The sequence below is a fragment of the Bidens hawaiensis genome, unplaced genomic scaffold (assembly GCF_021521415.1).
Source record: "Bidens hawaiensis isolate Kalapana, Puna unplaced genomic scaffold, B.hawaiensis_p1.1 tig00009662_1, whole genome shotgun sequence".
Classification (NCBI taxonomy): Eukaryota; Viridiplantae; Streptophyta; class Magnoliopsida; order Asterales; family Asteraceae; genus Bidens; species Bidens hawaiensis.
This window is the reverse complement of record NW_027491725.1, coordinates 313,943-366,390: the sequence shown is the minus strand read 5'-3', so window position 1 is coordinate 366,390 and position 52,448 is coordinate 313,943. Positions and strand designations below refer to the sequence as shown.

The 52,448-nt window shown below is 35.7% G+C and overlaps 1 protein-coding gene and 1 long non-coding RNA gene across 2 annotated transcripts; one reads left to right on the top strand and one right to left on the bottom strand.

The window, feature by feature from the left end:
• The first annotated feature begins 19,096 nt into the window (after positions 1 to 19,096).
• Positions 19,097 to 20,405, top strand: LOC143533322 (uncharacterized). Its single transcript, XR_013135334.1, has 3 exons — positions 19,097 to 19,411; positions 19,516 to 19,566; positions 19,731 to 20,405. It is a non-coding gene; the product is annotated as an uncharacterized LOC143533322 (long non-coding RNA).
• A 29,809-nt stretch (positions 20,406 to 50,214) lies between these two features.
• On the bottom strand, positions 50,215 to 51,693 carry LOC143533321 (uncharacterized). The gene is made up of 2 exons (XM_077028144.1): positions 51,615 to 51,693; positions 50,215 to 50,888 (listed from the first exon to the last, which is right to left on the bottom strand). The coding sequence occupies exons 1-2, from the start codon at positions 51,691 to 51,693 to the stop codon at positions 50,344 to 50,346; spliced, it is 624 nt and encodes a 207-aa protein (XP_076884259.1). The 3' UTR covers positions 50,215 to 50,343.
• Between the last annotated feature and the right edge of the window lie 755 nt (positions 51,694 to 52,448).

The window sequence follows — 52,448 nt, the reverse complement described above, 5'->3', positions numbered from 1 at the left end:
ATAAGAGCTTTGAATGAAATCTAACAATTTGGGTGGTTTAGAATGTAGAGAGGGATAGAAAGGTTACCAGCCTATCTTATCATTAAAACAAATAATCAAATAATTTCATATACTTGGATCGAAGCTTGGGTATTGTTTTATGATACCCAATTCGCTAAGATCGATTGTTCTGATACCCTAGGAGTGCGACCAGCAAGTTGGTATCGTGTTTGTAAATAATTCAGAGTTGCGTTATGTTGCGGAAGACTTATAAAACTTTAAGGATCAAAAATGTAATTTATATATATACAATCAAAAGATGGGAATTATAAAATACTCGTTTAAAATTGTTAACAAAAGATTACTTGTTTTATGTTTACAAACCACCATATTAAACTTATACAAAAGGAATCCGAGCCATCGGATATTAGTACTTCGTCATTTCCAAGCTCTAACTTTGTTCACCTGCAAAATAAAAAAAATACATCAGCAACGAATGCTGGTGAACACGCTGACGCAAAAATATTTCTTTTACTTTATTAATTTTAAAATAAGTAAAAGTTTGGGGGCGTATTCACCTTATCTTTTTAGGATCGGCTTCACTCACCGTCCAAGGGTCTTTCCCTTTCTTTATCTCGCACCTATAGTACGAGTATAAATATTTGTTAGTCGGATACACGATCCGGCTTAAGACCTTTAGTCTTATATCTCAATCCTCGATTGAACCTTTAGTTCAATTCTTATTTACTTGAAAACCTTTAGTTTAAAAGTAAATTATAAACCTTTAGTTTATATTAAAACCCGACGTTTCTTCTTCTCCAAGAAACGTAATCATTTTCTTTATTATTTAAGAATACTCTTTATTCATTAAATAATATTTTCATAACAAAGAATATATACATATATACTTACACACATATATACGTATTCATCATATTCAATAATCAATCTTTTATTCAATTATTTGTTATATATTCTTTTCTTTTCTTTTATCGAGGTATCAAGTATAACCTCGACTTAAGGCTTAAGCCTTTAATATAATATTGAATTATATTGAATTTATCATTACGCCTAACCTTAATGGCGTATAGAAATCCTAGGGACTTGAGCAGCACTCCGACGCCGCTTCACTTTTCTCGACACGTAAATCAAGAAACGCCAAATCTTCAATACTTGAGGATACGACTTTCGAGACTCCTCGCCATTATTACAACACCTTCTTGATTGAGTGTGGGTGGAGGGTGGTATAAACTTCAAGGAAACGTCGGTACACAAATGAAGGTTCGGGACATGCTTTACGATGAAATATGGCACGTTTATCGAGGTAAGCTAGAGAGAGTAGTGAGAGGTTGGAGCTGTTTTGGTGTGCAGAATTGTGATGCCCATGGTTGGTATTTATAGGCAAAGTTTTGGATCCCATCGCGTACCGCGATGGGTCCTTTGGCTGGCCCGTCGCGTACCGCGACGTAGGCCTGTCCAGTCACACACTCGCGATGGGTCCTTTGGCTGGCCCGTCGCGTACCGCGACGTAGGCCTGGCCAGTCACACACTAGACCTGCCACGTGTTGACACGTGGCAGGCACCGCTCCACGTGGCGACACGTGGCGGCAGTGTTGCCACCGTGTGCCACGTGGCACACGTGTCACACATTGTCAGACACCCCATCGCGTATCACGATGGGTATTTTCTTCTGACCTGTCACGTACCACGATGGGTCAGGAAAATCATAATTTGCAATTTAGACCCTCAACTTTGAAATTTGGCAATTTTAGTCCCTAGACTTTGAAAAGTTGATACTTTGAACTCGAAATTTTCACGTTGTTATATCCTCCCCACCTTGAAACAAATCTCGTCCTCGAGATTGCTTTACAAGAACAAATGGGGGTATTTCTTTCTCATTTCCGATTCAAGTTCCCAAGTATATTCGGGCCCTCTACGCGAGTCCCATTTTACTTTCACTATTTTCAATGTTCTTTTCTTTAACTTATTTGTTTTCGAATCTTCAATTTGAATTGGACGTTCTACAAATTTTAAGTTCTCATTTATTTCAACGTCTTTTAATGGCATAGCCAACAATTCATCGGTCAAACACTTACGCAGATTCGAAACATGGAATACATCGTGTATCCCTTGCATTTCCTCAGGTAGTCGCAATCGGTATGCAACAGTGCCGATTCGTTCGAGTACCTCAAAAGGTTCAACGAATCGAGGACTTAATTTTCCTTTCTTACCGAAGCGAACAACGCCTTTCCAAGGCGAGACTTCCAATAAAACTTTGTCACCGACTTTGAATTCTAAAGGCTTACGACGGACATCGGCGTAACTCTTTTGGCGATCACGTGCCGTCTTAAGTCGTTCTCGGCTTTGAATAATTTTGTCGGTGGTTTCTTGGACTATCTCAGGTCCAGATAATTGACTGTCTCCGGTTTCAGACCAACACACGGGCGTTTTACATTTTCTTCCATACAATGCTTCGAACGGTGCGGTTTGAATACTTGCGTGATAACTATTATTGTATGAAAATTCCATTAGGGGTAAGTGGTCGTCCCAACTTCCACCTAAGTCGATTACACAAGCGCGGAGCATATCTTCCAACGTTTGATCGTCCTTTCGCTTTCCCGTCAATTTGCGGATGATAGGCGGTGCTAAGGTTTAATTTCGTACCAAGAGCTTGTTGGAGGCTTTTCCAGAAATGAGACGTAAAACGACTGTCTCGATCAGATATTATAGACAGCGGTACTCCATGCAAAGCAACTATGGTGTTTACATAGATACGCGCTAATCTATCCATAGAATACGACTCATTGATGGGTATAAAGTGTGCGGACTTTGTTAATCGATCCACAATCACCCAAATGGCATTGTGTTGTCGAGTCGTTTTAGGGAGTTTTGTAATAAAATCCATAGTAATCAGCTCCCACTTCCAAACAGGAAGTTCGGGTTGCTGAAGCAATCCCGAAGGCCTTTGATGTTCAGCCTTGACTTTCAAGCAAGTTAAACATTTCGCCACATGCGAAGCGACATCCCTTTTCATTCCATTCCACCAATAATTCACTTTTAGGTTGTGGTACATCTTATCACTTCCGGGATGCATCATATATATAGACTTGTGAGCTTCGTTCAAGATTTTCTCACGCAAACCTCCAACGATTGGTACCCAAATCCTATTGCCGAGTCTAAGGATACCATCGTCACCCTTGACTAACGAGTCCATGGTGCCATTGCGTTTTTCATCAGAGATTTGGTTTTCTTTTATCGCTTGAGTTTGAGCATATTTGATTTGTTTGAAAAGGTCAATTTGAAGCTCTAGACGTAGCCCGGGAGGACGAGTGGAGTCTCGTGAGGGTTTATAGTGAACTACACCCACAAAGTTCGGTTACAACATAATATACACGTACCTGGATTAACCACAGCAAAATGAACATGAAAGCACTCTGGGTCGCTTAACTGAAACCTCATTTTTTCGTGGAGCGGTATCCCCACACTTAGCTTTTGCTATGATGGTACGCTTGAAATACAATTAGTAATAAATAAATAAAAAAATGCAAACTAAAAATATACAAAATGTACAAATACCACCCTTTTGAAACTTGTATGCCATTCAAGGTGGGCGTCTGGACCGCTCCCGTGCAACCTCATCATTATAAGCACGCTTTTCTTCAATCATTTGTTGCCAGTCTTCCGATAGGCCAGGATCTGGCCCGAACATCTTCAGTCTCCACTCTTGATCATTTTGGTTGGGTGGATGTCTCACTTTCTTCTTCCTTGGTCGGCTACATTTCTCTTCCACCTTCTCACTCTGTTGTTTCTCAAATCCCTTTTTAACTATCCTGTCAATCACAAAACATTCCTCTTTTGTGTGATCCTTGTCCAAGGATACACATTTGTCAACAAGAGGGTTAATAGCATTTTCAAACAATAATAACCGTTTATCACGGTCTCCACACTTAATTCCCAAAACCCCCTTAGCACAATCAATTACCGCATGTGCGACTTGTGATTGTGTATTATTCACACATTTAACATAGTCAAGTACAAGAAAGTCAACTGGGTAGAAGAATTCCTCCACCTGAACCATCACATTTGTCATCATGCCCCGGGGAAGTGTATGATTTTGGTCTGCCAACACCACGGTGGTGTTTACCCTTTCTAACGGGCCAAATTCATACTGATCATATAAACTACCGGGAATGATACTAACACATGCTCCAAGATCTATAAGTTCCCGATCAGTTTTAAATTTCCCGATTTGAATTGATAAAAGTGGCACTCCATGGTCTTGGAGTTTACTTGAGGTGATATTATTCTCCACCTCCTCATCTCTAGTGTTGGTCAACTTTTCATTAAAACATTTATCACCAGAACAATTTTCACAAAAAGATGTTTCATTTGCTTTTAATTTTGAGCTATTTTGGAAAATCGTTTCATTTTGACCAACACAATCACTCTCATCACTAACATCTTCCACCACCCCTTCAACAAACTGTGGTGGTGAATTAACTTCAACACTAGAAATTTCAAAATTAGGTAAAAGACTTACCGCATTGATGTGCACATTGTTTCCCTTCTTGGAGCTTGAGCAGTAATGGTTCGGGTTGACTGTGGTGTCGCTCGGGAGTTGGCTCGTGTTCTTCTGTAACTGTGACACTCGTCAATTTCAGGTTAACTCCGTTAATTCAAACTCCGTCAATTCAAACTTAAGATCACTTGATCTATAACGCACATCTCATTACATTTAAAATAGGGTTTTAAATGACGCTTGACAATCACTACACATGTAGTCTTTCGGGATTGCACCGAAACGCAAACGAGTTGACTCAAACCATTGGTGAACAAACGAAAAATATCAAAACAACAAATACTTGATAAGTATGTGTTATAATCTATATGTTACTTGATATGTTATGTGTAATGCTAAACACAAGAAGCAAGAACTAATTGTTTACACTAGAAAGGTACTAACTAAAAGTAGAGGGGCTATTGTGTAACATATTATTATTAAATAATAACAAAAAACCCTAACCTCCCTTTCCCCTCCCAAACCCGATCGCCCCCCCCCCCTCCCCCTCTTCTTGGCTGCCGTCACATCACACACACATACATACAACTTCTTTCAAGTTTTGTTGAAGAATTAAGGTGCTAGGAAGGTAATTAACAACTACTCTATGCATTCTAAGTGTTTAATTTTCATATTGAATGGGTTAATCAAAACCCTAACTCTTGAAATTATGATTAAGATGAGTTAGGGTTTGATTATATGCTTGATGATGATTTGTTAGTGAATGGATAACTAGTTGTGTTATTGTTGTTTGTTAATCGCTTGTTCTTTGATTTCAAACTTTCAAGAAAAACCCTAACTATGTGTGTAATGTGAGATTGATATGCATGGTTGGTAAATATTGTGTCTAGAGTGTTATATGCATGGATTATGGTTCATAGATTGTTGTTATGTTGAGTTTTGATGTAAACTGGTACTGGACAGATTGTTAAGTTTATGTTTAGACGACTGTAACTGAATGTTAATGTGGTAATTGGTCGAAATTCTTAACACTGCAGTGTACTAGGATAGTCTAGTTTCTAAAAAGTCCAAGTTTGCAATTTTTGGACGTGTAAAAGTTAACTTTTATTATTTTACAAAACTGAAGTGCAAGTCGTAATTGTAAGGTCTGCTGTTAGGCTGTTTTGTAATTATCATATCTCATAAACTACAAGACCAAATGGGTTAGTTCCACTTCTGGAAGTTAACATATTGAGTTAATAATCTAACCCAATTGGTCTTGAATTAATTGAATTTACCATTTAACGGGAATAACAAATATCATTCTGTTGCGCATGATTTTGACTGCTGTGAGTTTACTGTATTGTTTTGATCATTGTGAGAAATCTATGTGGAATAAAAATACAATAAAAATAGTTCTGGAAACCTAACTCATGTGTGCTTTTGTGAAGATTTTTGGTGAATTAATTGATATATTATGATCAATTGAATTGAGTAATCTTTCAAGTAGAAATCTGTCTTGATAAAACTAGCTGCTGAACTATGTGAAAATAAATGAAACGTGCTTGTTGTTAGATAATTTGCTATGTTTTTGACTAAATTGCCCTTGTGGGGAATGATTGCTAGTAATGTACAATGTTAGTACTTTATACTTAAGTAGTTGTTTACACATGTAACGTGTCACCAATGTGTTTGTCGAGTCACACATAATTCACAAACGAAACACGAAACGTATCTCATGCATAGGTATTATGTGCCGAGTCTAGAGACTCAATAATAGTTCCAACGCTTAGAAAATCTCATTCTTGTTTTAGAGCGCTAGTGAGGATTTTCTATGACGCGCATCTCTCGGTTGACTTGTTTTTGAATTCTTCGCAAACAGTGAGTTTCACGTTCCCCTTTTACTCTTTTAAACGCTTTTTACTTGGGGGAGATAACATACTCCAAAACGATTTAGATTTTGTTATTAGTTATATATCACTTGTAAGGCTAAGTGGCAAACGAACCAACTAAAGTCCTTCATAACATCGAACCGTTTAGTATTTGTATAATAGCGAGTCACTGTTGAGTAGTACTACTGGGTTTGACAAACCCCACCCAACTCTAAACTCGACTATAGGTCGAGTGGGTGTAATTTTGGCTAACACATTACCATGGTCGTGGTTGACATGGTGGCAAGGCAATTGATAAACAGTCAGCTTCGGTGTCGAACACTTAGTAATACTTGTTTTATAGGCTAGCTACCTATTGATATATAATTGACTTAACACTATCTGGTAACGCAAAACGCAAACGCAAAACGCAAACGCAAACACTTAAACGAAAATGGTTTTCTTTATTTATATATGTGAACTCACCTACCCTGTGTTGACACTTTCAGTATGTTATTCTCAGGTAGCCGAGGCGGGCGCGCGGTATAGGAACATGCATTTCATTGAACTCTATCGTTTTTACAAACTTGTTTTTTTTAAACTGTTATTAATTGGTTTTTAAGTCGTCCTGCGTGACGCAACACTTGGTTTATGAATTTACGCTTCCGCACTCATTTAAACTTAAATGTTTTCGTGGTTTGAAAATTTTATTTATGGTGTTTGATTATAACTAATGATTCCGATCCTGTTAGTTCACACCCTCTGACGGTAAAACTCCGTTTGTGGATTTTGGGGGTGTGACAGTAACTTTGCCAGCGAGCTGACCGATCTGCTTCATCATTGCCTCTGACGACTTATCCCGTAACTCGAACTGTTGCTTCGTCTCAGTTTTATGATCAGTCATGACTTTCAACAACGCATCCAACTTTGAATGCACCGACTCATCCGAATTCCCCGAAGACACTTTCTACTGATCCTGATTACCCGAAGAATTAGCACCCCGGTTACTTTCTCTGTTATATCCCAGATTCTGGTTATACGAACCCTGCTGTTGCTGATAACCGCCCTGGCGGTAATTACCCTGCGACCTATTCTGGCTCGTTCCCTGAAAGTTCGGGTTCAACTGCGAAGATGCGTTCCCGTAGCGAAAGTTCGGGTGATTCCTCAAGCCCGGGTGATAAGTGTTTGAATTCATCCCTTGGCCTTTGGAATCCCCGTAAGTATAATTAACTTCCTCGGTGTCATCCTTCTCATCATCATAATACTCGGGGCAATTTTCTGCCTTATGCCCGAGTTCACCACAATATTCACAAACCGGGAATTTAACACCAACTTTCCCGACCTCTTTTTTCTTACTTTTTTTCAACTCAGCCAGTTCACGTTCCAACTCAGTAATTCTTTCAGACTCACTCGCAACTGACTTAACTGACCTTGATGAATTACCCCGTCTTCGTCTTTCAGCTGCTGCTTCAGATTTTGAATCTTCACACATAAACTCTAGAAAATCCCAATCATCTTCCTCAGGCTAATTCAGCAACAGACCATTACACGAGGCCTTAAGATGCTTTCGGTCCTCGTATGTCAACCCATCAACAAAGCACTTTACCAGTTCCCACAATTCAATTTGGTGATGTGGGCATTTTCTGATCATGTCTTTATACATGGTAAAGGCTTCATGAAATAGCTCACCAGAGAACTGTGAAAAGTTGTGAATGTCTGAACGGGCCTCGGTAGTCTTCGACTGTGAATAAAACTCGTTTAGAAACACCTGCTGTATCTCGGCCCAATTTCTGATACTGTGCATCGGTAGTGAATTAAACCAGAGTTTTGCTTTGTGTTTCAGGGAAAACTGGAATAATCGCAACCGGACTTCATCCTGATCGAACGTACCATCACCAATAGACCCGCAAATAGTCGAAAAATCGGTCAAGTGCGAATACGGGTCTTCCGAAGCCAATCCGTGGAAATGAGGAACGATGTTAATGTAAGATGGTCGGGACTTTAAAGTTTGTTGTCCCTGCACTCGTTCCTGTGGGACCAACAGGGATGCTCCGTCCGAGATAGCCGGTCTGAACAGACTCTTAACACCATGAACCGGAGCCATATAATTTCTCCTGAGCCCCCCGGGGTTCGCCAAACCACCCCGGTTAACCTGAATATTCCGAACTCTTTCGGGCTGTTCCGCCCGATTCACCCTGTCTCGACCCCTTCCATTTATGTTAACTGGTTCATCCCGTCTTCGATTAACCGACTCTTCTACATCTTCACACCGATTACCATAACTCACATCTTCCTGCTCAAAACCTTCGTTCTCGGGCTCAACTGCACGATTATTTCTAACCCATCTGTCTACCTCATCATCGATCTCCAAACCTTCGTTTCCATTATTATTTTCCCCTTCGTCTTCCTCTTCTGTCGGAACACTCAGTTGAAAATCATCGATATTTATCCGAACTCGGTGGTTGGGGTTATTATTTGGAGCGGATGGTCCGGCTCGGTCAATGTTGAGGTTTAGTTTTCGACTTGGGTTTTAGTTTCGGTTTCTGGAAGCACGAGCTGAGTGATTTTGGTCATTTTAGTTATTGAAATCTGGTAGGTCAGGTATGTTGGCTGGATGAAACGCGTTAGTTTGTGGGAGTGGGTCTTGGTTTTGGTCATTGTTCTGGTTCTGGTTTTCGTGTTGGTTCTGGTTCTGCTCTGCCATTTCTGAATTTCTGTTTTGTACTCGGTTCTGCCGAGCTAACCTCTCTATTTTGGGCTCGTAAATTAACAGAGACTGTCGGCCCGAATGGTGGGTGTGCATAAACCTGTAATCTGCACAACTAACACAACATGCGTAAAATACAGAAAAATAAAATTTAAACTAAAAATTGAAAACAAAATTAAAACTAAAATTAAAATTAAAATTAAAATTAAACACAAAAATCAAATAACACGAAAAACACTAAGCGCACTAACTCCCTGGCAACGACGCCATTTTGATGACCGTCATTTGAGTCAATCAAAAACCTAGTTAAACTATATAGATAGGATAAGTAAGGTATCGTATCCACCAGTACTATGTGGTCAATGTATTCGTGTAACAGATTTCTAATTATGAAGTGACTGGTTTTTAGTGTTGATCAAACAAGCAATTAAGTTGAATTTAGAGAATTAAGCAAACAAACAAGTAAACGAGTTTCAATCAATTAACAAAGCAAATCACACCTGGGACTTCAAGTAGATAACTTACAGTAATCTCATGCAACCTAACAGATTAATCATTAACGGTTAACTACAGACTGATCAACTAGACAAAACCTTAGGAAACAATAATTGCTTTATACACGGCACCGGTTATCAAATGTTCCCTGCCAGTGTGACTCAGTTAAGGGCAATTATATGCTTTGTCGTATTCAACCAAATCAAACAACCCTATGATCAATTATTATAGCAACTGGTAACTAATTGTTCAGATCAACGTAAACCTAAATCGATTGAACACACATAAATACTAAACATCAATAATCATAGATTAACCATAAACAGTTATACATAAATGTTCTTAGTCACATGAGGAAACTGAAATTGTTACAAACTTTACATCCCAGGTATGATTCGGAGAAGACTAGCCGAGCATCGTCATCGATAGATCTTCAATTATGATGAGGAAGGCCATTAGGATTGATCAAGAGATGATTGGTAGCCTTGGAATTCACCCAAAATTGCCTAATAGCTGCTTCTGGTCGTCAATACTGATTAGGGTTTGGAAAATCGAAGATATAGGTCAAAATCCGTTTTTTCACGTTTTTTAAGACCATCGCGTATCGCGATAGCCATAGACCCTACCCGTTGCATACCGCGACCTAATAAAACCTCATATTTGGATTCCTCTCGTCGAGAAACCCAAAATTCATATATTATGGCTCCTGTAACTCATTTTCTAGCCCAGGATATGCTCGTTTTACTTCAAGGTCGCATCATTACTTTCCTAGTATTGTATGTTTATGACATAATTTTGTTTGGAAATGACATTCAAACCATGGAAGGTGTAAAAGCGGGGCTTGGGAGTTGTTTTTCCATCAAAGATCTTGGTGAAGCCGCCTATATTTTGGGAATAAGGATCTATAGGGATAGATCAAGGCGGTTGATGGGTTTGAATCAAAGTGCATACATTGACAAAATCTTGAAAAGGTTCAATATGGACAACTCTAAGAAAGGTTTCATACCCATTCAAAAAGGAACAATATTGAGCGCTTCTCAATGACCAAGCTCAAAGGATGAGCAAGACAAAATGAATGGAATCCGGGAAGTAGACCGGATGTGTCATGCGCTTTGAGCATGACAAGTCAATACCAACAAAATCCGGGAAGTAGCCATTAGATGGTGGTTAAGAGCATATTGAAATACCTTAGAAGGACTAAGGATATGTTTCTAATATATGGCTCTGGTGAGGAGGAACTTGTTGTAAAGGGTTACACGGATGCGAGTTTCCAAACTGATCGAGATGATTCTCGATCACAATCGGGATATGTTTTCGTTATGAATGGTGGTGCTGTCTCTTGGAAGAGCGCAAAACAAGATGTGGTAGCATTGTCCACCACTGAATCTGAATACATCGCCGCCTCATTGGCAGCTCAAGAAGCTGCATGGATTAGAAAGTTCGTGGCCGATCTACGGGTAGTCCATACCATTCGGGACCCTATAGAGATCTTTTGTGACAATGAGGGTGCGATTGCTCAAATCAAGGAACCCCATGCACATCAAAAGACTAGGCACATTGAGCGGAGATTCAACTACATTAGGGATGAGGTTGAAAAGGGAAAGATATGTATTCGCAAAGTTCACACTGATCAAAACATTACGGATCCACTCACGAAGCTCCTTGAAATGCCGAAGCATGAGGGTCATACTTGCGCCTTAGGACTTCGATATTCTAGTGATTGAATTTGATCTATTTTGTATTTAGATATCGGAACAATTGTTATTTTGACTCATTCATATGATTATGGTTTATGATTAGACTTTTGAGTTATGTTCCATTTTAGCATGTTTAAGTCCATGAATAAGTTAATTATTCTAAATGTCCATAGTCGTCATATTTGTAGGAACAAGTATGAAGGTAAGACTATTATGAACTTGGATTGGTAGATATTCATAGGTATGAATATAGCAAGGGTTGTTGCCAAGGTTCATAGATATTTATGGGATAAATATTGGACTGACCCGCTCTCAATTTTACTGCATGGAATCCTTGTGATTTGTGATCATAAGTAAATTTGAGTAAAGACGAACATCATAGTATCCTCCGACCTGAGATACATATTGGGTCTTGATATTCATCGACTATTATACTTTGACTTAGTTCTTCGCTGCTCTGAAACATGTCAGTACATAAGGCTGAGCTCAAGTGTAGTACAAGGTGATAGTGAGAGACGTATGTAGTCAATAGGGGATTTGTCCCTCTTATTCGTTGAGAGTGAGATGTCTAAGGCCTGCTAAGTTAAATTAACAAAGAATGATCATTCTGTGTCTTTGGATTTGACATGACATCCGTGGCAAAAGGATAAATAATAGATTCACCTAAATCATTTCAAGTAAGGGACTTGAAGGGGATGATGTTATTGAATGGCACTTCGTCATACGTATTAGGGGTAGTAAACCGTTGTTAGGCGGTAGTTGCTATTTGCATCAATCTTATATATATCTTGTGCAAGTGGGAGATTGTAGGAATCGGTCTGCCCAAGACACATATTAGAGTTGATGTGGCTAGTACGTTATGATCCAAGTCGGGTCATACCCAATAACAAGCTAGAAAAACACCATAATATTTATTGTAGATATGATCTAACAAATAAATATTAGCACTTATGATATTTAGAAAATGGGTTTCTAAATATTTGCACTTAAAGAATCGATAAATTATATGGATAATTTATTTAGAGAGATTATCTTATGATATTATTTAAGTTGGTTAAATAATATATATATGATAATGGTTGTGGTATGTTGCATGAAACTTATGGCATGTTAAAAGTGTTAAGTGTCACAAAGTTTCAATAGACCTGTGACTAATACATCGAGTATTAGTCCAGTGAACTAATACATGGAGTATTAGTCCTGCGACTGGTATATGGAATATTAGTCCTGAGACTAGTACATGGAATATTAGTCTATTCCAGGAAGAAAGAGAAAATAATATCTGGTAGGACCAACCCACTTTTGGGGGGAAATTTCCCTCCTAACTGTTTGAAATATTTTCTCTTATTTATTATCTATCTTGGGACACAACACAAAGTTACAACCAACCACATTACATGCAATTAGTACTCTCTCTCCCCTCTCTCTCTTCTATCCAAAATCGGTTCAAGAAAGAAGAACACAAGAGGGTTTTATCTTTCAAGTGCAAGAGTGATTAAATCCTAGCAAGCAAGGTGTTTGTTGAAGGCTTGGAGGGTATACAAGCTTGAGGCTCTTCTTCATTGAAGGCTAGCCATTCAAACCGTCATCTCCTTCATCTTCTTGCCTCTTGAAAGGTTGTATTACATAAACCCCCTATGGTTGATAGTTTTGGTATGCATGTAATTCGTATATGGATCCGGGGCTTGGGTTTTACATATAAAACGGGTTTTATATCAATCAATATAACAAGATTTAAAACATTTTAATCCGCTGCGTTTTTCATATAAATGAGTTTATATGGCTTTGATAATCTTGTTAAAACCCAACAATGGTATCACTAATTAAATAAAAACCAATTTATTTTAATAATTAAATAAAAATGCATTAAAATTAAAAAGAAATACAAAAAAATACATAACTAAAAAAATACATAACTAAAAAAATAAAAAAACATAACTAAAGAAAAAAATTAAAAAAAAAACATAACTAAAAATAAGAAACTAATATCCGTAATATTCGCGCATTTTTTCACGTCGTCGTTGAAACAATAATGCGGCTTCCTCGTGAAACCCCTCCGCTTTGAGGGATTCGTAGTCGTCTTTCATTTGACGTTATTCCAACGTCTGGTTCAACTTTTCTTGTTGTTTGTTAGATGCTCGAAGGTCGTTTCCTATTATGGTGGCATTTTTTCCAAACGACCGACTTACTCGTTTATTTCAACGGGCTCCGTATTGAATCGTGTTGACGACGAACCTCCCCCCTTATTTTTTCTCGATCTCCCGCGTGGTCGAGGCAACTCCTCTACCTCTTCGTCGTCGGCTATATCAACATCGTCGGCTGAATTAACCGTGTCGTCCAGGAAGAAGCTACGAGCATCGGAGGGTGTGTTTGGTGTGCTCGGATTTGTCTTTGACCTATTTGAAGGCCGGTATGAGCCGGCTCGTCGGGCGGCAGGAACGGTTGGTGCCCCTTCCATTTCGAGCAACCACGTAGCTTTTCCCAACAACTCAAATACTTGAACGGTTTCCTGGGCCGCTCAACAGTGTGACCTGTGCTCGAAAGTCGCTCAAGCCTTGACTTATAATGTCGACGTCGTTATGCCCGCTACGCCAGCCGGACCCCTGCAACCGGTTAATTATTCCGGCAATTTTTTGACAATCGGCGTCAAGCCCCTTCCAGTGGGCTTAAACCGCTTCTTTTCCCCGGTAGTCTTCGGGTTTACCGGTTATCGCGAGCCAAGCTTCAAATACTTTCTTCCAAAACACCCTGGTGGCTTGAAAGTTAGCTACAAATTAAAATTATTTGTCAAAATTAGTATACATTTTAATAATAACTAAATACATTTTTAATAAATACTTAATATTAAAAAACTTACCGACGTTGGGATCCTCCGAAATGATGATCCTTGCGAGGGCCACCTCCTCCTCCTCCTCGCTCCAATGCTTGTATGGATCACGTTGCGCTATCGGCTCCCCCAGGTTGTTTCTTTTTGTGTTTACGGGTCGCCTTTTTGCTTGGACCGGAGGCCCGTGCCATTTGCGTATCCGGCACCGTCACCGGCTCCAACTCCAGTGGTGTAGACCCGAACGCCGGTATTCTGTTTTGGGGGCTGAGATAGTTCGCGTACATGTTTAGGTTCGTGTCACACCCCGACCAAAGGTGGCGGAACATGCGGGGGTGAAACCGATTGCCCAAAAACACAAGACACTATTTGAAGTGACAATATTTAATCAACTCATTTATTTCATAAATCAATAATCAACACATTTCGTTCACACAAACAAATTGAATACAAGTAAAATTTATATTGTTCGTTTTACTAATATCTTAATGGTCTTTGTAACGTTTTTCGTCAAGTCCTCAAGTCAACAAAGGTCAAACCTGTAACATTTCATAAAATAAAGTTTGTCAACACAAAGGTTGGTGAGCAATTCATAAGTTTGAGCATATAAGTATATAGTAATAAAAAGCCACAAAACTTGTATACGAAACAATAAATAAAAGCTATAAACTTGGATAAAATAGTTATCGCTAAACAAGTTAGCGACACCTAGCTATAAGGGGGTGTCAAACAGTCTAGGATTTTATTGACAATTGCTAAACACATTAGCACCACCTAGCTACAAGGGGTTGCCAAGTAGTCTAGGATTTTATAGTTATCGTTAATTGCATTACGTTAACGACACCTTGCCATAAGGGGTTGCCAAATGGTCTAGGATTTATAGTTCCACCATCCAAAAGCGATAAACACATAAGCATGTAAGCATAGAACACCAAATCGAGCAATCATTTAAGTAAAGTATACAATCACGTTTATGGGTTTAAGATTCAAGTAAATAAAGCATTTAGTTTGATAAGTATGAAATGCCACCCCAAAACGGAAGATGGAAAAAGAGGTATGAAAGTACTCACCTCGATTGATGAATTGGGAGATAATAAATGATCGACATATAAAAAGCTTGTAAACGAAACGAACGAATCCGACTTGAAAGCTAATTGAAAACGAATAAATAAAATATTAATGAACTTGAACTTTAGTTGAAACTACATTTGAAGCATTGGACAAGAAGGTTCGGTTGTTAATCGAATTACCGGTTAATTTGTTAATGATCAGGGACTCATACTAAATTGATAATTAAAATAGAACAATATTATTTTATTGGGCTTTTAAATAGTTAAACCAATATTAAAAGAAACAAGACGTGTTTAAATCAAGAGTTCGGTTTTATGAAAATGAATAGATAATAAAGTTTATAATAATATTATTAATGATAGTGCTAGAAATGATAATAATAAATCTAAAAAATATGTTATATATATATATATATATATGTATAAGATAACGATGATAATAATAATAACCATAATTATTATTAATAACACCAATATAGTATGATACTAATAATAATAGTTGAAGAATAAAAACCCAAGTATTAATTAAAGCGTTGTTGATAAAATAATAATAAATAATAAATAATAATATTGATAGTAAATGATGATACCATACTCGATGTTGGTTCGATTTCTAAACGAGTTCACAAAATAACTACATTAATATTATTGCTAGTAATTAATGATAAAATATGATTTTAATAGATAATAATAATATGACCTTTAATAATATTAATAACAACTTTAATATATATAATAATAATAATATTAATGATAAATAAATATAATAGTAAGTTATATGTAATAATACTAATAATAATCTTTATGTATTGATGTTAATACTAATAGTAATAATAAATTTATTAAGTATAAAAAGAACCAAAACCGATCTAGGATGAGACCCGAACCCGAGACCTCTCGTTCAACAACTTATGTACAAACCAACCGAACCAAAATAATTAAACCCTAAGAACTTAATATATCCATTACCCGATCGTTTATTTTCCCCAAATTCCAAAACAATCTATACACACCCAATTCGTTTCAAAGTATTTAACCAAAAATATAACCGATACTACAACACCAATTATTAACAATTTAAATCCGATAATCGATATATGTGAACATCAATAACACCAACACTCAATTTAATTTACCTTTTAGATGTTTATGAGGTCGTGGCTCTACACCGGGAAAAACCCGAGCCGAGTCCGCCGGATATTTATGACAGTGGCCGGAAAGAGAGAGAGGGGGGGGGGGAACACGGCGAGAGAGAGAGAGCACCGAAAGAGAGAGAGAGAGGGAGAGAGAACCGTAGAAAGAGGAAGAGAGACGGAGAACGAGAAACAGAGAGAAAGAGAGGGATCAGGGAAGTTACCGGAGAGAGAGAGAGAGAGTGCCGGAGAGAGCGAGCAATGGGGGTCGGTTTTTCGGTGAGGCCACAGCGGCCGAAGGTCGCCGGAAAAATGTGACAGAGGGGAAGGGGCTGCCGGAGAGTGCGCGAGGGGAAGAAAAGAGAGGTGGTGGCTTCGGAGGTCGGTGGTGTGTCGGAGGTGATTTCTCGCCGGAAATGGAGGTCCGCCGGCGCCGGAAATCGGCAGGGGGTGGGGGTGGCGGCTGGGTGATATAATAAGATTAGGGTTAGGGTTGTTAGTTTATATATGGTTTATAAATGTTATATTTTGGCCCCTCAAGTTTCAATAATGTTTTAATACGAGCTTAAAGGTTTGTACAACTCGTAACGACTTTACGAAAATCATTTTGAACTCCTTATGTTTTTCTTAACGATAATATAATATGACAAACGTCGATTTATTTACGGTCGAGGTATATAATAATATTATACAATAATTAAATAAGATTCTAAAAAATATTGAGTCGGGTTTACAATATGAAAGTTTACAAAACGAATATAAATCGAGACTCAAATTTGACGAATGTCACAGTTCGAGTCGGAAAATTGAAACGGATAGCTCGGTTGGTTCGGGTTCATCGGGTTCCATTGTAAGTTCGGTTGGTTTGGTTGGCTCGATTGCGAACCATACGTTTGACCGAAACCAGGGAATTGGTAGTTCGGTTGGTTCTGCTGGCTCGATTGCGAACCATACGTTTGACCGAAACCAGGGAATTGGTAGTTCGGTTGGTTCAGGTTGTTCCTAGGATTCATTTTGTTAATTTTTTGTAAGAATTTGAGTATGATTTGTGTATAAAATGGATATAAAATGGAGAAGAATGGTGTATGTTTATATATATATATTGTTTAAATTAAATATTTTTTTTTATATTTAACCGTTGTCAAACGGTAATATTAATATAATATTATTATTTATCACACATCGCCGGCGACAATTAAACCCCGCCCCCGCCCCGTCCCAAATCGCCCAAATATCGCCCAGGGAGCGGTGCCCTTTCTCGCCCCATTTCGTCCCTAACCCACGCACCCTATGCATAGCCTTATAGGCTTTCTTTCCATGTCCATTTAACTTCTTGGTAGCCAATGCTTAATAAAATTCCGCCATTCCAAAAATTAATAATAACAAAACTCTTATTGATTTTGTTCCTAGTTGCATATGAAAAAATCTAATATAATGAGGAAAGTAACTTTTCCTTAATTAAAAAAATCATTGATGATAATGGACTTTTTAAACATGGCATTAAGCTCTTTATATTTTAGTTTCTCCACTGTGAAAGCTAATTCAAAACGAAGATATTGATCAACAAGGAAAAGAAGATTATGGATTTAAGATACCAATGACAATGGCAATGAAAGTGGGTGACGGAGTAATTATATGGCCAGAGAAGAGAAGAGTGAAGTTTAATATGAGCCATAGAAATAACATAGTGAAATCTTGACCCTTGATGTAGTAGTTTACAGCAGTTTTCATGGTGGTTACCTGGTCCATTTCTACCCTCCCACGTACGCTCCTGCAGTTACGATTATTGGTATGGTCAGTTCATATATCATTGGATAATTTTCGGATTATCAAGAAAATTCAATTCACGACATGCACACTATCAACAAACACAATTAAGATCAATGGAATTCGACAACACAAATAACCCTACATGAATTGGCAGAACCACCACCACACCATCTGACTCTGGAACCATCTGTTCAAAACCAAGGTATTGTTAAAAATCTGTTGATTCATAGCCACACGTTACTTTTTCTGCTCGATTAAATCTTAATAGAGGGTTTTTGATTTTGTAAACGGGAAGTTGAGTTATGCATAGAAATTAATATATATTTGGTTTTAAAAAGTCTGCCCACCAAGTGTTTGTGAAAATGTGTAGGTGAGATTTTCTATATTAATTTGATTGTAAGTTATTCATAGATTCAAGAATGATGAGTAGTTGGTAGTTTTCATTGATTTTAGTTTAAATTAGTTGATTAGTTTCTAAAATTTACTGATTATCTGGTTGTAATTGTGAGTTGAAGCTGTTAATATTGTTAGGATCTCATATAATCATATTCAGTTCTTCTCTTCATAAGCATTGCGAATTTGATGCTATATCTGTGTTATTCATAATTTTTGATAAGTCGAGTTACTAATTGCAGGGAAAAGCCAATATGGTGGAAGAATATGCGGTAGTGAAGCAAGGGACTCAAGCATATGCTAGATATGTGTTATTCATAATTTTGAATAAGTTGGGATTTGCATTTAGGCACCTCGATTTATCAACCACCAAGTATAATTGCAATAACGATACTAGTAGAGGCTGCAATTTTGACCCGGAGTTAAGTTTTGATTTGACCTATTTGCACATGATTTACGAGAATCATCTTTTTCTCAAACACAAATTTCAGACTGTTGAGTAAGTCTAACTGGGCCAGGTTGTCAAAAATGGTTTTTAGCAAAATAGGTTTGGGTCAAAACGGTTGGTTTGTATGTCTAAGTTTCCCAAACATACTTTATATACCTTTTTGCAGGTATGTGGCAACATGGCAGAATAAACAGCATCCGGAGCCTTAATACAGTTATTACTGCATTCAAATCAAGACAAAGATTTGTCCTCCAAAGTCTCGAACATGAATTTCAAGGTTTTACCGCCTGACAAAATGTCAATGATGCTGAGTAGTTTACATCACAACATCCACATTGAAGGAATATGTTCTTACTTTGAAGGATGCCTCCGAACCAGTTGGAAGTGTAGGTACTAAAGTAGCGGAAAGTATTTGAAGACAAGACATTTGGGCTTAAGAACAACAACAACAACAAGAGCACACATGTTCATATATATATGCAATCACTTCAACATATTGTTATTCTCAAACCTGATGCATCGAAAGGTACTAGGACTTTTCAGTAAATTGATTGATTATTATGAGTTTGTTTGATTGACTGATTTCAGTTATTGGTTCTTATATTGAATATGAGTTTGTTTAATTGACAGTTTTGGTATATTTTGCTACATGTTGCTGATGTACGTTGTCATAGCATCGAGGTATTTATCTGTACACCAAATGTTAATTTTCTTTCATTTGAGATTTGTTTAACTTTATTTCCGTTTACAAATAAATAGTTACGCGTTATTTAGATAATTACTTCACATTCTAAAACCCGAATTTTATGAGTATTAACGTAATTCCCAATATTCTGCATCAACAGAGAATATGTCATCACTCGTAGGATATGGGAAGATGGGAAAACTTATTACTGTGTTACAAAGGTAAGGTTGAATTAGTAATTTTCTGCTTAACAGTATAGATACTAGATAGTATGGTGATATTCATAAAATATTAAAATATATGAGGCTGAACTGATGCGGAGAGTTCAATGTTCAGGTCTGAGGCAACGTGACAAGCTAAGGCGCGTGGACCATTACTTCTTAAGTTGGGTAATCAGACCCGATATGTTTACCGTATTATTTTTAGTTATAGAAGTATGAATTTATATAATTTAAGGAAAACTTAAAAATTACAAGGGTGTTAAAACTTAAAACTATTAAAAATAATGAAAATCCAAGTTTGACCTTTGCAATGAATTTGTCTTTCGCAAAAAATAAGAAGCCCATATTTAAATAAGCATGCGGGTATTTGTAGTTGGTGAGTTGAGCCTGCCTGCTATGAACTCGAAAATTTGACACAAACCCGAAGATTGTGTCAGACATGTGAACCCGAATGACACAAATGTATACGTGTTGACACGAACACAGCCTGTTTAACCCGTTTCCGATTTAGATTTTATTTTATAATTTTATTTATTAGTACTTTTTTATTACAAATTTACAAGAATACAAATGTATATAAAACCATTGCTTTTAGTTTATGAAAGTTCTTTAGTTTTTTTTGGCGTATAATACCTAGCCATTGCTATGACATAAACCACTTTTAAAAAGAATTGAAAATTATTGTTTAAACGAGTAACCCATTTAGCTGTCTTAGATACACTAAGGCCACCCTAAGGATAAAAATGTAATTTTTGGACTGCAGTTTTAAACTTCTTTGGTTTTAGTGTCGGGTTTGACCCGCTACAATGTGAACAAAACCCGTTTAGCAGCCCTAGATATATTAAGGACCCCAAACAGAAAGGTACTTCACTCAGTCGCATTCACGAAATGACCTGACCCAAACTGACCAGGTTGGATGGGTTGGCTGGACCGACCGGTTTTCACAATTTGAACTAATTCATTTAATTTTTCGAAATATATAGTTTGTATTAAAATATGTTAAAAGATAAATATCACATATACACAACTACATGTTCTTAAAATGAAAAAAAATAATACAAATCATAAATATTGAACTATTATAAGTTTCAAACCTAACCATGAACCGCAATGTTTTGATCTTAAACTAACTGACCTTCTTTGATTTAGACGATTAGTAATATCTATGACTTTATTGTTTGTTAAAAGCTTCAAGTCTTTAATAATAAATTTGTATAAATCTTAAAGTCTTTAACTATGAGTTTATGGGATGTAGATGATTTTGATAAGTGTATATATGATCGTTTGTACACATTGTTGCTACTTGTACAGGTGAAATACATACAATAGTGGGACACCTGCTCCTAGTCTCGCTTTCGGTATGTTAACTCTTTCTAGTATAAAGATTGTCTTTTGGCTAAGATTTGTGTTTTTGAATATATACATATAGTTGTGTATTGTATGACTTGCCATATTGTGCTATATTGGACAACTTTTGTGACACATTAGTTTAGTCATCAACATGGTTGTTTTTATGATTTTTTCAGTCCAGGTGGAATTGGAGCTTATTAGCCTAGCGATTAAACGAAACTTGCTCTGGTTGATCGGGTACTATGCTACCCCAGTTGAAAGGCTCTTGGTTTACCCTTTTATGGCTAATGGCAGTGTGACTTCAAGGCTTAGAGGTTTGTACTTTGTAACATTGTCTATTGTTTTATTATATTTATCCAAAAGTCAACATAAGTCCAAGGTTGACTTTATAAAATGGAAACTTTATGGCACGTGTGGGGGTCCCAGTTGACAAGTTCTAAAGTAAATGTAGGATGCGTTGTGGACCTTGTGGTTACTATGTGATGTAACATAAAGTGTACACCTTTTAGTATCAAATTATCCTCTTAATTTGGTAAAACTCCATGCAAATTCGTTATATTTAGTACTTAATTGAGTTATTTATGAATTTGCAGGTCCGGGCGCCCGCCCGACAAAGAAACGACGAAAAGATGGCGCTTTTCGGACAAAAATCAAGAATTTGCCAAAAGTGTATGACCATGCTAAGAAAGTGCATGACCATGCTGAGCCGGTGCATAACCATGCTAAGGAAGTGTATGGCCATGCTGACCAAACTGTATCATCATGCACTTTTAGTGCACCACCGTGCACCTTTATTGGAACCCGTACACATCTGGTACCGTGCCAAAAGTGCATGACCATGCTGAGAAACTGCACCGTCATGCACTTTATGTGTATGATAGTGCACCTTTATTGGAACCCGTGCACATCTACTATCGTGCCAAAAGTGAAACTGCACCATCATGCACTTTTTGTGCACCACCGTGCACTCCTGAGGGCACGAGCCCGTGCATTATCTGATGCCGAGAACAAGACACATTAACTTTGAACCTGCAACTCACGTGCACGCCCTTTTTGTGCATGACCATGCACCTTTTTAGAACCTGCAACTCTGAGCATCCGAAAGTGAAAGTTTGACTTACCCAAAATAGTGCACGACCATGCACTTTTTGTGCATGATCGTGCACTTTGTCCAGAAGCTTATAAACACTTATTTTCTCTTCATTTTGGTGTGTGGAGTCTTGGGGATTCTCTCTCAACCAAGTGCGGCAATTTTAGGGGATTCTTGGAGGCTTCCACCAACACAAGATTCATCATTCCATCCTTCAATCCTTGCTTGATCTTAGTTTGCATTCCTTTGTTCTTGAACATGTTTTGTAAGCTTATTTCAAGTTTGATTGTAGTTGTATTAAGCCTTATGGGCTAATTACTTTTGCTATCTAGACAATGTTAAAGCTCTTGCTAATGTGATATATTATCTATGCATGATTTTGGTAAAGTGGTGTTCTTTCAAGAATATGGTTGACTTTATAAGTTGATATTGATGGTGTTCATGCTTGTTATAGTTACTTAACCTTGTTAGTTTTGCAAATGTTTAGGCATTCATGTTGGAAAACTATGTTCTAGATGTTTGTTTGTAAACTTTGAATGTTCATGAAATCTTTGTTTACATTTCTAAGTTAGGAATGACTAGTAAAAATTAACTTGGTTATATAATTATTGATGAGTATGAAACCCTACACTTAATATTGGAAAATTGGTGAGTGTTATTATGATTCTTGACTTGGTGATGACTTGCTAGTTAAAGTTTCATAAGTATATATTAATTTCATGAATTTGGCTTTTTTAGTGTAATCTTAGGTGGTTAGAATGTTGTTCATACTAGCTTTCCTCTGATTATAAGACTTTGTTGTTTTGAAAAACAAGTTAGTCTATATTTATCTCTTGATTGAAAACCCATCATGATGATTATTTGTTAGTATTAGGTTGCTTTATTGAAATCTAGTATTTATGTTTAGATTCATGATATTTTTCCATATCATTGTTATTTTGTGATGTTAGTAGAGTGGATTTTTGTCTAGGTAGTTTGTTAGATTGATTGTTTTCTTGTTTTTTTACTTGCTTTGTTTTCAATGTATGCTAGTTTAATTAGTAAAATATTCAAATCAAGATTTAATTGTTCGGTTGGTCATTTACAAAGATTTAGTACTAGAAAGTTGTGTCCATGGATTGATACTCGGTTCTTACCGACACTTTATTACAAACGATAGGTACACTTGCCCTTCGTGTGTAGTTTAGTTGTAGGTGAAAACCTATTTTAAAACCCGATTTGTGTGGAACTTTTACTTAGATTTTTATATATATATATTCACACACATCACTATGTCAAAGTGGTTTAAGAGGTGGTACATTATCTCGGTGTTTCAAATTATTGTGGTCGTTCACGAAATCTTGATACATGATCAAACATAAGTTTGCAAAACAGGTGGGTGGGGTGTCGGGTCAAAACGGGTTCATTTCAGACTTGGTTTAGTCAAACGGGTTCGAGTGAAAATAAGTTCAAGTCAAAATGGGTCACTTTTAAAAAAACAATTTAGTTCATGTCAAGACGGGCCACTTAAAATATTTTTTTTGGTTCGGGTCACAAGAGGCATGTCAGAATGGGTGTTGGGTCAAATAACGGGCCACTTTAAAAAGAATTAAATTGGTTCGAGTCAAAACGGGCCACTTAAAATAATTGAATTGGTTCGGGTCAAAATGGGCCACCTAAAGATTGTCTTTTGTTTACAATCTTGTGTTTTTGAATATATTCATATAGTTGTGCAGTATACTGGACAATTTTTGTGACATTAGGTAATAAATGGAAATTTGTTACAATTTATTAGAAACATCTGGCAAAACGGGCAGGCAGGTGTTGCGTGACATGCCAGAACGGATTCGGGTCGGACTTGGTTTGGTCAAACGGTTTGCGTGAAAAAGAATTCAAGTCAAAATGGGTCACTTTTAAAAGTTCAATTTAGTTCATGTCAAGACTCAAGACGAGCCAGTTTAATTTTTTTTTTGGTTTGGGTCAAAACATGCAGGTCGGATTGGGTGTCGGGTTAAAACGGGTTCAAGTGAAATGAGTTAGTATGAAAACGGGCCACTTTAAAAAGAATCAGTTTGGTTCGTGTAAAAACGGGCCACCTAAAAAAATAAATTGGTTCCGGTTAAAATGGGCCACTTAAAAAAATTAATTTGGTTCGAGTCAAATCGAGCCACTTAAAAAAGTCATTTGGTAATTTGGGTCAAAACGGACCACTTTCAAACATACAATTTGGTTCGGATAAAAAACGGGTTGCTTTGAAAAAATAGCACATTCATTAATGGGTTAGTGTTTATTTAAGCATATGTTGTTTGTCTGATTCCTTTTATAATGTTTAAATTTAAGGTAAATCGCCACTTGATTGGAACATGCGTAAATGAATCGCGATTGGGGCGGCACATGGTTTATCATATCTGCATGAGCAACGTGACTCGAAAATGTTGATCAACCCGTGATGGTGACTTTAGGCTAGCTAAACTCCTTGTATATAGTTATTGTTCAAGAATACGAAACCCTTTTTGACATTTTATGGTCAAGGAATAACTTTAGTAGTTTTTTAATTTGATGTTAGATCATACATTGATTTTATAGTATTGAGGTAACTTGAATTAATATATTCATCATATTCCTGTGTTGATATTCCCGTCCACCGGACGGGTAAAGTAGAGGTGCACAAAATCGGTTTTTTTAAAAAAACCGGTTCGGTTATTAACCGGACCGGTTTTTTTTGGCCCGAAAAAAAACCGGTTCGGTTAATAATTGGACCGGTTAATAACCGGTTTTTGTATGTCAAAACCCTAACCGGTCTAACCGGTTAGGACCGGTTTAGAAACCGGTTAGAACCGGTTAATAACCGGTTAACCGGTTTTTTTTTTAAAATAACCGGTTAATAACCGGTTTTTTTCATAATAACCGGTTTTAAAAAAAACCGGTTTTTCCATTAACCGGTTTGTTAACCGGTTTTGGCTCTAAAACTTGTAACCGAAATACGAACCGGCGGTTTGTAAACCGGTCAAACCGGTTTTTAAAAAACCGGTTTTCGTAAAAACCGGTTTCCGGTTTAAACCGGCAAACCGGTTCCCGGACCGGTTTTTTTGACCATCTCTAGGGTAAAGTACTAGTTAACTAAGGATAAGCAATAAGTATCTGACTAAATGAGTAACTCATAATTACTTGAAAAATTATACTCCTAATAACCTAATTTATACATTATCTAGCGTGCAATAATCATAATCATCTAAGAGTAATCTTGAATTATTCTTTTTCTTGTTTCCCCCATTCTTTTCAACTGACTATAAAAGTTGATTTTTCTTTCGTCAGTAAACACTTAACGTTGCTATCATATTTAACATTTTTATAATTTTCTCCATTCATGACCACTAGTTAAACCTTTTAAATTCTTTTTAAAATTAGTTTTTTATCACTTCTAATTTCTCACAATTTTTCTATTCATTTATACGTAAAGAATATTCAGATATGAAATTGACTTTTATTTCACGTCTTTTCCTTTCTCCTTTCTTCTTCACGAACCTCCCTTTTGAAAGGAATACATATTCATTCTTACATAATCTTGATAAAAAAACAAAAGCCTCTTATTTACTTAGAAAACATTGACCAACGAATAATTCTTCACAAATTGTTTTCTTGTTTTCACTTTGTTATTCAATAGCATCTTTTCAACACGAAGCTCATTCAGATTCAGAAGAACACGACCATCCATTTGCAGAATAATAGTAAAGCTTTATATCATTTAATTTTTAAAAAAAGTAGATAAAAAAGTAATGAAAGTTGTTGTTTGATAGTAAATACTTATAGAAAAATGGTGGGAATTAGAAGTGATGAAAAAGTAATTTTTGAAGGAATTAAAAAGAATTTAATTAGTTGTCATGAATGGAGGGACGATTTGAGATAAAATAATAAAAATATTAAATATGGTAGTTATTAAAATAGTAATAAAATTAATGTAAAATAATTGTTTCAATAAGAATATTCCATTTAATAAATGTTTCTTACATGTGCTCTTAGTGCACATACTAGAAAAATCATTTTTTCTTTATTGAAAGGCATAACTTCCGAGACCAAGGTTGTTAATTTTTTATACTGAACGACCAACAAACAAAGAATGCATAGGTACTCCGTACGGGGTGATCCAATGGAAAAAAATCACCGCCAGCTGACCCAACCTAGCCGTACGGAGCCCTTAAGCACCTCTAAATGATCTCTAGTTCCGGAGAAAACTCACCCGACCAAAGGCCCACCGGTTGTAAAACCCAGACGCCCTCATGATCGAAATGTAGATCACAAAAATCTCTGTCTTCCTTCATTTAGCCACCCATGTCCGTTAAAGTATTGTAAGTGGTAATTGAACTTATGTTCCCATTGAGAAACTCAAACTGCATATTATTATACCACATTAGAATGGACAACCAAGGTTGTTAATTAATCCAAAGCTTTTAAATCAATAGCTCTTGATCGATCTTGAACAAAAAACTAAATCCGACGACTCAAAGATGGTGGTCCATTTCTTTGTACATTACCCTAACAAAGACTCCTCAATATTAATTTAATCCTTCTTTAATTTTTTTTTGATATGAGAGTACACTCTGATACCAATTGTTAGGTCATACTGATTAAACAATCATATCAAACAAATAAACACGAGATATTATGGTGATAACCCGTGACCCTTATTATTATTATTATTATTATTATCAAACGAACTTAAAAAAACATAATTAACAAAACAATAATCTAGACCCCTAATGGTAGACATATTAACTTTTCATAAACATATTACAATTCAATTAATTAAAATATATCAGCTTTTTTAAAATATACCAAAATTAAACATTAACACCTAAACTTTACTAATAATTAAGATTAAGGGGGTGAATAATTAAAGGTTAATCTTGAATTATTAGTAAAGTTAAGGGTTTATTTTTATGCTTAATTAAAGTTGATATATTTTAATTAATTAAATTGTAATAGGTTTAGGAAATGTTTAATATCCTTAGAGAGAAACGGTTTACAAGATACGATTGATAAAGAAAATGGGGCGGTGATGATGTGCCATCCTTGTGTGTCGGGTTGTAATGATGTGCCATCATTGTGCGTCGGGATGGTTAAATCTTCGTGTGTCAGGGTAATTTAGTGGGCTGAATTGATGACCTACAGTCCCAAGAGGTAGTGTTATTGAGCTGTCAAAACGGGACTACAACATCAGATGTTTCAGGTCCGCTTTCAGAACCAAATCATGATGTACGGAACTGCAACAATTCGAGGTGTTTGGAAGCTGCATGGGAGGTATAACGGGCCTGAAACCACAATCACAAGAGTTGAAGAAAAATGCCATTGTACGCAATTTAGACCATAAGGTACCCCATGGCTAGCGTGGGAGTGGAGCCGATGTGGCCAAAACCCACGCGCAAAACACAACACAACCCATGTGTGATTCAGTATGGTGAGAATTTGACGTGGAGAACTTAATAAAAAATGCGAAATTTTTTTCTTTTATTCTAATAATATTTTCATTTACTAGCTAATTTGGTTTTTTTATTCCCGACTGTTTACTTAAAAAAAAAATTAAATACACCTGAGCTTTAAAATTTTTTTAATGAACACTCCATTATTCATTTTTAGAATATCAAGTGGGGCTTTGACACGTAATTGTGTCAGTAACTTTGGTGCAATATGTTTACGTAGTTAACGATAGTGAGTACTAGGTATTTAACGGCGAGTAAATTACCAAAATAGTCTATTTCATGAGAGAAAAAAATACAAAATGACACGTGAGATTTCATTTTCCCAAAATAGCCCTCGAAATCAGACTTCCACGTGAGATTAGGATATTCCCCGTGAGTTTTCGTGGACCAATCAAAATCTGCCATGTGTCAAGCATCCCTACCTACCACGCAAGTTTTCATCACAAATCTGTCTTAAACGTTACTTTTCGCATCAAATCTAACCTTATGAAAATCAACTTTAACGTGATGTTTCAAGCTGTTTTCGTCTCCAACGTGAGTTTTCAAAATTATGTTTTCTTAAGTTTTTTTTGAAATTCATCTCCGAAGATGAAATGTAAATGAATTTCGTCTTTTTAAAACAAATCATATTATTCATCTTCTTCATCAAACTCCCACCATATCCTCCGCCACCTAATGCTACCGGACACCACCACCACAACCACCCACCATCACCATGAAACTTGAGGAGAGAAGAAATTATGGTGAATAAATTTGATGCGAATAAATTAATATCATTAAGATTTAATGTAACAATATTAATCTTAATAACAATGAAGTACACCTGTTGCGAATAAATTTATTCTGGTGATTATTCCGGTTACCGTCACCGCCACCGCCACCACAGACATCCATGATATTGTTGTTAATGGCGGCGGTGGTGGCGGTGATAGCGGCGGTGGAACATGGTTCGGCTCAAATTTCATGGTGGTGGTGGGTGGTTGTGGCGGTGGTGGTGTCCGGTAGGATGAAGATGATGAAGAAGATGAGATGATGAAGAAGATGAAGAATATAATTATTTTAAAAAATACGAAATTCAAATGAAATTCATCTTCGGAGATGAATTTAAAAAAAAACTCAAAAATCATCTTTTTTGAAAACTCACGTTGGAGACGAAAACAACTTGAAACATCACGTTAAAGTTGGTTTTCATAAGGTTAGATTTGATGCGAAAAGTAATGTTTAAGACGGATTTGTGATGAAAACTTGCGTGGTAGGTAGGGATGCTTGACACATGGCAGATTTTGATTGGTCCACGAAAACTCACGGGGAATATCCTAATCTCACGTGGAAGTTGGATTTCGAGGGCTATTTTGGGAAAATGAAATCTCACGTGTTATTTTGTATTTTCTCTCTAATGAAATGTACTATTTTGGTAATTTGCTCATTTAACGGCTCGGGTTGTAGTTTTATATTTGTTGTTTAGTAGTTATTTGACAGGAAATGTTTATTTTTGACAGGAAATGTTTATTGACGTGTGACTCAACTCCGACTACAACTACAGTGTCACTCCACCACCTCCGTATTTTTTTTTATAACTCCCAACTAGAGTCTAGAGATATACAAAGAGGGTTACAGATTAATTCCCACCCCAATTAATGAAAGTTTGGCTACAAGCTTATCAATTTGCATTAAATTTTTTAAATGACGAAATATAGTAAGAAACTAGCAAAATACTAACAAACGTAGCATAAGCCAAAGAAAATGAACTAAGTCACTAAAATTAAAGAGAAATTACACCGACTATTCTAATCCAAAAGGTTCTTTATCTTATTTTTAATCACTAGAAATAAGTTTTACATCAGTTGGGTCGTATCTTTCTTCCAATCAAAAGCTCTAAAACATCGGTTTGAAACTCGGAAAAAAAACTTAACGTCGTTATGTGTTTTTAACGGAGGTCAATTGAGACAAAAATAGCTGAAAGGTCGAATCGCTAGTAGTGATTTTTAAAGGTAGAATTATTATCGGATAATACGAGATTATTTATTTCAATTTCCCTTTAACTAATTAAGGTATATACCATGGTTGTCTTGTATATATATTTTAGTTACCATTCAAGGGGCAGGGGCGGATCCACATAGGTTCGATTGGGGTCACGGGACACCAATGTTTTTTTAAAATTACTTAGAGTCGGTATATTAAATTTTGTAAGGACCTCTTAAAAATTAATACTTGGAACCCATTATATTGAGGGTGAACTGGTATAATGAAAAGTCCACTGTTTTTTCTTTGAGAGGTTGCAGAGAGGTTGCAGGTTCAAGTTCACCATACTCCTTTTTTGTTGTTGTTGTTTTTTTTTTGATTTTTTCATATCCTAGTCTTAATTATTTAGTTAGGGTATTTATGTTTTTCGTTAGTTTCTCTCATATAGCCATAATGTCAACATGGTTTTGCATATTCTTTTATTATTTATCTTGTGTATGTATATTATAATTAATCATTTATTTGTGTTAGAGTTAGTTTTTCATGTTTTGGTCATTTATGTAAGACTATATATATATAGCTTACGTTTATGTTTTTCGGGTATAAATAAAAATGAAATAAGTGTATGTTCTATCTAGTTTCTAATCTAGATTCTTTCTACTTACTCGTTTCCAATGACACCATATTTCTGTGTTTTTTTATGTTCGTCGCCTCTACCCGACCTGAATAACGACTGACCCGAAAATTCTGTAAACCGAAAAAATTGGGACCCAATTAGCAAAAAATCCTGGGCCCGCCACTGCAAGGGGGTGTCCTTTTGAGTCTTTTGACATGACCCCTCTAACTTTACTGGTTAAGTTTGGTCATTTGTGTTGCACATATGGTAAATTGGCCTTTTACTTTTTTTGTTTTTCCGAATTGTAATTTTCACAGTTAAGCTATCTCACTGCGCAACACGTCGTGCCCCGTCACCCCACTCAGGCCAACTATGTTGACATGATCGGGATCCACGCTGGCATCCGAGTTTGGCTTGACGTTCCCGGTAAAACCCTGTTGTCACCCCGCCTGAAGGCACAACAGGTTTTAATGCTCTGGTAAAATCCGGTCGGAATCAGGATTCGAATCCGAAACATCCGGGTCATCATCATGTTCCTGGCCATTGAGACAAGCCCCACTGGTTAAGTTGGCCTTTTACTTCGTGTACTTACAAAATCATATATTAATTTTAAAATAAAATAACCTAAAAAAAATCTTTTTACCCCATAAGTTCCAGCTTCCTCCTCGCCTGAACCGCCGCGCAATCATCTGAACCGCATGCTTTATTATACAATTAAAATAAATATTTTTGAAAACAGTAATTAAAATGCAATTTAGACTGTATAAAGTTGTATAACACGTTGCATATAAACACATATCGTGAGATTTGGGTCAGGTCTCCTTTTTGTGTTGGATTATAAGGTTTATAAAGTGGTGTGTACGTACTAGCTCAATAGCAATTTTGATAAAGAGTTTGGTTAGATATTTATATATTCCTTTGGGCTTGGTTTGTGCATTTTCTCGCACTCATTAAAAATATCCTTATTTTACACGACATCAACATCAAGCATATATAGTCTTGCATACATGTCAATTCTTATATAAAGGAACAAGTGTAGCAGATATATCTTCACCCTTCTTCCATAGATCAAACCAAAAACTCAAAATGTTTTCGAAGAGATTCCTTCTCGTGTTTTTCGTAGTTCTTCTCGTCACTTTTGAGTTCACTTCCGCTAAGAAATTAGCATCCAAACATGAGAGTGAGTCCATGCCATCATTTTCACTATAGAATAAAACTGATATAAGTTATCAGCTTTTAACTCTATGTTATTATGTTAACTATTTACTATTTTCATCATGTTGATCTTCATGAGATCATGATGCAGGTGAGGTAGAAGTTGCCAAGTATGATATTCATGATATTCATGATGGCACATATAGCTCACAAAATATAGGGCGCTACTCTGTTCCTCCGGGAACACCTTGCTGTAAAGGTATGCACAAAGGTGCATACAAACAAGCTTATGAGGCGCAAAGTCAGACTCGGAACTAACAAATCATCATGCTCTAGCCAAGTGTTACTTAAAAATAAATTACGCGTTTCTTAATTTGCCTTTGTATAACGTAAGATGTTTAAATGTTTTCACTTTCATGTGTACCCTCATGTTTTCATTTGTTCATAAATAATATAATTAAATACGTACCCATAAATGCATACACATACTGGTACACACAAAGCAAAGTATAGTTAATCTAACCAACATAGGAAGAATTAGCATACAAGCGTTCACAACCCCTAAACACAATATGGAGCATCCTCTGTCTCGTTACTTGCATGTGTTACTTAATCTAAGGGACGTCCTAGCGGTAGAGTGTCTTATCTTAATCTAAGAAGCTGTCAAGGCCGGGCTCAAAGCCTATAAGGTGCGTGTGTAGGTGATTAATAGGAGTAGATTATAAGCCGTTCTAAATAGACATATTTGTGGAAGATTGGTACAAATGACAAAAGTGCTGGACTGGATTCAAATGCATTCTTCCTGACTAACGTTTATTTGAAGCTCTGATGATTCATGATTTATGAGGAGTGGTAACTGGTATGTGTTGGAAATTAACATTCTGAATGGGGTTTCTACTTACCGCAAAACATGATGTGAATTTCAGTAATTTTGTATAAAATATATTTTATACGGAGTAATATATAATTACTATAAACAGAAGTTATTATTTAATTGAATGCTAGAAATGTGTTATAGTGATATACTAGGTTATTGACCCGTGGGCGCCACGGGTGGAAATAGGGGTGTGCATATTCGGGTCCAACCCGAAATTACCCGTAGAACCGGACCGAAAAGGGGCTAAACCGACCCGACCCTAAAGTACAATATGGAATGTCGGTCCTGAAATTTTATGTAATCGGTCGTCGGGTCGGTCTCAGGTATTATTGCATGAAAAACCATGTTGGCCCGATACCCGATGTTTTTTGTTCTTGGTAGGGGTGTAAGTATTAATTATTCCAATGAACAAGATCATTGATAAGAGGAATTGTCAGATTTATCCAGCGTCACCATCTCGAAGTGGTTTCTCGGTTCAGGATACGGGACGTAAGTCTGATCAGATGCAAGGTAGAGGTATGTCTTGGCGGCTTGATTTTGCTCACGAATCTTATCAGCTTGTTCTTGAATTGAAGGAATCCTTCCTTGAAATGGCGGGAAGCTTGATGAAGCTTGGTTCCTTAACTGCTCAAGGTACTGCACATACGGATCGACAGAACCGTAACTTGGATTGTTGGAAGTGAGTGATCCATCAATGGATGTTGATATCTCATTAGGGTTTTCGGGATGCTCTTCTTCCGGTTCGGTTTCTTCCATAGGATCCTCCTCTTCGGAATCCTCCTCTTCTTCCTCCATAGGCTCTTCCTCCTCTTCCATATACTGAGCGGGTTCGTTGATTATCGCAGGCATCTTGAAACTCTCGTAAGGCATCGTCACCCTCATTCTTGGTTTACGGGATGATCCTTCGCCATTGTTGGGTTGTGATTTGACTTCATGAGCGGTAGAGCTTCCAGTATGCCACATTCGTTGGTCGGAGTGGCACTGCATCCAATCAGAGGATGGGGATTTTGGTTCTTCCTTTATGGGTCGGTTTGAAAGGAAGGTATAGGATGGGTGTGCATTTGGAAAATATACGGTTGGGTAGTATTGTGGTACTTGTGGTGGTTGGTAAGTGGGAATTTCCAAGGGGTATGCTGGTTGATACATAGGCATTGAGGGTGGATGATAGCTTGAGTGTCTTGAGGGTTCGATTCTTTGTGGTGGCGGACTATCGGGTAGTTTGATTGGGCATTGTTTAGTCCCGGGGAAGTACACCGGTTTGGGACGTTCAACGTATTGGTCTCGGCTAAAGAAGGACTCAAAGTAATCTTCATCCATGACGTCTTTTGGGAACTTGTAGTATTTTCTTGCTCTTCTTGCTTCACGATCATAATACTCCATTAATTTTTCATATGACATCTTTGGGTGGTTTAGAATGTAGAGAGGGAAAGAGAAGGTTACCAACCAATCTTATCTCTATTCAAATAAACAAGTAAATATTTTCCTATGCTTGGATCGAAGCTTGGGTATTGTTTAATGATACCCAATTCGCTAAGATCGATGGCTCTGATACCAACCTGTCACACCCCCATCTCCTAGGCGTGTGACTCGATAGTTGGTACCACATTTGTAAATAAATCAGAGTTACGGTTAATTAGCAGAAGACTTTAAAACTTAAGGATCAAAGTTATAAAATATTTACATTACAAAAGATGGAAACAAGTTCCATTTGTGTTTACTTGTTTTAAGTTTACAAAACCACCATTTTAGTTATATTAACATTTAACAAAAATTATCCGAGCCATCGGATTCTTTAGCATTCGTCCTTTAGCTCTAATCTTGGTTACCTGCAAAATGTTATAAAAATACGTCAGCAACGAATGCTGGTAAATATGCTGACGCGAAAATATTTTCTTTTACTTTGTTACCCCTCGAGGGTTACCCATGCCTCGGCCCATCTTGGCTTAAGAATAACAAAGTTAAAACAATATCATTATAAACTCGAGCCTTTACCTAGGTCACCCCAGCAAGACATCGCAGCGTCCCGACGTACTTAGGTACCATAAATATACACAAGGTCATTCTCACTCGAACATACTTTGGTTCGGCCCATCGTGGCTTGAGGTCGTGACCAGGCGTGGTGCGATGTGGCCACCGCATTTTACCACATATGTAAGGATCCAGACAAACGTATACTACAGCCTAAGGGCTAGGCTTTTACTATTATTAATAATGTTTTTAGAGACACTTAGTCTCATGTAAAGTTTTACACATAACACGTTTACTTATTTGAAAACAAGTTTGTAAAAGTGGGGCGTATTCACCTTTGATCGGGATCGGTTTCCAACACCCTCCTTGCGTAATCTTTCTTGCTATCTTGCACCTATAGTACGAGTATAACTTTTATTAGTCGGATATACAATCCGGCTTAAGACCTTTAGTCTTATTATCTCGATGAACCTTTAGTTCATTTCTTTTACTTTAAAACCTTTAGTTTTAAAAGCAATATTTATAAACCTTTAATTTATTATAAAAACCCGACGTTTTCTTCTTTTCTGAGAAACGTATTCTTTTTCTTTTATCATGTAAGAATATCCATATTACTTATATAATAATCATAACAAAGATTTATATATAAGTCACACACATATATATAATATATACACTTCCATATTTCTTTATTTATTGCTTTTCCTTGTTATATTACTTTTCTTTTTTATAAACATCGAGTATAATTCCGACTTAGGGCATTAAGCCTTTATAATATTTTATTATTATTTTAGTCGGGTAGTAAGCCTTACCTTTCCTCGGCTTAATATTTCCTAGATACTCGAGCAGCACTTCTACGCCGCTTAATCTTTTCAACACTCGCTTTGATCGCCACTTCACTTCGGCACGCTTCTCTAGACACCAACTTTTCACGGCACACACTTCGAGATGATCGTCGGGACGTCGATACGGGATCACCTTCTTGATCGGAACGTCGTCGGGGAGTGATACGAATATCGAGGTATGGCACGTTTATCGAGGAATCGGGGCACGATTTTCGAGGTGGATCGTTGGCACGAATTTCGAGGTGTAGAGAGATGTTTAGAGAGAGGATTGAGAATTGATTTTGGTGTGGTTTATGAAGACCCTAGACCTGCTATTTATAGGCAAAATCTTGGATCCTATCGCGATACGCGATAGGCTCCTAGTCACCCATCGCGTAGCGCGATGTAGCTTTGCATCGTCACCACGTAGGTCTGCCACGTGGCAGACGGTGTGCCACATGTTAACACATGGCGGACGATGTGCCACGTGTTGCCACGTGTCGAGACACGTGGCAAGAGGTGTGCCACGTGTGGATGCGTGGCAGTCTTGTGCCAGAGGTGTCGGGACACGTCATCGCGATACGCGATGACGTAGGTTCAACCAGCGATCGCGTATCGCTGTTGACCCTTCCAGAAGGTTTGACCAAGCCCCATTGCGATACGCGATGGCTTTTCCCTTGTCCCCATCGTGTAGCACGATAGGACAAGAAAACAGATTTTTCATTTTTAACTTTGGAGTTTGAATTTGGCAGGATTAGTCCCTTAACTTTGGAGAGTTGTCATTTTTGGCCCAAAATTCCCGTGATGTTACAAGAATCGTAAGAGACGAATAAGAACTTCAAACGCCATAGGAGATAACATGAAGGGTGAAAGTCTGAAAATGTTCTATCTAAACTAAGTAAAACTCCCGTCGCCGGAGCGCATATAGTTCCGCCTATAACAATAAATCCGTGTATGCAACTACTTGTGTATCCGGTCTCGGTCCTCCGGCAGAAAACCGTTGAACCGACCACATGAAGGACCGAACTGATCTTCCCCACACAGGTCCAGGAGTCGGTCTATTAATCCTCATAATTCGGTCATCGGGTCGGGTATTGTCATATTCGGATCGGGTAATGTCCTCTTGCACACCCCTAGGTGGAAATATAAAAATCGTCTAATAAACACATATAATTTTAACCGACAATATTGTCCGTTCTTGAAAGTAAGTTCATTGAACTTGTCTAAAATCGAAGGATAAACAAAGTCTATTAATCATATATTGGATATAATGAATTGTTAATTAGAAGATCATCGAAAATTTGTACATTCATTCATCGTCATTTGGAACCCCCCCCCCCCAAACATTTCCTTCACATATATCAAATAGTTAATTCGCAAATTATTTTATCCCCTCAACATGTAAGGTTTGACATCCAACTGTGAGCCTCGTGTTTTTTGATAGTCTAAGTACCTTTCACTTTGACAAAATATAGGAAGAACTAATTGAAGTGTAATTTAAAATAAACATGAACAAAAGTCTATAAAATTTAACTATTTATTTAACAAAAGTATCATAAATTAGTATTTACAACTCCCTAGATACTTCCTTGTATACAAGGTTGTAGCATTTCGTTGTTGTCAAAAATTAATATAAAAAGGAACAAACTGGTTTTTTTAATAGCTAATAACTAAACACTTACAAACATCAATTGGTTTATATGACTTGTTTAATGATTTATAGAGCCAAAACGTGTAAGTACTCTAATACTGACTTGAACTTGTTATGACTTGAACTCAAGATGCTAATAACCCATATTAGCTCAAACATGTTCTAAATCATGACACGAACTTGCACAACAATACATTTTGGCAACCCTGACTACATATCCATTTGGCTGCTAATAACAGTCCGGATGAGGCAACCATTCGATATAGTGACATATTTTATTTTCCATAATTAAGATACTAATAATGTATTCATCTTTTAATACATACAAAAGGTGAATAACATATTTTATAGTGGTTTTTAAATATTTAGTAGTTCTCATTAAGCCCAACATTATGTATAAATATTAAAATATTGGTTTTAGTTATTAAGTTATGTTGATAATCTTTATATCCACAAAGACAAGTGTCTCCAACATATGATATATTAATAATACAAAATCAAATTGCACAATGATCTTGGCTAGAAAATAGTTTAACATATTATAGAAACAAAGCTTTCTCTTTTTACAGTATTATTTGGAAATGAGTTTAATAGACTTTCCCTAAATATTGTCTATATGCAATCAATCTATTTTTTTTCCTCCTGTAAAGTTATGTACTTGGCCATTAACATCTTCTCCATTTTATTTTTGCTAGATATTGACCTTGACTTTTGTTAACGGTCATTGCAAAACAGACTACAACTGGAAAAAACTATTTTCTCTTAATTTGAGCAAAAGTTTTTTATCTGAAGGTGTTAGACCACAATGAATTATATAAATGCGATAACCAGTATTAGTACCTGAAATAACTTTTATGTCAACAAAACGACTACCCAAATTAATTACTCGCAATCTAGTTCCATTACACAAACCGTTCTTCTGATTCATAGTCCTTAGTAACATTATTGGCACACTGACTTTTATAACCAATCTATGAGTCAAAATAATTTTGGTCCTTTTGATTTTATTTAGTATAATGTGTTTATGAAAGTTATAGTTCAAATTAAAATATGAAAAAATAATTTGTATGATCTTACTTAAAAACCAAAAAACTTATTTTTATATGGACCACAACTAAATTTGTGAAGTTTGTTGCTAAGTATGGAAACAATATAAATTTAGTAAACCAAATATAAGTAAAAAATAATGGAGAAATAAGCAATTATAGTGAATATATAAGATTTTTTAAATATAAAATTGAAATAAGTAATAAAAACATATTAAATTGGTCAAATAAATTAATGTGTATCTAATACAAAACATATTAACTTTCTAGTATAATCAAAAGTAATTATTTAAATTTTCAGTATACATTAAATTTGTCATTTATACTAATTAAAAATTGGTCAAATGTAAAAGATGGAAAGTTTGATGACATTGAATACTATTAAAAACTATTTTAAAAGATTGTTACAAAAGTCTTCAATGTCGGTTTTGTAAAACCAGAAATAAATAAATGTAAATTATAAATTTTTCCATTTTTCTTGGAAATTAAGTAACTAAACAATATACTATTATTTTTTTAATTATCTCTAAATTATTGTCAACACTTTAGCATCATTACCTTGTTTAACAATAAATTTCATTAGCTAATTATTTTTTCAATTTTATACCTTAATCTTGACATTTATGCCTAATTAAAAATTGGCCAACTATAAAAGATGAAAATTTTTTATTTTATATTTAGTTTATTAGTTTACTTTTTAATTTTGCCGGAATAATTTAGACAAATTGGTAATACTTTACATTTATGCCTATAAAATTTGTTCAAATATAAAAGATCGAAAGTTTATTGAGATTGAACACTATTAAAAACTACAAAAGAGTGATCAAAATTCGATTCTTAAAAGCATAAATAAATGTATAAATGATTGGAATGTATCATTAAAACTAAAGATGATCAATAATTAGCATAAATTTTTTTTTGAACGGCCAACTAAGTAACGCCGGGTACTCCGTATGCAGCTTTCATTGGCTAAAGGTAGTGAATATCTAAGAATTTTTAAATATAAATTTGAAATAAGTAATAAACAACATATTAAATTGGTCAAATAAATTAATTTGTATTTAATATAAAACCTATTAACATTCGAGTATAATGGAAAGTAAATTATTTAAATTTTCAGCATACATTAAATTCGTCATTTATACTAATAAAAATTGGTCAAGTATAAAAGATGGAAAATTTGTTAACATTAAAGACTATTAAAAACTATAAAAGATTGTTGCAAAAGTGGTCAATCTCGGTTTTTTAAAAGAGAAATAAATAAGTGTAAACATTATTATAAAAAACTTTCCATTTTTTTAGAAGTTTACTAACTAAATAATATAATATTAATTTTTTTAATTATCATGAAATTACTGTCAAGACTTTAGCTTCATTACCTTATTTAACAATAAATTTCATTAGATAATTCTTTTTTATCTTGACATTTATGCCTAATCAAAAATTGGTCAAATACAAAAGATGGAAAGTTTTTATTTTCTATTTAGTTTATTAGTTTATTTTTTAATTTAGCCGGAATAATTTAGACGAATTTGTAATTCTTGACACTTATGCCTAATTAAAAATTGGTTAAATATAAAAGATGTAAAGTCTATTGAGATTGGGGAATATTAAAACTAAAATAAAGTGGTCAAATTTGGTTCTTAAAAACAGAAATATATTAATTTTAAGATTGATTATATAAAAATAAATTAAATTACATGAATTGTGAAAATTACATAAATAGATGAACGATAAAAAAGTATATATCTAATCTGGTATTGGATCATTTCAGAAGTTTTTTTACAGCGAGAAGTGCGATAAGTGAAGGTGTAACTCCATTAATCCCTAATTTCACTCTCATTCTTATGTGTAGGTGCCTTGTGTAGGTGCATATGTATGTGTGTAGATACTTATGTATGTATATGTATATGTATGTTTGTATGTGTGTATGTATGTTTGTTGTAAGGCCCCGTTACCGGTAGCCCTACTTTCGTGTTGGATTTACTCATAAACACAGTTCTAAATATCAGAGTTAATTAAAACATTTACGCGGAATATAAAACTTTCATAAAACATTACATGATTCATAACTTGTCTCAAAACATCCTTTGTCTTTCAACATTACAGCATTAAAATTAAAACTTCATAAGTCTTCAGATGCCAGACTCTTATTCAGTGCCACGTGTCTCCTCAAGCGAGCTGCCTCATCCTACTCACCTGCGTGCATACTAAAAGTCAGCTACGCTGAGTGAGTTCTAGTTAATCACATAATCATACAATACATTCTTACATTCATACTTAACCTCTTAACTTTCTTTCATACACACCTAAGTGCTTTTACTTTCATTTTTACCTTCATACTTTCTTTACATACATAATCATACGTTTTAAAGAGCCTTTCGCCCTATAACCTCACAGATATTATAAGGGTCTGGTCTCTAGTTTTCGAATATTAGAAGGGTTCGATTCCCTAACATCACAGATATTATAAGGGTCTGGTCCCTAACATCACAGATATTATAAGGGTCTGGTCCCTAGTTTTCGAATATTAGTAGGGTTCGATTCCCTCTTCGTTACCATACAACCATACATCATACCTCGAGTATTATTAGGGCTCGGTACCCTCCTTCCTCGAATATTAGTAGGGTTCGGTTCCCTAGTTCTCGAATATTAGTAGGGTTCGATTCCCTCTTCGTTACCATACAACCATACATCATACCTCGAGTATTATTAGGGCTCGGTACCCTCCTTCCTCGAATATTAGTAGGGTTCGGTTCCCTAGTTCTCGAATATTAGTAGGGTTCGATTCCCTCTTCGTTACCATACAACCATCCTTTCCTTCTTTTATTAACTTTATCACATTCATACACATAAGCATACATAACATACTTACCTTATACCTAGCGTTACAACCTGACAGTACGTGCAATATCCGAAGATCGTTCACGTACCATCAAGCAATCATTCATTCATATCACATATATCACATATGGCATACACTTATCACTTAGGATAAATGTATTAATCAACACATCAAGTATGCACACAGCCCCGAAAACATAACAAGGAATGGGGCTAGAAACTCACCTGAACACGGTTACGTTCACCGTTAATCGTAATCCCTTTCTTTAGTTGTGCACGGCTGACTGTATAACAAGTATACGTATCAAACAACTATCACTACTTATATCATCTTTCTAGTCTTAACTACTACCCACAACGAACGGGGGTCCGGGGGCAGCGCCCCTGGCAGTGGGGTCTAGGGGCGGCAGCCCCTAGCAGGGTCCAAGGGGCAGAGCCCCTGGCTGGGGTCGAGCTGACACATTTTTCATTAGGTTTTTTTTAATTTAATTTCTAATCGAACTTGGCTTTAGGCGAAGTTAAACCTTAGGCGAACTTAGCTTTAGGCGAAGTTAAACCTTAGGCGAACTTAGCTTTAGGCGAAGTTGTCATCAGGCGAACTTGGCTTTAGGCGAAGTTAAGCCTCAGGCGAACTTAGCTCTAGGCGAAGTTGTCATCAGACGAACTTAGCCGTAAGCGAAGTTATCAATTAGGCGAACTTGGCCTCAGGCGAAGTTATCGCTTTGAAGGCGAAGTTGCCCAGTTGCAGGCGAAGTTGCCCAGATCAGCCGCTGTTTTGGTTTTTATTGAGCATTTTGGCGATTTTAACACCCTTGTTAAGGTTTGACATCACCCACTACGCTTCCCGACCATTTTCGGTCGTATCTACACTATAAAACTTGGATCTTTAAACTTCAAAGATCCAGAATCATACCTTTCTGAGCTTGTTTGGATCTTGTTTAACTTGTTATCACAACTAATCTCTCTCTCTCTCGGATCTGGCTCGGTTCTTCCCTCGGCCGGCGGCGGTGTTGGTGTGTGGTGTGTGTGTTTTGGAGTGTAAGAGAATATGGTGAAATGAAAGATATTTTAGAGTTTAGGGGATATTTATATCCCTTAAATCCCATGGACCTAAGGCCCATTCTCATTTAACCCATCTCAATTAATCCAAGTCAATGATCCGCTCCTTACTCGATATCCAATAATTAACGCGAAATCACTAAACATAACTTTCTTTATTCAACATTAAAATTTTAGGATGTTACATTTGTATGTGTGTAGATACATAGGTTTGAATGTGGCTCGGTACAATTATATGTTTGTAGGTAGGTTTGAATGTGTAATTAAGACATAAATACAACCAACCTACATATAAGTATGTAACATCATATGAATGGAGTGAAATTAGGGATTAATGGAGTTATACCTTCACTTCTTGCACTTCTCGCTGTAATATCACTTCTCGCAAGATCCATCCCTTAGCTAATCTTGTATAAAAAGTAAAACAATTTTGCAGCAAATACTCCATCCATGAAATTAGCTATTCTAGTTGGGAGGCATAAGCTGAAATGATAAAATTAAATAAATGTTAGACAATATATTATTTGGACTAAACGGAACATTGGTCCGGGCTTTGAATATACCATTTCGTATTGCAAAATCATTTCTATCGGTCAATCTTCTCTGGGGCTTTGAATTGTCCTTGAGACGCCATAGTTTCAAAATACGTACTTTGAGGACACAGTAACTGTTTAGCACATCCAATTGGTTCAATATTGTGATGTTTGTTGGCTCCATATTCCTAGTGGTGACAAATTAAAAACAAACAAGTTATTAATTTCGGAACAAAAACACCTTTAACCAAAAAACTAAAAAACAAAATGAATTATATAATCACGGCAAAAAAAAATATAAACCTTACAAACAAACAAATTCGTTTTTGCTAAATATGGTGTGATAGTGTAAGAATTTTTGCGTCAAAGTCATAGTATTTATACATAATTAGTAAATGATTGAATTTTTGGAAAGTTGAATGCAAAAAGAAAGGTATAAATTTAATTAATTAAAAACATAAAATTAGGAATTTTGAATTAGCTTAAATTATAGACGAAAATTATGAGATATTAATTAGAGGATTTTCAAAATTTGAAATACTTGAATGTAATGTTGTTAAATTATATTATAAATACAAAATAATTAAAATTGATATCTAAAATTGATTATCAATTCTCGTATATCTAAAATTATAATAAATTATGATATATTTAAATCTTTAATCATATGGTTGAAATTTATAAAAATAGTCGACATAATATGATTAATCAGCAAATTAATAATAAGTAATTGATATAAGTTGTGCAAAAATAATTTACTAATTTGTTTTTTATTTGTTACCATTAATATAGTTAAACAACAATTAGAATCATTATGATATATTTAAATCTTTAATCATATGGCTGATTTAATGATTCTGTTAAAATAATATATACCACGTATATATCATAATTTGTTATAATTTTGAAATTCCGTAAAAGTAATCGTTAATCAAATGGTTGATTTTTTCCTAAATTAAAATGATTATGATATATACCACGTTACCATCGATTTTTTGCCTAATATACAAAAAATCATTACGAATCTAGATTTATACTCCAATGGTTATATTTTTTATTAGTAAATCGGTCAAATTTCATAAATCTTAAATTAAAACCAATCATAGTAAAATAAATTAAACCTGTTGGGAAGCCTAAATTTGTATATGAAATCAACAAAAAAAAATATAGTTTCAGTTAAATCAAAATACAAAAAGAATAAAACCTGATGATTTAAGTGACCGATGGTAACGTTGATGGATTGTTAACATAGTCATGGGTAGGCCGATATGCTGTAGATTAAACGTCTGGCTGGTGAACATCTTCATCGATGGTGGACGGTGAATTAGCCGGATAAATGAATTGAATGTTGAGATCGGTGGAAGAGGATGGAGGTGTGAAAGAGGATATAATTTATTCGAATTTTTAGGTTAAATTATGTTATAATGAATACATAATAATAGAAATAATAGAAATTCATAATTAATAATTATAATTATTACACAAACGAATTTAAAATCAACACCATTTTAAAATTAATATCACAAACGAAAATAATTGAAAAGAAAATAAAAAAAATAAAATATAATTCAATTTTTGAAATATCATAATTTATTTTCGTACATGATAAAAATGGAAATTTGTTTAAATACAATTATTTAATTTAGTTGGACAATTGATTAATGAAAATTAATTGATTGACTTTTCAATTTTGGAATATATTATTTTGTAATCTAAAATATTGTATGAGTTAAACAACAAGAATTCATATATAAGTTGGCATTCAATAGGAATTTAAAACTATTTAAATGTGATTAAAATCTTAATTATTTAAATGTGGCATTCAATATAAGTTGGCTTAATTGATATTTTATTTTCTTTTTGAATTATTTAATTATGATGAAAATTAAAGAAGTGTTTGTTATATATGGAAGCAATAGAGTTCAACCAATAAAAAAAGGCCATATGTTCAACAACTCAATTGTTTTAATAGTATAGGTAGATAAGTGGGAGAATTCTGAAGACTCTTTCTTTAGTCACATATAATAAGCTGGGACTCCTCAGTCCTCACACACGTACGTGCACGCGCGTGCATGAGAGATTGGCATAATATGACACTTCGGTGATTCACTTTGCATAGTCGAGACGATCCGTATCAATGTTTTTTTACTGACGAGTCGAGTGAGTGGTAATCATGTTGCTCGTTCTGCTATGTACCGAGGTGACGACGTGACGTTGCTAGAGAGACACATTTATGTTTTTTTTAAGTTGGTTTGATGTTAGTAACATATATCTTCTCATTGGTGACCTATATACGAGCTCCACCTGAATTGCTATTGATCAGTATAGTTTCTATTTATTGTTTTAAATTACGTTCAGTTTGATCATATATGACATATGAGCGATACCAAAAATAATAATTAGATTTTTAGAAATTTGTAAATATAAAACAAGTTATATATAAATTAATTAATCTAATCTTTTATATGTTGGAGCAGATTGATAAAGAGAAAATAATTATTAATGATAAGGAGAATATGATTATTGAAAGTGGATAATGACTTCATAAACTGAAGAGACTTATATAGGCAACAAATACAACGGAATAAAAAAGACCTAATCAAAACATAACAAACTAAATGATAGACTAGGTAAACAATAGTGCTTATAAAAAAACTGCTGAAAACTTGGACTTCTTTATTGACTGGACCACTATCTCAACAACCTCCAACGGTCTTGAACTTTAATTGCTAGCTAAGTTTGGATCACTTTCAACACCCTTCCTTGATTCAAACTTTCTAACTCCCAACCTCTCGCGTAAGTAACAAAACTGATCAGCTCCCAAAGCTTTTGTTAATATGTCTGCAATTTGTTCCTGAGTGTGACATACCTTCAGACTAACAAGATTAGCTTCTACCAGATCTTTGATATAATGGTACTTTAAATCAATATGTTTGCTCCTACTATGCAAGGCCGCATTCTTTGATAAAAATATTGCAGATACACTATCACAGCAAATGTTGGTTGCACCTTCTTGTTCATACCCCACTTCACTCATTAACTGCCTTAGCCACATTCCTTGTCAAGCGGCACTTGTAGCTGCAACGTATTCGGATTCAGTTGAGGAAAGTGCCACAGTGGGCTGTTTTTTGGAGCTCCGTGTAACTGCACCTGACCTGATAGAAAATACATTTGCTGAAATACTCTTTCGATCATCAATATCACTTGCTCAATCACTGTCTGTGTAACCTTCCAAGCAAACATTTTTTCCTCGTTCAACCAAATTCCAAAATCAACCGTCCCCACAACATATCTTAGAACTCTCTTAGCTGTACCGTAATGGCATGCAGAAGGTTTCTGCATAAACCTTGAAATAAGACCAACTGAATATGCTAACTCGGGTCGCGTATGAGTTAGATATAACAAACCACCCACCAAACTTCTAAACAGCCTTTCATCAACCCGTCCCTCTGCATCAGCTTGCAATTTTTCACCTGTGTTCATAGGTGTGACAGCTGATGTGCATTTTTTCATACCAAATTTTTCCAATATATCTCTTGCATATTTCTTTTGAGACACAAATATGCCATCATGTTTTTGTGTTACTTCTAAACCAAGAAAGTAGGAGAACTTACCAAGATCAGACATCTCGAATTCCCTAACCATCTTTTCTTTGAAGTCTTGTAATAAATCACTTGAAGAACTTGTATAAATAATATCATCAACATATAGACATATAATGATTAAGTCAGTTACACTAACCCTTTTAACATAAACTGTTGGTTCACATTTGACTCGGATATATGAAAGATGCTGAAGATATGAGTCTGTTCTCTCATACCACGCCCTTGGCGCTTGCTTTAACCCATACAAAGCTTTGTGCAACCGATACACTTTATGTTCTTCACCATGCACTTCAAAGCTAGGTGGTTGGACAACATATACCTCTTCTTGAAGAGGTCCATTCAAGAAGGCTGATTTAACATCAAACTGATAAGTTTCCCAACCTTGTTGTGCAGCTAACGAAATTATAACTCGTATTGTTTCAAAACGAGCCACTGGAGAGAAAGTTTCTTCATAATCGACTCCATATTCTTGGGCATAGCCTTTCACAACTAGACGTCCTTTGTATTTATGAATCTCTCCTTCTGCAGTTACCTTCACTTTGTATACCCATTTTAGACCAATAGCCTTCTTCCCTTCAGGCAACTCAGTTAGGGTCCATGTTTTATGATGCTTCAAGGCTTGCAATTCAGCTTGCATAGCATTAACCCATTCCTTTTGTTCTACAGCCTTATCAAATTTTGTTGGTTCCATAGATGAAAGTGCAAGCTGACAAGCTTGATAATCTTCCATAGGAACCGTATGCTCATATAAATCAGCAAGAGAACGTACCTTTGGAGTTTTACTTTCTGGTGTGTTGTTTGAGCTTGCAATATTTGACTCGCTTGATATAGGTGTTCTCACATCTTCATGACTTGAATTTTGCTGCTCATTAAGTGTTTCTTAATCTGACCCATCAGTTGAAGAATCATTTGTTGGATAATGTTTACTTGTGCCACCTACTTCAATTATGAATTCTTCTGCAAGTTCATGTTTTCCTTCACCCTTTGAACTCCATTTAGCTAACTCATCAAATGTTACATCACGACTAATAACAACACTTTTAGTAACCGGATCATATAATCTATATGCTTTAGAGTTTGAGGAGTAACCAATAAATATGCACTTTCTAGTCTTGGAATCAAGTTTCTTTCTGTGTTGTTTAGGCTTTAGGGCATAAGCAACACACCCAAATACTTTAAGATGATAAACAGAAGGCTTACAATTATACCACACTTCATATGGAGTTCGGTCATCTAGTGCTTGAGTGGGTGATAAGTACCTGATGTATATTGTTGTAGCTATAGCCTCTCCCCAAAACACCTTGCTTAGGTTCTTTTCTTGTAGCATACTAGTAGCCATTTCAACCACGGTTCTATTCTTTCTTTCCGACACTCCATTTTGTTGGGGAGTGTATGGAGTAGTTAGATCTTTTCTTATTCCCGCGTTTTCACAGAAGTTCATAAATTCATGTGATATAAACTCTCCTCCTCGATCTGACCTTAAAGCTTTAATCTTCAAGCCAGTTTCAGTTTCAACTTTGGCTTTAAACAGTTTGAACTTTGCAAATACTTCAGCTTTATCTTTTAGGAAATACACCCAGGTCATTCGACTAACATCATCTGTGAATAAAAGGAACAACTTTTTACCTCCTAAAGATTGAGTGGGCATTGGTCCACAAACATCGGCATGTACAAGATCAAGAATTTGACGAGTTCTAGTAGCATGCTTGGGGAAGGACTCTCTAGACTTCTTTCCTTGTACACACCCTTCACACACATCCCACTGTTTCACAGTCGGCAAACCATACACCATATTCTTGGTGCTCAAACTTTGTAGGTCTCTCTCATTTAGATGCCCATACCTTAGATGCCAAATAAGAGTTCCATCTTCCACAGCCGGCAGCCCAACATTGTTAGTACATGTAACATCAAGTGGGAATGTATTGTTGTTTGACACCATCTGATCCGTCACATCTTCTCCATACGGTTGAAGGAGAAGATGATGAAGATGTCGGCAGCCCAACACTGTTAGTACATGTAACACCATCTGATCCGTCACATCTTCTCCATATGCTCGCTTTTGGTTTACTATCTTCATCATTTTTGATAAAAAATCTGCAACTGGTTCTCCATCTTTCATTTGTATTGTTTCAAACTCCCTCCGGAGTCCTTGCAACTTGACCATTTGTACCTTCGAGTCACCTTGGTACTCGTTTTGCAGGAGTGTCCAAGCTTGCTTGGAGGTAGTGGCTCCTGCAATTCGAGAGAAGATATCATCGTGTACTGCAGATTGGATTAAAGATAGTGCCTTCACATCTTTCTTTCTATTACCATGTAACCTTACTCGATCTCCAGCAGCCTCATTATACCCCGTCCCCACAAAATCCCATAGGTCTTGTGAAATCAGAATCGTCCTCATACGAATCTTCCAAAATTCATACCCATCACCCTTGAAAATTGGAAAGGGAGTGGACGGGATACCACCAGTGTTGTTAGCAGCCATCAGGAACGATACTTTAAGAATTGATTAGAAACAATAAAGGCCAACGAACACTGATCAAGAATTGTTGATGGAGGGTTACAGATTATGGGAGCGTGGTTGTGTATAAATTGTGCTCTGATACCAATCTGTTGGAGCAGATTGATAAAGAGAATAGAATTATTAATGATAAGGAGAATATGATTATTGAAAGTGGATAATAACTTCATAAACCGAAGAGCCTTATATAGGCAACAAATACAACGGAATAAAAAAAACCTAATAAAAACATAACAAGCTAAACGATAGACTAGGTAAACAATTGTGCTTATAAAAAAACTGCTGAAAACTTGTACTTCTTTATTGACTAGACCACTATCTCAACAACCTTCAACGGTTTTGAACTTTAACTGCTAACTAAGTTTGGATCACTTTCAACATTATAAACTAATAATAGAACCATTATCATTAACCCTTATAAACCCATAACCAAATCCACCTATTTTAAACAATTGAGCCCAATGACCCGATGACGTTTACTCTAGACCAACCCATACCCAATCGACATTTTAAAACAATATTGTATTAGAATATACAAAAATAATATGAAGATACCGAAGATATATTATTTAATAAATTTTAGGATACTATTGCCGTCAATTGGTCACAGTTGCTCTAATTGGTGTTTTTATCAAACGATGACTTTTTTGTATTTAAGCTACCACACTTCCAATTTTGGAGAGTCCCGATATTGTTCCACTCTGACCAGACTATGTTGTCTTAATCAAGTCCATGCTAATTGCTGACTTTAGAGTTTAGCTTAGACGTTCCCTAAAAAATCATATCACTGACTAACACTTGACAGTTATTGTGTCATTAAAATAAATTAAAATAGCATAATTTGAACAATAGTCCTTTTAGTTATATATATAGAAACAATAGTTGCTTACACACGTCTTCTCTAGAAGATGTAATTAATGACTAGGTGATATAATACAAATTGATAAAAAGCTAATGTAAGAATATAGTATATATTTATTATGCATTTTCTAATGACGATTTAGTTTTACAAAATTTTATCAGGAAAATTGGTTTTGATTCTTTTGTTTTCTGTCACATATCGGCTACAAATCTTTTAAAAAAAAGCTCTTTAAAAAAACTACAAGGCTTTTCTAATTTCTAAACCATAGACCACTAGAAAAATCTTATTTTTCCAATGAAAATTCCTACTAACATGAAATTACAACAAATTTCGGACGAATTTCAAAAAATAACACAACAAAACAAATAAGATAGTCCGGATTTTGTTATAGCATTTCAATAAAATAGCAAAGTAGCAACATGTATTAATACAATTTTCGTTGAATATTGCGTGCAAAGTTGCGACAATATTTCCAATACAAAAAGAACATGCGTTTATCAATTATGTTTATTATTTTTGTCGAAAATCAATAATGTTTATGTTTATTATTTTTATTAAAAATTATTACAAATATAGTTATTTATCAATTATGTTTATTATTTTGTTGAAAATTATTATAAATAAATTGGGAAATACGAAATGCGTTTATCAATTATGTTTATGTTTATTATTTTTATTGAAAATAATTATAAATATAGTTATTTATCAATTATACTTATTATTTTTGTTAAATGTTATTATAAATATAATTATTTGTGTTATGTATAACAACATACTTTTGTTTGAAAAGTTGTATCAAATTAGGTATATAAATAAATAAATAAATACTTTTATTTGAAAAATTGTTATTTAAATATATATGAAATAGGTGATGATTTGGATAATGAGGTGGATGGTTGGTGTTATGAAAATAGGCCGAGGTCTTACCTTTTCTGTTATAACATCACACAAGACATACATACATACATGACAGTTAATAAGTAGCCGGTGTAAAACAAATTAGACAAAGGTGGAAAAAGATGCTTTTGCCACTTGATTTTTTATTCATACTTGTATTATTACATACCATGTACCGTTTTATTTATACCCTATAGGAATACATGGGCTACCACCCTACATATTACTTAAAAAAGTTTCTACGGGTGAGCAGCTTGTTTCTCCACCAAAGCTTTGGCTTCTTCGAGTGAATGGCAACATCGTTGACAACCGTAAGGTCCGCGGCTACAGCATCCATAATGGCATCCACCGCCGCCCCAGTGTCCACCACCACTACCACCTCCACCACCACCACCGCCTGCTGGTTCTACCTTAGTTTGTTTTTCAGCGAAAGCTTTGGCTTCTTCAAGTGAATGGCAACATCGTTGACAACCATAAGGTCCGCGGCCACAGCATCCATACTGGCATCCACCGCCCCAGTGTCCACCACCGCCACCGCCACCTCCACCCCAATTTCCTCCTCCACCACCACCGGCTGCTGGTTCTACCTTAGTTTGTTTTTCTGCGTACGCTTTAGCTTCTTCGGGTGAATGGCAACATTGTTGACAACCATGGTGTCCCTGGTTACAACATCCATGATGGCATCCACCGCCACCACCGCCGCCACCCCAGTGTCCACCGCCGCCGCCTCCCCAGTTTCCTCCACCGCCGTCACCGCCAGCTGGTTCAACCTTATCAGTAGCTACTGACAAGAAGTAAAAGAAAATATGTTAGCCTAGTATATATCACGTTGTTCTCCCGTGAGGCTCTAAGAGTGTGCGAGCTGCACCATCACCGACACATAAGTTTCAGGGGCAGTATACATATTAATGTATATGTTTTTTTGACCTTAAAAATAAAGTTGTCTATGGTTTATGAGATAAGTATAGACACAGAAGGGTTTATGTTTATAATAAATCGGTCAGTAAAATTTTATTCATGTATAAAAACGAATAAAAAAAATTTCATTAAGGCTATGACCTACGGACCTTTTTATTTTAGCTCCACCGTGGTATTTAAATTATCGGAGACCCCGTTCTTCACCTTTTCAAAATATGTATAATTTATAATTTGAGTACGTGGTGTAGACGTGTAGTTAACTTTCAGACCATCCCCGTAGGATTATCACACCATCAAACACCGTCCACATTATATTCAAACTGCCGTTTTAATAAAAATAAATATCACACTTATAAAAATTATTGGGCGGAGTGCCGGTTGGAACAAATATACACATGACCATAAACAGTCAAACTTTAAAAGCTTTTGTCAAACGGTTGTCAAACTTTTTATGAACAACCGTTTAAAATGTTTTGGGGGTGCCATTTTAAACAAATATACGAATAACCATAGACAGTCAAACTTTGAAAGTTTTTGTTAAACAGTGCTGTTTATAATGTTGTGGTGGTGTGCATAATATAAGAATACTTACTCTGCGAATTCTCGACGGCCAAAGAGTAGGAAACGAGAAGAACAAGAAGTGCAAAAACCAAACACAAGTTCATCTTCATTTTGTAAGTAATGTAAGGATGTGAGAATGCCAAGTATTTGGGGTTGTATTTATAGTGAACAGAAGTGCATGCATGCATGGTGGATAAAGTTGAATATTGTTATTTTTAGTCAAACTGTCAGAGTGTATATTTATATATGAATTTAGTTTTTAGATAAATGAGCATGCATACGATAACTCGTGTCAAGATTGAGGTTGCTGCAGGTGTCTTGATGTGGTGACACGTTGAAGCTGAGGGGAAAGTACGTGATCAAATCAAACGTTACTTGTTGTAGTCAAACTTGTCGTTCGTAATTATCGTCTCGAGTTATGAATTTTGCATCTTCGGTGTTGGTGTGAATTCCACGTTAAACTATATGTTGTATAAATCAATTGTATGGATAAAATTATAGATAAGTGAAAGGATTAACGAGCACGAACGAAATTTTGTGTTGGTTTTCTTTTAGTTTTTTTCCAAATGCATCCTTATTGCCTTTTATTAATAGAAAACTTGTAAAATTCAAATACAGAAGGAAATGCACGAATAAATAAAGTGGTTTGTCAAACAAACTAGACGTGAATATAGGAAACCTAAAGACCAGAAGGAAAACCAATTAATCAACAAGACTTGACCAACTACTCCATTATTTGAAATTCAAATCGACTTTATCCTTTCTTTCAATTCTACTTCTAAATTATTAAACCTAGGGCTGTAAGCGAACCGGACGTCCGCGGGCGTCCGTTCGGCAAGAAGTTCGTTTATGTTCGTCCGTTTAA

Bases quoted from the DNA above. Each gene is read 5' to 3' on its own strand.
- LOC143533321 (XM_077028144.1), bottom strand. From the start codon at position 51,693: ATGAAGATGAACTTGTGTTTGGTTTTTGCACTTCTTGTTCTTCTCGTT. The intron at 50,889-51,614 runs GTAAGTATTCTT...ACTTCTTGTCAG, and splicing joins GGCCGTCGAGAATTCGCAGA to TAGCTACTGATAAGGTTGAA.